The sequence below is a fragment of the Nesoenas mayeri genome (genome assembly GCF_963082525.1).
Source record: "Nesoenas mayeri genome assembly, chromosome: 5".
Lineage (NCBI taxonomy): Eukaryota > Metazoa > Chordata > Aves > Columbiformes > Columbidae > Nesoenas > Nesoenas mayeri.
The window spans coordinates 4,825,024-4,897,112 of record NC_137548.1 but is presented as its reverse complement, the minus strand read 5'-3'; the positions used below and the strand labels follow the sequence as shown (position 1 = coordinate 4,897,112).

The following is a 72,089-nucleotide window of genomic DNA, read 5'->3' as shown; positions in this document are numbered from 1 at the left end:
ACCCTTTGTCCCTGCTGCTGGGTTGTGCCATAGGAAGATGCTCTGGGGCTGCTCCTGAGGGCAGCAGGATGGGCATGGAATCATCAGATGATTAGGATTGGAAGGGACCTTTGAAGCTCATCCAGTGCCACCCCTGCCATGAGCAGGGACATCTTCACCAGCTCAGGTTGCTCAGAGCCCCGTCCAGCCTGGCCTGGGATGTCTCCAGGGATGGTTCAGCCACCACCTCTCTGGCCAACCTGGGCCAGGCTCTCACCATCCACCTCAGTGTCAAGCATTTCTTCCTCAAGTGTGACCTGAATCTCCCTTCTTTAGCTTATAACCATCACTCATTGTCCTATCGCAACAGGCCCTGTTAAAAAGTCTGTCCCCATCTTTCTTATGGGCCCTTTTAATTACAGAAAAGCCACAATAAGGTCTCCCCGGAGCTTCTCTTCTCTAGCTGAACACCCCAGCTCTCTCAGCCTGTCCTCCCAGCAGAGCTGTTCCAGTGTCGAGGGTTAAGATTGCGGGGTGACAATAAAACCCTGGCAGATGTGTTGTTAACCCCCTCTCTCCCCCCACTTCCCCCTTTTGCCCCTCCCTCTCCCCCCTTCCACTCGGGACAGGCGATTGGGAGGAAAAAAGAAGGACAGAGAGAAGAGAGTTGGAAAAAATTAAAGATGTTTTACTAATGTTACTAATAAGAATAGAGAAAATAATACAAAATATACAAAACCAATCTTGAAAGTCTCAGCAACCGCAGAGCCAGCACCCAAAGTCCTGGATTGGACTCCACAGCCAACCAGAGCTGGATTCAGTCTCTCACTGGCCTCAGTTCGCAGGGACGACTAGCAAGGTCCTCTCCTAATGTCGGCCATAAGCAGAAGAGAAAAGAGACCGAGATCCTCGTGATCTCCTATTTTATATGAAGTATTCACGTGAATGGAATGTTATACACAGTTGGTCAGTCGTTTCTCGTCGCCCCTCTCGCGAGATGTCCATCCATGCTTATCAATAAGTTTGCATTCCATTGCTAGGTTTTACCAAAACATGTGTCTGGTTCTCCAGGAAAATGCAGTTAATACGAAGGCTGTAGCTGACAGGCAAAATTCACTGAAAGAGAAACTTGTTTTTAACAAAACCAGGACATCCAGCCTCGGCTCATTTCTGTGGCTCCTCTGGCCCCTCTCCAGCAGGTCCATGTGTGTCCTGTGCTGAGGACCCAGAGCTGGACCAGCACTGCAGGGGGGTCTCACCAGAGCGGGGCAGAGGGGCAGAGTCACTTCCCTCCACCTGCTGCCCACAGGGCTGGGGACACAACCCGAGATACAATTGGCTTCTGGGCTGCAAGTGCACATTGCTGGGTCATGTCCAACCTTTCATGCCCCAGTGCCCCCAAGTCCCTCTCTGCAGGGCTGCTCTCCATCCCTTCATCCCCAGCCTCGACTGATACCGATGGCAGAAGATCAGTAACATCTTGTACTTGCTGCTCCCCAGGGAACAGAGAGGCCAAGATGCGGTTGTGTTGCATGTTTTTCAGCCTGGTTAAAGCTGCAGCTCCCGTGCAGCATGCACAGAGCAGGCACTCAGTGTGAAGACTCAAGCTCTGTTACTAGGGTAAGAAACTGCAGAAATCAGCTGGGGCTTGGAAAAGAGTTTAAGAGAAAAAAGAAAATCAGCCAGAAAATAACCCGCTGCATTGAGAGCTGACTGTAAGTGATGATCGTTTAAACATGGCAGAGTATCAGAGCGCTTGAGGAGCTGGATGTGTGCACGAGGGGAAGGTAGCTGGAGGTGGGTGCCAGTATTTTCTGGCAGCGTTGGGTTGGAAATATCCTTCAACTCCTTAGATAGTAAACCGGAGATTACGATGTGAAGGAATGCATCGCGAGCCGCTGCTGTGTACAGCCGTGGGAGGGTGGGAGGAGAAGCCAAGCCCCATGGCAGCGTGATAGGAAACAGCCTGGGAACACAGGGAAGAGGAGAAAATCAGGTCATTGATCTGAAGTGGCTTAACGGAACATCAGGAAGCTCTGGGGAAGGAGAACAGAGAAAGGGGAGGTGTGTTGGGTAAGAAGAGGTTTGGTTTGGGAGGGACCTTCCCAGCTCATCCAGTGCCACCCCTGCCATGAGCAGGGACATCTTCACCAGCTCAGGTTGCTCAGAGCCCCGTCCAGCCTGGCCTGGGATGTCTCCAGGGATGGTTCAGCCACCACCTCTCTGGCCAACCTGGGCCAGGCTCTCACCACCCACCCCTAGAGGTCCCTGGCACCCCACATCCAGCACTGTTCCCCCTGCTGGTGGTTGTGCAGACGGGGAAGAACAAGTCCCAAATGCTTCTCCTTGTCAGGGGACCAAAGGGAGGGGAGGCGATACAGGAAAGTTTCATAACTGTGTGTTTGAAAGCACAGCCAACAAAAAGATATTCCCGAGACCTCACTCATTTTCCCAACTACATGGAAACATGGCAATGGAGAAGAGGAGAGACCTATTTTGGCCATTTGATGTGCTTTTCCTCCCCAGGGGCTTTAACTAATGTCCTGAGAAGCCACTGCCGTTTATACTGAGCTTGCAGCCTCCAGCTCTTTATTTTGCTCAGTTTTAAATAACACAAATGTTGGGCTCCCAAATGTCCTTTGGGACTTTATTTTTAAGGCAGAGTCCACGAGATTGTGCTGCCGGAGTGTTTTTTCCAAGCACCACGTCCCCTGTCCCTCTCTGCAGGGCTGTGCTGTGGCCAGGCTTTGCTTATATCTCTCCAGCGTGGTTTGGGCACTGGAGGTGCTGCCACCTTAGCAAAGATGGGGTATTCCAGTATTTGTTCCTTGCGAGGAAACACGCCTGCCTCTCCTTCCATCTCCTGAGTGATGGCACCGGATGATGACAGCACCAGGCCAGGAAAAAACAGTGATAGCAGCACTGTAAGAAATAAGAAAAAAACCCAAACCAAACCACAACACCACAGCGATAATAAAAAGCTCAATGAAATCACATGGAAATTAGGCACCACATTGCAGGAGTCACTCCTGGATCTCAAAGGTGAGGTTACCAATGCCATGTGGATAACCAGCATGTGGAGGGTTGTTTGTAAATGATGTGTCCTTCCTGGAAAGGACTCCAGTGTGAACACAGGACCCGCTGTCTCAAGGAGCGAGCCCCTTATTACCAGAGCCTGAGTCCTGCGAGCAGTACTGGCATCTCAAGTGGCTTTGGCATGCGATGCCATGATTGCCACCATCTGTACCCAAATGGCTTTGGGTCACCACAGGTTATCTCAGTGCGACATCCCGAGTGGCTCAGGGAAGAGCGGCTCTCAGGCTTTGAGGAGGGACAGGGAGGATCCAACCCCCAATTTCTTTTCCCCAGGAGAGGTGCCAGGATCAGGCAGGGCCACCCTGCAGTGCCACCTCTCGGTGACCTTACGTGTCTTCTGCCATCAGCCCTGTGTCCAGGGACGCGCTGCCAGAGAACCGCTCAGCTGGAACGACTTTCTGTAGGTTAATGGTTGGACCCGATGATCTTAAAGGTCTTTTCCAACCAAAGCGATTCTGTGATTCTATGATGCCAGCAGAGCGGCTGTTGGGAAAACTCCCAGCGTGGGTAAACCCGGAGTTAACTTTCCAGGAGAAGCTGTAGGAAATGTGTTTAGGCTCTTCTGCATCCCAGAGGATCGAACAGATGTGGATTGTCCTGTGAGACAAAGCTGTTTGGCGGTAAGAAAGAAAAGAGAAGGAATAGCAGAGATCATGGGTGACATTTCCAGCAGGGCAAGGCAGCCACACGGTCATGTCCCAGCTCATACGAGGAGTTCACGGGCTCGTTTCCAAGCGCTCTGGCTCTGGGCCAGTCGCTTAACTCCTGGCATCTCGGTTCCTTTAGCTGGAAAAGAGGCGAACTGTTCTTCTGGCATCTCTGGCATCTCCTGGGCTGTCAGGACGTTGGGAGGTGAGGATGGGGTGTGCGCTACAGCCCAACCACAACAAACTGTCATTGGTAGGGTGCGATGGACACTGTTTTTTGTCCCATGCTCGCAGGTGCAAGCCTGTTTTCTGCAAGGTCAGGTTCAGGAAGCATCATTTGAATGATTTATAGTTTGCCTTTTTTTTTTTGAGGGGGGTGGGGAGCTGTTTACTTCTGTCAGCCAAGTGCTGGAAGCTGCCCACCGGTAAGGACAGGATGCTGGGGGCACTGGGGTGGCTCTGACAAAAGCCTCCTAACTTGCCCTCTCCAAGGACATTTGGCATGAGTGGAAAGGTCACTGCACCGAGAACTCAACAGCAAACAGGGACCTGAATGCAATGCCTTAAAATAAGTCAGAAAGGGACATGTCTGTCTGTCTGTCCCTCCAAGCTATTTTACAGCCAGCACCTCCCTTCCTTAACTTGCGGCGATTCTAAAAGCATCGTGTTGCAACTAGGTCAAATGCCAAGTTCACCTAATCCAGAAGGGAGATCTCTCTGAGATTCCCATGGGCTTTTCCTTGACTTCCTAGACATAAAAACCCACATTCAGGAGCCAAAGAGCACTGGCGGGCAGCGGAGAAGGATTTTTTGGCTTCTGGGAAACCATTTCTGGGGCAGATTTGACACCAAACACACAGAGCACTGAAGAAGCAGGTAAAGCATCTTGCTGTTCCCTCTGCTCTCCAGGACACCCGCTCTCTGCTCCCAGCAGCCGGGATGTCTGAGAGCTCCCAGAGCCGATTCACAAAGCGAACTGCAAACTAGAAAACCTTATGTCAGGAAGAAGTCACAAGGCATCCTAACCAGAAACATATTTGGGGAGTGAGTCAGTGGAGGGGGAAGCAAAAAAGAAAGTTGCACCCTTTTTACTTGATGAAAAAAGCATATGGTAAGAGCCAGTATTGTGAACAACATTCCCCACTCCGGCAGCCGAGCCAGAAAGAAAACTCATGACTCAACCCTTGCATTTCATCCAAATCTAAAGAAAAAATCTCCTTCAGGAGGGGTATCTTCAGGGAGAGTCAGCAAGAACCGATTTAGCCGTTTAATTAACTAAATTGTTTGGAGAGGGTAAAATTATTTTGCAGATGCTTTTAGGCTTATTTTAAAGCCCTGCTTTAAACATAGCTTAGACTGTGGAGAAACAAGTGCACTCTGCAGACAAATAATATATAATGCACAGAATATATTAATCCATGCTCGCATACACATATGGTTTTTCCTGGTACCACGGAATAAACTCAGGAGGACCTTAACGCTCACACCGAACAGCTTGTCTCCAGAGCTCCCGCGTTCCCCAGGAGGCTGTGAACGTGTCACCATAAATCATAAATCTGAGGAGGCCAAGAATGCCATCACGATTATGAAATATAACTAGAAATTGGCAAAACATTTACTGCAAAGTCTGCACCACTCGGATTTTCTTTGAGTAGCTGGAATAAAAGAACAGGGCGCACTGCAGAATGCAGGGCCAATGTGGTCTGCAGATGTTTTCAGGCACTGTCACTTGCTATCCAGAATCAAAACGCACTGCAGAGAGCCAGTCAGAAGCAGCCAGTCCTCAACATTTCTTTTCCCCAAGACTTTGTGGTTGCAGATGTCAAAGTTGTAACGCTCGGTCAAGCCCAGTGACTTGGGAAAGAAAGTGAATAATCCCTAGAAAGCAGCCTGGCGATGCTGGGTGAGAAGCTATCGCCATGGGAGGTCAGATTAGACACAACGACCCTCCTGACTTGAGCCATCCATAGCGTCCCAGTTCAGGCAGCCCTGGGTAGGGAAGCAAAGGTGCCCGATGCCACCATGGATCTGTAGCCCAGCTGCTCCTCAGATGCTGCCCACCCAAAATGGGCTGGAGACCGTGGACCAAACCACAGAGTTATAGAATAGTTTGTGTTGGAAGGGGCCTTCAAAGCCCATTTAGTCCAACAATGAGCAATTAGCAGGGACATCTTCACCAGCTCAGGTTGCTCAGAGCCCCGTCCAGCCTGGCCTGGGATGTCTCCAGGGATGGTTCATCCACCACCTCTCTGGCCAACCTGGGCCAGGCTCTCACCACCCTCAGGGCCAACAATTTCTTCCTCATGTCCAGCATGAATCTCCCTCCTTTAGTTTAAAACCATTACTCCTTGTCCTATCGCAACAGGCCCTGCTAAAAATCTGTCCCCAGATAACCCCCAGGATGGTGACATCTCTGGGAGATCCCACCTACGCAGACAGGACAGTGGCTGCCTTGCAGGACCATCTGCGGGCTGAGTATCATCACTGGAGCCATTAAATCCCACCAGCAGTGGCCTTGCTATGGTGATATTTTGTGTGAGCAGCAGAACCTTGGTTCCTGTGCACGGGACGGGGTCACTCACAGGGACAGGATGAAGGCCTGCAGCTCTCCTCCTCCTCGCTGCCATCCACCGCGTGCCCACGGCTCCTGGTGGGACCATCAAGCTACAACATGTGTTGGACACGTGCTGGCTGATACGCATCAGGCTGTTCCACAGGGCTGCCAAGCTTTGCCTTGATTTAATCAGCACTTCTGCTTATTTTTCCTCCCCCATCACCAAGTGCAGATGTGGTCTCTCCAACATGAAGGAGACGGCAGGTTTCTTTCGTGACAGCAGAGCACGCATGGCTGGAAAGAACATTTCTATCCTCTTCCCTTTTCTGCAACCACCACAAAGCGACCTTCACCTCCCTCCCTTCCCCCTGCTGATTTTTAATACTCGGGTTTATATGAAAATTTAAAACTCCCCACGCTCAATTGCATGCAAGGAGCAGTCTGGTGAACATAAAGGAGAAACCGAGAGGAGTGTGCCAAGAGACAGAACTGTCCCATCCGAACATCGTGCTTTGCAAACACTAAATATTCAGCTGCTGTTTCAATATAAGCCCTTCCTGCAAAGCGCACCAGGCTGAACACCAGTGCCACATCCGAGCCGTTCAAATATCCCTTTTCCAACAGTATCTCGTCTTATACCAAGAGATTAACCAAAGGACTTTTCACAGCCCAGTAGCATTAAAACTAGTTGGGGAAATACTGGTGAAACGTAGTGGTGGTATCACTGGAACACACTCCTGAGACACCAGCTGGGAGATAAATGGGGTTTGTTTCGGAAGCGTCTGCTCTTCTTTGCAAACGTGCCTAACCATTTCCTTACTGAAACCACACCTAGCAATGCCGAAAGTACTGTGAAGTTATTTTTAGGCTGAAGTATTGGTTACCTAAGAGTAATTATGAATGTGAAAATTTCTGACAAAATCCTGCGGTATTAAACATTCTGCAAAGCTATCAGAACAGGACAGGGGCATTTTCAAACTGGAAATGTGTATGGTCCTCGTTTGGCCTTTCCGCATAACAGAATAGGATGAAATGGTCAGAAGATAAAACATTTGTGCACATTTCAGAGGTATGTTCGCTTGCAGAGATTTTTGCTATTTTGCATTTCCACGCTGGTTCCTGCCCAGCTGGGCTCCCAGTGACAAAGTCACCTTCTGTGCAGACATTCCAACCCGCCTGGACACCTTCCTGTGTAACCTCACCTGGGTGTTCCTGCTCCATGGGGGGATTGCACTGGATGAGCTTTCCAGGTCCCTTCCAATCCCTGACATTCTGTGACAAAGCGCAGGGTTTGTGGCAGCCCCACTCCAAACCACGGGCTTTTGCAGCACCGGCCCATTCAGCACCCGTATTTCACAAGCATCACCCCCCTGAGACCACATCCATTCACACCAGCTCAGCGTTTGCCCACCCCCATCACTCCCAATTGCCTTTTCCACTGTTGGGAGTTAATCAGAATTGTCTCCATCCCCAGCCCGCTGAGTCCTCACCCTGCAAACACCTGAATGTCTGGAGTCTGAAAACCACAGTGTGTGTGACTCGGTTCTGAAAACACAAGCTGTGAGAACACACCAGAGACCATGTGGTCTGTCAGCCGCTTTCAGGCAGCAGCGCAAACTGGTTTCCAGTTTGGGGTAGGTGTGAGAACAGCAGTACATGGAAAACAATCACAAATTCAACATCAGCAGAGCTGCTCTCCTTTCCCCTGCCCTGTGGCTCTGGTTTCTAACCACTCTGGGCTTTGCACGCAGAGGAATATGAACAGAAAACCAGAATTAAACCCTCTTTCTGCTTAGAGGCTGTTTGGTATGATATTAATACAAACAAGTGACAGGGCAACACGGATAACGGGGTATCAAGAGGTTCAAGTGTCCAGTGCTGGCCAACTGGCAACCAAAATGTCAAAGCCCTTTTATTCCCCCACTTAATCCATATTATACAGAAAAGGTCGTAAGAGTAAGAAGCACTAAGGGCACTCAGAACATGATCCAACACTCACCAAAGTCAAGGGAAGACCTTTGTTTTGGTGGGGTTCAGATCTGGCTGTTAGAGAAGCAGCATAAGCAGGGCCACATTGGTAATTTGAGGTTGTCTGTCATGTTACCTGTGATATCAAATCTAGATTCATAAGACACAAGGTAAGATTAATTTCTACTTGAAACAGCTATTATGAGTTCAAAACGCAAGCTGAAGGGGTCTTCTTATAAACTGCAGAAAGTAGCAAAACCCAAAACCCAGATATTTTGGCATGAACATGCTTGAAAACCATGTTTTAAAATGGAAGACGAGGATCTTCAGTATGTGGGGTTATGGTGAAATGAAGATGTCCCTGCTCATGGCAGGGGTTGAACTAGATAACTTTTAAACGTCCCTTCCAACCCAAACTCTTCTGTGATTCTATGAAATGGTGAGACCCTTTAAGTAGCTGCAGTATGAAGTCGGGGACGACTCTGGGACTTTGAAAGAGTCATAAAACCAGCAAGAACAAGTGGGACGTGGGGCGCTTAGAGCTTGCAGTCGGTAGAGGTGTTTGCACTTCACCTCTCCCCTGTCCATGCCCACAATCGATGAGGCACCAGGGAATGAGCAGAGAGCTGCAAGAAATGGTATTTAAGAAACAAAGAGACATGTTAATTTATGGCAGATGCCCACAGAATTGTCAAACGAAAACCCTCTCTGGGTAAATCATCGAGGATTTCAAAACCACAAGAGATTGCTCCTGGGACATCTTGTGTTTGCAGGGGGACTCATTGACTTTTCGCTCTCAAAGGGATAGTTCTGCAAGTCACAAGCTGCTGCAGCTGTGGTCGGGGCAGATGGGGCATTTTTTGGGGAAAAGCTGATGTTGGAATTTGTTTTCTGATGGGACCAGAGAGCACTGACCTCTGGGGCAATTGGAACTTGGATAGCCAGGCACTTCTCTCCATGGATTAGGACTTCTCCTCGTATTCCTTGGAAGATGAGACCATATCAACACACTGTGAGCTCTGCATCCAGCTTTAAGTGCTTCTGCAACAGCATGCAGAGAAATGCAGAACATTGTGACATCTATAGCGAAATGTGGGTCTCAATGGATGCAGGAGAAACCCCAAGAGCCAGAATTCATCGTCAAGGACAGAAAATGCTTCATCAATCCAAGAGTTTAAGCTGACGGACACAAGACATGAACGTGGTGAAGATACAATGTGCAAACCCATCATGAAAGCTGAACACGTCCAGCTGGGCTTTGCTGATGCTGAGCTTTCCGAAGTCTCCGAGATTACAATGGTAATACCTGCCTTTGGGGTTTCAAGTGGGCTTCAAAGTCTCCCCTTTAAGTTTTGAGGATGCACAGGCCATGCTCAAACGTTCATGAAGCTTCAATTCCAGCGGACAGGAATCGGAGCAGAAATGAAAACCAAATGCTTCAGAAAAGGGAGTGCAAGTGGTACCAGACAAGCTGTAGGAAAAAATACCTACGGAAGAAGGAGGGAAAAAGGTAAACCAAGAGAAATTATAATTGTGTGGAAAATGATCACTAAGTGCAGGTTAAACATGGAGCGCCAGAAAAACGTCCATCTGATAAACCAGAAAACGGGATTGTCACATGGGTGACATTTGAGAAAAGGATTTTAAAGCTTTTCGCAAGATCGGCGAAGACAATAGGCACAGACTCTGGGGAAGCAATGAGAAGCGGCCGCCACAATTGTAGATGGAGTAAGATAATGCTTGGAAAATGGAGAATAACTCAATACATGTGGCAGTTTATTACTGGGTCTTGGTGAGTAAAAGTTACTGAACCCTTGCTGGTCGCTGAAGATGCACGGCAGAGATGGGGAGCTGACCCTGTAAAACCCTGTGGGTCAATCACCCGCAGTCCGACTTCAGGAGAAAAATGATGTGCAGAGGCAGGAATCTCCAAGCTAATAGTGGGAAGAACGAATTTCAAATAAACTCACTGGGCAGAGGGCACGCAAATATACATTAACTATCTAACTGCAAACAGTTGACATAATGATCCATGAAGTCAACTCGAAATAAAATCAATCCCCGGCGATTTAGCTACAGGCAGAGTCAGCTCGACTGACAAGCGGCATGGGACAACAGGAAGAGGTGGCAGTCGGGTGTAATATATGTATGAGAACATGAAATGTGCTTTAGTTCAGCCCAATACTATAGATTAGGAAAGGAGATAAAGTTGGGCAGCTAGACTATGATGGTAAAATAAAGCAAAGGGCCTCTCACTCCAGAAACATGGGCAATAAAAGCACAGAGCGCATATACAGGGAAAGGGAATTGTGGTAAAGCCACAACAGAATAATTAGGAGCAAAGGGATGGAATTCAGTTAAAAAATAATATCTATATATATATAGATATATGTATATATACTTAAAACTGACTATCTGCAAAAATGACCTCATAGGAAAAAAAAAACGACAAAAAAACCCCAACCCAACTGTAAGCATCAAATTTGGACAAAACACTCAAGGACAAGTTTCGGGAAACAGCTCAGTATCAGTCAGGGGACTGACAGCGGTGCACAACATTCCCCTTATCTTGGTTTCTCAAGAAAACCACCAGTCAACACAGCTTGTAAAGCTAAACATCATTCTTGCAGAAGAAAACAAGTCAGTAATTGGAAGCCAGGACATTCCAGCTCTATATTATGCCACAGAGCATCTGACCAGAAAGTTTTAAGCGTGAAATTTAGACTCTAGCATGCAGAGACGTGACTCTACTTGAATCTGTGCTGCGGAAAATGGGACAACCATTTTTCTATCAGCTTCAAAATTTAATTTGCAAATAGCATTTCATCTTTGCAGGAGGGTGAGGGATCTCTTTTGAGGACCAAAAAGATGAAAGTCTGCCCACAGCATGCTTAACATCTTTGCGTACACTTCAGAATACATCTCTAGTTATTCTTTTGAGGTATGTTTTATCCTTGTAACAAAGCTTGGAGATCAGTGGATGCTCTGTGAAGCTACAAATTAGAACAGAATCGTAAATACATATGTCTATTAATTCAGGAAAAATGCAAAGCGATGAGCATGTATCAGTCCTCATCCTCCCTGCTCCTACCACGAATACGCTTTATTTCTCCCTGATTTACCAAGGGGCACGTACATAAAAGCAGGATCTCATCCCTTATATGGAGAGCAGGCAGCAAGTACCAGCACGTCCCGATGCGAAGGGAACAGCTATTCCATAAATCTGAAACACGTTCCGGACAACAGCGGAGTTTACACAGACCACAAGAATTATAGGAATTAACTCCCTTTTGTTTACAGCGTTTAAAAAGAGAGATCTAGCGCAGATTCGGTAGCGCAAGGGGATAACGCAGCAGCGACACGATCCAACTCAAAGCGCTGAAACACAGACCGTGCACATTTGGAAACGTTTTGCACGTTCTAAATATAAAAGGAGATTCTCCTTTTATGTTTAAGTTTTTCTAATTAGGAAGAGCTGATTAAACAACTTATCTGGAAAGGCGGTAATGCAAACAAAAGCCTGTTTCGCGGAGCAGAGGTGTTAAGCTTTCTTCTCCAAGAGGGTTGGTTTTAATTTCTTATGATTCTCATCAACCATGGTAAACACGTTAAGCAGGAGAGTTACGAGTTGCTGAGGCTGGATGGATTTGAGATCCACACTGAAGCGTGGTCTTTTACACCTCCTGAACATCTGTGTTGGGTACCTGTTCGCTGCATTTATAGTAGTGCTGTTTCTGACATCTTTTTTTCTTCCCATTCCTTTCCATTCCTCCCTTTCATTTTTCTTTGCATTATTTTCCCCCCTTTACAATTACCCCTAAATCCATAACCCCAACATACAGGCGCAGCTCCCAATTCCCTCCCCATTGCACCACAGAAACCAGCAACAGCCCAAGCAATATTATTTGGGAGGATAATACTCTTTCTCCCTGCAGAACATCTGGGTGTTTTCCACATGTCCGAGCTGCTGTCTGGTGCTGTGGGCTGATGTTGCCACATCTGTTTACACTGAGAACAGCGCGATTCGCCAATACCACAGCCTGATTTTCTTTTTAAAACAAGAGTTTAGATTCCGCAGCTTTTCCATATGCCATACAGATCATAAATAGCTCTGCCAGAGGCAGCTCAGAGGCCACATATCTGACACTTCTACCCCAGAGCTTCCCACGTTGTTTTAAAAACCTCAGCAATGACCTTTTAGTGTTTCATTTGGAGATTATTCCTTTTCATCGCAACACTTCTCTCTTGACTTCTCTCGAATTAGTTTCCGATACAATCCTAATCTAACCTACAGTATTCTCAGGCCTCGCCATGTTTATTCTATGCCGCTGTCTTCCCTCTTGCGCAGAAATATACGTATATTTTTATACAACCACACACTTTTAATAATGGTAACCATAACCAAAAGACAGCTGGATCTGCTGCAGACCAAGTCTAATGTGCAATCAAAACCTCCCTGAGAAGCACTTGGGACCTAAAAAACAAAGGCAGTTACTTAACTTTGAGAAGAATGTGACCAATGTCGTTTGTGTGAAACCACAAATATTTATTTTTCATGAAAAAATACTTAAAGTGTGCCACAGTGTCCATATATTCATTTGAATAGTAGTACAAAGATATGTATTTCTGAGAAAAAGTCTTAACACTGTAGAAAATAAATGTGGTTCTTAAATTATGTCAAAAGAAACCAGTAAAAAAGTAATGTTTTATACATTGGAATTAAATGAAACAATTAGAGAGAATAATAAATTATAATTACAGTACTTCAAATATTTGCTTCATGCAAATTATTTTGGTTAATGGAAATTAATTTAGGTTGTTGGTTGTTTTTTTTTTAGTCAACTGATCTTTTATACTTCAATGAACTAAACAGCACTTATGGTCATTAACAAGTATGTCACCCAAGCACACTGCACAACCGTGCTTACGGGATGCTACACGTTGTCTTGGCTTTTTATACAGTCAAAGTTAACAAGAATTTGGAATCGTTTCAGGTTTAATTAAGCACTGCAAAATGTTTAAAACTGTCAAGTGCTTTTAAATACAAATCATTTTTGCTCTTTAGAAACAGGAAAAAATCCAAACATGCACTTAAACCTGAAACCTCCATGCCATATATAAACAGCTCCACAGTAAAACATCAGTTTTGTGCCATTTGTTGTAAAATCGCCTTTCCCATTCCGCCCCATCCCCAGACCCAAATTCAAACAGCGTCTCTACTGGATTTGTCGGTGTCTCCTTGGTCGTGTTTGCACATGAAGGTCAGGAGGAAATGGGCGATGTCCAGAGATGACCAGTAGGCAGTGTGTGATGTGACTGTGGACCAGTACCTGCTCTCCACGAGCCCCTCCCTGAGCTCAAAATCAATCCTGTGCTCCAGTTCCACTGGAAATTGAACAAGAAGCAAAACAAATTGTTAGAATTGTGTGTCAGCAGAAGAACAAACACCAGCGTGTTTTTCCATCAGCTTTCAGTTCTGATTCTACTTGCCGTATATAAAAATACACATAGCATCTCTGTGTTTAATAGCACATCCATCTAAATGAACTGTGATTTTTAATGGCACATACATCCTTTTTTACGCAGATGCCTTCAGCACAAACCTCAGAGCGGTGCTTAGTCAAAAGGAAAAAGAAACTAAACTAAACCTAAAGCTTGGAAAAAGCTGGCCTCCTTTATTCGGCTGTTTTCCTTAATGTCACAATAGAAATACATTTATTTATGCTCCTTATGATAACTATACAGAAGTATCCAGCAAATGTTGAGGCTCTATTAGGAAACACTGACTTTCAGAAGCTGGATGCTCAGAACTTTCTGAAATAAATTGACTTATTTGCTTTTTGAGTGGCTATACAAGGAGACTACACCCAATCTTATAAGCCCCTTCTGAAAACCAGCCGTCCCTACGCAGCATTAGCCCTTTTAATTTCCAGATTATTCCAAATATATTTCAGCAGTTATCCTTTCATTTCAATGGCGGGTTTGATTAATACCACATTCAAAGCAATTTTCACCGTGTGTTTAACTGGGCCAATGACTAACCTATTGTTAAGGCACTTTAGCGGTTAGAAAAAAATCTCTATGAGGAGCAATAGAATAAAAAGGACAAAACTAAAAAGCCTGCTTAGCTACAAAAGCCAAAACCCCATATTGAGTAAAAAACACAGCCATTTATCAAAGCCACTTGCAAGGAATTTTAATTCTTGGCTCCAATTGCGTTAAAGGGAGCATCACACAAGCACTGCCTCGGCTTCCAGGGAATGAAAAGGCATCTCAGCATCACCCGGGAGCATCGCACTGATTTGCAAACACGGCGAGGAGAAGGAGTCAAAGCCTTGGGATACCAGGGGACAAGCGCAGCCATTTACACTAAGATATATGTATTTAAAAACCAGCTCCCCCGCAGGAAGGACGCCCCGAAGGACTCTGTGTACCCTCCCGAGGAGAGGCCGCTGCAGGAGCTTGGTCGGCAGCCAAACCCACCGCGAGCCGAGCGGCCGCCCGACCGGCAGCAAATCCTTTGGCGGCCGATTGCATCATTCTGCGTGCGCCCCCACGTTCTCCATCTATGGAGCAGGGACGGGCTTTGAGCACAGAGGGTAAAGAAACCACGCAGAAGGTCCTTGACATGCCACCCTCGACCCGAAAGGACCTCATCGGTAGCTCTGTGATATTCGGCATTGTGCAGCTCTGTTTTCCTCAAGTTTAAAAGCAAGTCTCTGTCCTCAAATACTGACTCGGGTTATCTGTTGAAATGAACAGACAGCGATGCATCATGTGAACGCTGTCACAAGAGACAACAGAAACCCCCGTCTTGCAACAGTGCCGATGAGAAGTTTAGAAATAAAATGAAGTATGAATTTCTGTAAAGGAAGTACCTATACTTTTCAAAAAAATCAGCTGCCAAAATTGCACTTTCTGTTCTGGGCAGTTCAGACCAGGACAAGGGCAGCTTCTGTCTCTGGTCATACGTGCCTATAAATCCAGGTTGCTTCAGGATTGCGACTGTATGAAGAAATGTAAATAAACCCATTTTACGATAAACAGTGAGTGGGATTTTCTGTAGCAATTACACTGCTTTTCCTAGAAGGAGTCTAGGAACCACTGATATCCAGATATCATTAGCCAAAAGTCATACATCCAAGTATATAAATATAGTGTATGTACAAAGAGATATACAGATAAACCTTTAAGATGAAAAAAAGATTAAACAGAGCACAAAGGGCCAGTTCTGGGACAGTCTTAAGAGATTCAAAAAGCAGGAATGGATTCAGTTCTGGGCCCCTCAGTTCCAGCAGGACAGGGAACTGCTGGAGAGAGTTCAGTGCAGGGCAACAAAGATGATTAAGGGAGTGGAGCATCTCCCTTATGAGGAAAGGCTGAGGGAGCTGGGGCTCTTTAGTTTGGAGGAGACTGAGGGGGGACCTTATTAATGTTTATAAATATACAAAGGGTGAGTGCCATGAGGATGGAGCCAGGCTCTTCTCGGTGGCAAACAATGATAGGACAAGGGGTAATGGGATCAAGCTGGAACACAAGAGGTTCCACTTAAATTTGAGAAAATTTAAGAGTGACAGAGCACTGGACCAGGCTGCCCAGGGGGGTTGTGGAGTCTCCTTCTCTGGAGACATTCAAAACCCGCCTGGACATGTTCCTGTGCGACCTCACCTGGGCGTTCCTGCTCCAGCAGGGGGATTGGACTAGATGATCTTTTGAGGTCCCTTCCAATCCCAAACATACTGTGATACTGTGACTTCAGGGCAAAGCAACAGAATTAAACAGCAGCATGCGTTGTTGCAGCATTTCCAGCCTGGCGTAACACACAGATGCAGCTCAGTAAAGGTTTCCATGGGGTCTGTGAGGGGGACTCGTCACTAACCTGCAGGTTCAACAAAGCCCGAGCTGCTGTGCGGGAGAGGTGGTGTCTCAACACTTGTGGCCTTCTTGTCCTCCCCCTCGGCTCCATCTTTTCCTGTCTCAGCTGTTTGTGCTGTACTAGAGCGACCGAATCTCGAAAACAGCATCCCGCCGAGGCCCTTCCCGATACTCGCAGCTCCTGCATTCAGCACGGAGGAAAAAGAAAAAGTAAGCACAAGGGCAGCTAAATCAAACTGCAAATTAAAGTCACTGAAGCATCCATCAATTAGAGTTGAGTGACAGATGAAGGAAAACGCTATTCATACTTTTCTAGGGTGGGAACAGCTTATCTGACCGCAGTGTACACTGTTGATCGTGAGACTAATCTAGTGTACATGCAAAGGCTATAATTTGGAAACTGGAGTTAGGGGAACAAAAATACATGGTGACACTTCTGCAGCAAGAAATCTGTTACTTTTTATGAAAGAGAAATTACAACATATCTGTACAAGTCTAATACTAAGACAAAAATGCTTTGTAACAATGTTAGTACCTTCTGTGTATGGAATCTCATCAAGACATCTAAGATAATCCTCCCAAAAGGGTCCTTATGTTGGCATAACCCTTTCATGCCACCTTTAAAAGGACTATTTTGGTTGCTCAGGAAGAGGAGTGTGAAAGTTAAGAACAGATCTGTGATCTTTTATCCTGACTTTGCTGCCACCTTATGGACAAGACATTACAGATACTACAGTAACAGAGCAGAAAGCAACTCTGCTTTGAAATACTGCCTATTGCCACTTGAGGACTAAACTGGTTTTATATCTTTTACTTATTTGATTGGGAAGACTCCTGGCACTACATCACATTTGCCTTCTTCCAAATCCCACATAGAGAGCTAAAGAAAAGCCTTGAGTCAACAAAACCTGCAAGTGCACGCTCAGATATAAGCTCCGGTGAAAGTGAATTTAAGCTCAGTTAAACCAGGGCTTATTTTGAATCAGAAAGCCAGAAGGGCATAGACTTCATATTAAAACAGCCTGAATTTCCTATTGCAAAATCATGAGTTAAATGGAAACGTAATAGCTTACGTAGAGTATTTTTTCTCCTATTTGCCAGTATCAGAAAATGTAGTCACAAACAAGATTTATTTTTTTCCATGGAGTGGAAACTATTAAATCACCAGGATGTTACTTCAATCTGACTGACGACAACAAAGCAGCAATAGCATAAACTCCTTGACCCACATCCTCTCCCTACAAGCCTTGTCTCCAGCATACGTAAACCATCTTTTCCTCAAAGTAAATGCCAGTAGGGATTAAAACAAGCCATAAGCATATACAGAACCAAACCAGTCAGGAATAGCTTGCTTATGGTTGCACCTCAAATAGCAAAGCTCTGCAAAGGAAAGGAGGTTGGAGTATGGAGGGTGTCGGTCTCTTCTCCAAAGTAGCAAGTGAGAGGACAAGAGGAAATGGCCTCAAGTTGCACTGGGGAGGTTTAGATGGGATATTAGGAAAAAATTCTTCCCAGAAAGGGTTGTTGGGCATTGGAACAGGTTGCCCAGGGCAGTGGTGGAGTCACCATCCCTGGAGGGGTTTAAAAGGCATTTAGACCAATTTCTTAGGGGCATGGTTTAATGCCGGGTTTAGGTTAGGTTATGGTTTGACTCTATGATCCTGAGGGTCTCTTCCAACTGAAATGATTCTGTGATTGTAGGGGGTCCTATATTAACAAAAAAGGACATAAATAACAATTACCTAATATACTTGCTTTGCCTATATTCGTTATAGACTCCCCATAGTGGCGTCGAACCATGACCGGTGAAGTCGTTGGGCTCGGTCCAGTTGAAGCACTTTCGCTGTCAGTAACTGAGGTAGGTTCTTTTGTTGGGTTGAGAAAACTTGGCTTCATATGCTCATAAGGTACAGGGTTCGCGGTGTTGTACCAGTGGATCTGGACCGGTGAAATGTTGCTGTAGTGTTTCAGAATTAAAGGTTCTAATCTATAGGCCTGCAAGAGTCATTCAGAAAAGAAAATCCTAAGTGTCAAGACTGAAAAAAAATCACATTCTCTTCCCATACAGAGTCCTCCCCAACCTCAAATCCAAAATATCTGTAACGAGTGTAGCCTAGAAAGTGACAGAACAGCAGCGTTACATTCTGGTTGACTTTTCTTTTCACAGCCTGTAAGATAGATATATATATATAGAGATATATATATATATAATATCAGCCACCCAGCTGCTTGTGTGCTCCCATTTGCACATTTCTCTGCAATGCTTCTACTACAGGTTGTTGTTACCACCACAAAGGCTACTGTTACCACCACAAAGGCTACTGTTAACAGATGTTTGTTGTTATTCATTGACAGAGCAAACATTATATTTATAAACAGTTAAGCTGCTTTTGGACAACACAAGGGAGTGGGAGGAACTGGCTATGTAAACATTTTGCTTAATGAGTCTTCATTGATCCCTGTGCAAACCATTAATTGGTGTGCTTAATAAGAAAGAATCATTTTCTAGTGATTATTTTTGTTTACTCAGATGTAGAAAAGCACTCTGCTGTTCTTTATCTTAAAACTAAAGAAAGTAACTATTTGCCTTAGATATCCCAGGAAAATTCCATTTTTTTGAGCAGCTGGAGCCGAACAAGATCTTGAGAAGAGCAGAACCAACATGTTTAAAGTCTGAATATGCTCAGATTCAGGCAGAGCTTAAACACAAAAGTATCCCCAAATTATTATTCTACAGCATGAAATCTCAACTCAAGCTTGCATCAAAGGCCCTTTGACAGTCAACACTGGCTGCCTATGGAAGGGCAGGGCAAAGCTACACCAAAACTATCCCACCCTCTCATAATTTGTTACTCAGGACCCTTTGGGAAATAAAACCGTCTTTGTTTTTCTATGGCATCCTGTAAATTGCTTGTGAAGCCTTTTTTAACAGCAGTAGTATCTTTGGACAGATGATGTTTAATGGAAGGCAGAAAGAAACACAAGTAGGAACTTGACTGAGAAGGATTATTTCTTAACATCTTTCAAAAAAAAAGCAGAGTAATCTTAAATTTTACGCGTATTAATATGAAAAGAGAATAAAAGTATACGATATTTAAGGCAGTTATTTGTATGAACTGTTATTCTATAGTTATAAAAAGCAAGACATGCTTCGAAGACCACACATTATCACACAGCTGATGCTTAAAAACAGTCAAGGAAAAAGTTCCAACTGCAATTAAGACTCACCACTGGATCTGTTGGATGAAAAATATTTAGTAAGCGGTTACAAATGGTTCTGGGCAGAATGTGATCTTGACTGCCGCTGTTTCCTGGACGGACACCACGCATTGCCAAAAACACCGCTAATGGAGATCCCATACAGAAGAAATTCTCAACCTAAGGAGAGATTTCATCCACGTTAATAAGGATGGAAATAATGCTTTCTAACGTGGCTGGATTTGATTTCTCTCTTCCAACCAATTTCTCAGTTTCAACTGGGGGATGCATACAGTATTAGTAAGTCACAACTGGGAAGACTTTGCTGTGAGAAGAGTTACATGTCATGATGCAAAGTAGTTGGAAAACCAAAAAACAAGTTGGGTGTTCGAACTGAAAGAGGTCTACCAACATTGGAAAGGCTGGAGTAAGAAGAATTTGGGAGACACTAAGGAAATGTGATGAGTTTCATAAAGATTGAAGTCTGATTTCTCAGGTGACCTCCCAAAGTTTACTACAGCTCCTTAATCTTACCCTAACCAAGGACTCCATGACTCGTTTTGTTACACACGCCCATTAACCAAGTAGAAATACATTGAGTATTAAAGTCAACCTAGAGGATACTTCTAGTAGTCACACACACATACAGGTTGGTGTTATGTACAACCTCTTATCTTAACACCACCTGGTGTTAAGTGAACAGAACGGCGCGTGTCAAAAGCGCCACCATGTCACACATCAGGAACCACTGCCCAGGACAGGTACAGCACACAGAGACTCCACTGCCTACTCGCACACCAGCCAAAGCTACCGTGACTTTGCTCTAAAAGGACCATCTCAAACACTGAGAAGAAATCGAGGAAACTTGGACTGACCCATCCGACAAAGGTCACTGACTGTGCATCAGTGGTAACGACTGCTGGTCACTACCAACCTGGGCCAGGATTCAACAGTGACCTAGAGGTGAATGGCTTTGTATCCCACCACCAATCCTCAGAACATCGTCTCCTAGAAACATCAGATGTAAAACTCCATAGGCAAAAATATTTTGAGAAGTCAAATTAATTTTTAACCTTCAGGGTATTTGCTTATATGAAAAATTAATTTTACCACGATCACTGTGACTTTCCCAACAGTCGTGCCCAGTTCGTGGGGCGCTACAACCCAGCAACTCCCAGTGTGCTGCTACTTCACCAGCAAAAGAAATGGCTGCATTCTTGCTAAGTGCAAGCGGAGGACGCTTGGATTCCCATGTGCCTTCGCTGTATGTCAGCGCATGGAGCGCGGGCGTAGACATAATGGTCCGTTTCATCTATCAGATTCCAGCACTGATTCCTCCTCCTCTGACTTGGCACCGGTACCCCACCTCTTCCTTTCAAAAGAATGTGCAAGTCCCAATTCAATTGGGAAAGAAAATATCTAGGTCTTCAAAGCTATTCAATGTCATATGCTGCAAAGCGCTGCTCTGTCACCTGTATTGTCACCCTAGTCTAGTGCAAAGCTGCTGTTCTTTCTTATCATCAGGCTTTACACAGACTCTTACATTTTTGCAGTTTGGGCAAAAAGCTTTCTTATCTTCAAATACAATAGAAACAGATATTCACAGCGCAATCCTATAAACTGAATAAGTAACCTTTAACTCTGTCTATCTGCTACTCCTGTATCAAGTGCCTGGAGTACACAATTACAGTCTTTCTGCTTTAAAAAGAAAACAGAAAGCAACTGCCAGCTTACGCTTGCTAGCAGATGCTTAAAAGATGTTTTCATGAATTCACCTGAGGCCACTACTGATTAGGCAAAAATTGCAAAAGGTAAATAGCTTCAGTGGTTACACAGTGCTTTTGTTCCATGATTTCTATTGCTAAACACAGGATTAACAGTGTCTACCTACAGATGCTTTATTCTTGGAAGGCGCTGTTCTTTGCTATGGATCTTCTTACATGCACAAGCTTCCAACATGGTCTTCCAGCTCTGGAAATGCTTACAAAGACAAAGTACCAATTGGTGGGTACCTTAATGGGTGGCACCAGCTCAATACCAAAGCAGTAAACGCTACAAATAAAAATTAAGTCTTCAAAAAGTCAAGTCCTTTAAATTGTCACCATTAGACTTCTCAGCGCTGTTGCAAAGTGGCTGAAGAGACGACTGCCATGCCACCCAATCTACTAGGAATAGAGGACTAAAATCTTTCTAGAACATACTGATTAATTTTGGTGTTTCTCCTAGAATCAGGAGTGGGGCACTTCACATATAATACTGTTTGACAACAGAGAAGAAACGTTTACGAACATGACCTTTCAAGATAGCATTTTTCTCCTGGGTATGATTCATAAACGGCAGACTTAATGAATTTATTTTTATTCTAAGCAGAAGCTGACTCACACAGTCACCCATTCATCTTCAGACTGCAGTATTTTCAGAATTTAGAAAGAAAAAAGCAGCTGAATGAGCCCACAGAAGTGAGGGAGCGCAGCTCTTTTGTGCATAGGTAAATGTGGGGAACAAGTGAACGTCTTCAGCGGTGATGTTAAAAAAGAAGATACCGAAGGTGATTAAGATTTATGTTTCTGTGCTGCCTTTCAGCCTGGAGGATCCCAAACATCCTCTCAGAGCAAGGAAATAGAGAGCTCTGCACCTAGGAATGTCCTGCAGCCTCAGCAGACAAGGGGAACAGAGACTTACACCAGTATTACACAGGGAATTGAGCTGGGCAGCTGTTTGCGCAACCACCATGGCACATTTCTGCATTCAGTTTAAAGGCTTCATTCTCTCTGATAAGGCTGAACATCATCACCCCATTGATCTCTCATCATTCTTGTGCATGTGGTATATCACCAGTATCATAAAGATTTTGTAATAGTTGTTACCAACATTGGCATCACTGTCAGGTGATGCTACACAGAAACCACAAGGTCAAGTACAAGTGGGAGCAAGTTTCTGTAACCCTGGGTGAATGAGAAGTTCTGAGGAATCCTGAAGCACTCTGGGACAGCACACTGACGAGTCTAGATTTAAATGAATTTCCATCTCAGTATCAGGGAATCGCTGCAGTAAGTCACAGAATCACAGAATCGACTGGGTTGGAAAAGACCTCAGAGATCATCAAGTCCAACCCTTGGTCCAACTCTAGTCCGTTTACTAGATCATGGCACTAAGTGCCATGTCCAATCTCAGTTTAAAAACCTCCAGGGACAGCGAGTCCAGCACCTCCCTGGGCAGCCATTCCAATGCCTGACCACTCTCTCTGTAAAGAATTTCTTTCTAATATCCAGCCTAATTTTCCCCTGGCAGAGTTTAAGCCCATGTCCCCTTGTCCTATTGCTGACTGCCTGGGAGAAGAGACCAATCCCCACCTGGCTAGAACTGCCCTTTAGGTAGTTATAGAGAGTGATGAGGTCACCTCTGAGCCTCCTCTTCTCCAGATTAAACAACCCCAGCTCCCTCAGCCTCTCCCCAGGGGAGGTCCTGCTCTCCCCTTCCCCACTGTCATCGAACATCATCCAACAACAGTTATTCCAAGCACCACAGGTCATCGAGAGGCAGGCATCACACCAGTCCCCATGTTCTGAAGTTCTTCAGCTCCTTTAGCCTTTAACCCTGACTCCTCTTACACAGCTGCTGGGGAGAAGGCTGCATATATATAAGCTTTACATTTACAATGTGGTGTTGGATTTACTTTTAAGTCATGCAGGTTCTATTGATTTAACAGTTTATTCATTTATGCCATCTGATGACAAATAGAGAGACAAAGATACCTCACTCTCAAGTTCCCATTCTGGTGCCTTGTCCAATATATTATTAGAGTAAAATACACTCTGTATTGTGGGGATTATTTATTTTTACCTCCCCAAAGGGTCAGTCAATCACAAAGATCATTTCCTCCAACATGAAAAACCAGCCAAGTTAGCTGTTGTATTTATTCTTATGCTTACCTTGCCAAAAAGCTACCTTTGTGCTTGCTCAACAAGCAAGCTTAACTCTGCTTAACGTAGGACTAGTGACTATGTCTCATCCTGGGAAGCTGATTTTGTTTCAGTCCATAAAAGAAGGAACATACAGACAGTCACAAGCCTTTTTATTACAGTTGTACATCCCTGCTCATGGCAGGGGGCTGGACTAGATGACCTCTGAAGGTCCCTTCCAACACAAACTGTCCTACGATTCTACGCCCATTTTGTTGTGCAATACGGCCTGAGGACAACAATATCTTCCTTTCAGTAAGGTTAAGAAAAATTATGTAGTGTCATGGCAAACTACCTAGCAGTAATTTGGACTGATACTGTCCTCTCCCCGCTTTCTTTTCCCCTCTTTCCCTGCTCCCTCTAGAAAGCACCTGTTGAAAAAATCTTCACTTTAAACACAAGCGAGTGAAGAAGAATCTTTTCCAGAGCTGGAAGAATATCAGCCTGACTCCAGCTTCCTTGATAGTAGAGATAATGGCATGATACATGCTTTCGAGCAGCGGTGAAAAGAAGGCTATGACAAATTGAATTATGGTTAGTTTCCCCTTTTTTATGGCTCAAGATTGACCTTGGCTTCTAAGACGCCTTCTGAATACAGAAAGGAAGAAAAATGGCAAGTTAAGAAACAATAATCTATTTTCTTCTCATCTATCATGTCACATTTTTACTGTTTAATATTTCAGGATATAGTCGAGTAAGTATGAAGTGTTACACATCCCACCAAGGAGACAGAAAATGCTTTTTCCCAAGGACAGGAAGTCATAGCAAATTATACAGCTGATTAGCAAGCAATCTATTTCATGAGACTTCAAGGAACTTGTGCTAACTGTCAAAGCTCTGGAATTTGGAAAGAAAATCGACTGCTGGAGGAAATTCAATCAGATTTGCTCAAAGATGTGACATTTTAGCAGTAGTCCCCAAGGAAATTACTCTAGGATTACTCTAGAAAGTAGAAGTGAAATTGTTTAAGATATGGGATTAATGATGTAATTTGCCAAATAGCTTTTACCTTTCCACACAGTTGTACATGTAATATTTTATCAATCTAGGTGCAGGTTTATATATTTACATATAAACATATATATTTGTAATATATGAATACAGTCACATGTTTACACAAACATACACACATTTCAACCACTATTCTACCAACATCCTGTTTAGGGATGTAAAAAAAAAAATGTATGCAGAATAACTCCTATTGCAGGTGTATTTGTACAGCAGGTAGATATTTCACTAAAACCCTCCCCAACATACATACCTTAAATTTTAAGGCAGGTGGGTTTGATACGGTGGATGCCGTTAACTCACGTAACCTCTCTTCTATCTCTCTCACCCTAGAAAATAGAGATCACTCTGAGATCCAATTAAAAAGTGTAGCCTTAACCTCCTTGATCCAAACCAGCGCTCCTGTGGGGTCCAACAGTTTCGCATGCTGGGAAGAGGCAGTTCTGGCATCAGTATTTCTTGGAGGCAGTTCGACAGATAAAGAATCAATGTCTGTGAAATCCTGTGGCTCTGCCCACAAAAGGATTTAATCAAGACACAACAGTTTCCTTGTTCACCACCCCAAACATCTGCCCATCCCTGTTCCTCAGAAGGGGGTAACTCACCTCCTGTTTCCTTGGTGTTTTTTGCAGTCAAATCACCTGGTCTTTTTGGTTTTTAAAAAACAAACAAACAAAACAAAGAAAAAAACGGCAGAGCCACAGGAAACTCCATAGCCTAAGCATTATGGAGTTCTGTATTGTGGTAGAATATCTAAAGAGCGCTGTCCCACCCTTTCAACTATTATTAAAAAAGGTTGTTCATGTCTTCTTCTGGTTAGCCTGAATTAAAAATGTAGCTACAATATAAATCATAGAATGGCTTGGGAAGGGACCTTCCCAGCTCCCCCAGTGCCACCCCTGCCATGAGCAGGGACATCTTCACCAGCTCAGGTTGCTCAGAGCCCCGTCCAGCCTGGCCTGGGATGTCTCCAGGGATGGTTCATCCACCACCTCTCTGGCCAACCTGGGCCAGGCTCTCACCACCCTCAGTGTATAAAAGATTTCTTCCTCCTGTCCAGCCTGAATCTCCCTCCTTTAGTTTAAAACCATCACCCCTTGTCCTATCACAACAGGCCCTGCTAAAAAGTCTGTCCCCATTTTTCTTATCGGCCCCTTTTAAGTATGGAAAGGCTGCACTAAGGTCTCTCCAGAGCTTCTCTTCTCCAGCTGAACACCCCATCTGGAAGGTAAAACTGCCCCAGATCCCAGCACCAGAGTATTACACCCTCGTCAGAGCAGGAAAACACCATGTCCTTCAGTTCCACAGAAGCATCACATAAGCAAATATATTAAGCATAACCTCAGCCATCCTGATTAGAAGGAAGCAAGTCTGGAGCATTACATTCAAAAAAGTTTGTATGCTTTAATAAGCCTGATTCAGTCTTAAAAAATACAGCATACAGAATTCTTGACTCTTGTGAACTGCTGCTGAAAGGTTTCCATACACAACCTCAGATGCTGTATGTATGTTATTCTACAATGTAGAATATGTATACATGCTACGACACACCTTACTCAGGCATAAGCATTTACAGAAATCCGTTATGTGTTTGCCATCCTTAAACACTAGAAATCCAGAAATAATAGCATGTCAGTAGTATATTTTCTATCATTTCAGACTCAATCACACTAAGATGGCTTCTGAAATGGAGAGCCACTCTATACAGAATCACCAGTCTCAAGTGATACTTAGATTACTGTGGATTTAACCTGATGGCACGTCGGAGGATGCCTAAGGAGCTGGAGCATGAGTGTGAAAATGGTAATTTTCCCCTGGTCATATGGTAGTGCTATGTCTCTACCACTAGACAACTTCATTAGGTTTCTTACTTCTCTCAGAAAGATTTCACTTTATCCAGCCTTGCAGCTGACAGAGATGTCCTGTGCCAATCCCTAATTACACAAATACCCATTTCAAGCACTGCAGGAGACCTGATGCTCTATTAATGCTTCCAAAGTACCGCCAAGAAGGAACCAAAAATGTGATCACGCTTTATACTCACCTGCCACTTGAAAGATTGAAGCTCAAGCTACTGTTATGGGATTCTCTATCTATGGGTGTCCCATAGCACCTCAATATCCATGTTAGGACAGGGAGGTCACCTAAACAGCGTGGGGACACCACGATGATCTGACAATGAGAATCCCGACCACTACTTGCAAGGTGCTGAAACCAAGATCCTGTTTGTCACAGGGGGCAGCACTGCCTTGCAACCCAAACAGCTCAAACATTTCTAGATGGCAGCAGAAAGAAGTCAGTAAATGATCCGCCACGGAATAGCAGCCCCCTAAACCAAATCACAGCAATTACAACATTTGTATCCAGCTGCTGGAGCTCCATTTCCAAGCTGAGTCTAAGAGAAAACTTGTCATTTTCCTCTAGAAACTTCAGAACTTCACTGCTCAGGTTCTACTCAGTATTCCAGCTCACTGCCCACCTGCGAGCTACTTTGTTGTGTTTCTCCTCAAGCAGGACTAATGGCCTGACCGCCTCCTCTCTTCCTGGCTGTCATCTGCTCCCAGTGCATCTGGCCAGCGAGCAGTAAGCAGCTCGTTGTTTGGTTCTGGTACAGCCGTGGGATGTGGATTCAGAGCTCCTATTAGCAGTGTTTAGCATTTACCACTGCCACTCAGCACCAGCAGAAGAACATCAACCACAAATGATAACAGCCATGGTGGGTTCTGGAAACACTCAACGGCATCATCTAGGGATGTGGACTCAAATGGCATCATCTAGAGATGTTGTTTTCTCCTTTAACAATCAGAAGTGGATGCATTACCGTTGTTCAGCTATGTAAAGTTGTTCAAGTAAATGTTGCTCCTCGTAGCTCATCCAACGGTCTTCAAGCTTCTCTTTCTCCTTCTGCAGCGACTGTTCATAAAGCCTGAAGGGGTTCCAGCCAGTCATGATGTCGTAGGTAATGACGCAGCCCAGCGAGTGGGACACGATTGAGACTTTCCCTCCTTTCTCCTCAAACTCTGGATTCCGGGAGCAGAAGAGTGTGTACAGCCGGTTCAGCTCCTGCTCCAGCCCTTTCACCAGCTGTTTCAAGAAAGTAAGGAAAAGAAGTTTAATATCAACGTCGTATCACTGCTGTTCATGTATGTTCACATACTACACTGACTGGCTTCTTGAGCAGCTATCTAGGATAAGCGTAATAGAATCCCAGACACATGCCAAGCCTCTAATGCACTTCAAAAAAAATCTATTTAAAGCTGCCAGAGAACTTTCCATCGCTTGTCACAAAAGTTCATGCTGACCTCAGTTCCACAATAGACAGAGACACCTGATACACAGTGGAGAACCCAGGAACCCTGAAAAATGAACTCTGCATTACTTAGCAACAAGAGAAATACAGCTTTTCGTAGGCTTATTGCTAGCACTGGAAGCTTAAAAGGTTCACAGCAATCTCACTACCATTGCTGCTATCAGAAAAAGAAATATTATTAGGTAGCTGAGGGCTTAAAATGATATTGCCAGCTGAAGGACTTATGCAAATCTCATTTTAATGAAAGGCAGCATCAAATCCACAGGTAAACTTTGAAAGCCTCTCTTCTCCTAGTGCCAGCCTAACCATGCACAGAGCACCAAGGCTGCAAAAAGATTACCATTACTCCATACATAATGTAGTCAATACAGAAAAAACCCCCATAATTCCTATAGAAACTAATCCTAAAACATCCCAACAAGGGTTTCCAGGAAGTGTGACACACAGAAGGTGCTACTGGGTGATGCACTGTCCCTGGAGTCAGTATCCCTGCAGGGGTTGAACAGAGATGAGGTTCTCAGGGACGTGGGTTAGTGCCAGGGTTGAGTTAACAGTTGGACTCGATAATCTTAAGGGTCTTTTCCAACCAAAACAATTCTATGATTGATTCTAAGAATCTCAGGTCTATGGACTCCCATTGCTCTGAATATGCAGGTACATGAAAATGCCGTAAAAACCCTTCTCATTTCTAAGCTGCTGACACAGACCCACTTTAGATAGCCATTTCTCCTCCAAATAAACTACTTTGATTGTACTTTTTGCTGTTTCTCAACTCTTTTCACTCTTAAAACTCTGTATTTTGATTACTATGGATGACCATTATGTGCTTGCAAATTGTTTGCCTTCTTTATGCAGGGTCTCTCAGAAGGAAACTTTGCTTACGTTCCTAAATCCAATCTGTTTTAGCTTCTATGCCCTCCTCTAGTAAAACCTGCATAAAACCACACTTACTTCGTCTCTGTAAAGAGGACTTGTATAATACATTATATCCATTGCGCTGCTGTTCAACATATCCCTTATACTTCGTACTTTATCTGGAGTAATGGAGTCCACAGTGTCTGAGGAAAAACAAAAAACAAAGAAGATACTTGAGTTACATGTGGCAGAACGATAAAATCCAAACAAGGCACATGGAGAGAACACGGTGTGAAACTTCTGGGGACAATTTTGCAGACTGCAGCTGCTGGAGCAGCAAAAGAACCAATAAGTGAGAAATGTACCTCCATCGAGGGTAAGCTTTGATCTCCATTCAACTGGGAGAAATTCAACATGCGTTGCAAGATTGGAAAAATACTTTTCTTCCACTCTTCTTACAGTATCTCGCAACCTATAAGAAAGAAAAGAGAACATGTTCCTGTATAAACTACTGTTAGTACTCTTATCAAATAAAGCCAATATATCCAGGAACAGCACATTTCTCACTGTTCAAGTATGGCAATACATACTTACTAACATAGGTAATACCTCACCTCATGCTTTTGTTATAAAGTACTTAAATTCTCATAAAATGAAAATTAAGAATTTTCCCACTGCCTTGAAATCTTGAATCCACCAAAATCAATAATGCAGGCCAGTATGTAAGGAAAATAATTCAGAATTTTATTTTAATTACACATCAAATTGGAAGGCTCGAGAGCTCTCAGAGTGAGAAAAAGGATCATTTATTAGCATTTTAACTTGCAGTAGCAGACGGACAGGCTAAGTTCCTTTTAAAAGGCTTTTCCCTTTTAAAGCATATCTGAACATGAACATTGATGCACCTCTGAAGGGATGTGCGAAACTTTAACGTACCTCGGAAACAAAGTACATCCGACCCTTTTTGTTGTTTGGGGAGAAGGGGAATAACAGTGAGCTATATTATTTTTAAAATGCTATATTACTAGTGTTGTGTGAAAGACTGATCAGCAAAATATGAAAATCGCCATGAAAATATGCAGGTTAGTAAAATATCCATGCATTCTACCAATCCGTGCATTCTATCAACAGCATCCAGCAACCAAACTGGAGAAAGCATCATATTTTTTTCCCCTATTTTAAAAGCAAACCCCTTTTAATGTTTGTTGCAACCACATGCACGATGACATTAATCTCCTATCTGCACTTCTACCAGTCCAAATGCAATTTAGTAAGTTTAACCCCCTGAGATGCTTTCCTTGAATATATTAACGCTCCTCTGTTCTCCTCCAATAGAAATGAGAGAGTTTAGCCTAAATCTCTACCAACACACCTAAAAAGCTAAAAATTACAGGGAAAAATTTTACAGGAAATCTTGATTTAAGATTCCAGCAGCACATATTTAATGCACTGAAAGGCTTCTGAGAGGCTCTGCAATCTGAAAGGGTTTGCACACCACTGGAAATTTACCAAAATTGCTATTCTGGAGTAATTATTATAATGATAACCCACAATTAAAATGCTTTCTAACAGGACTTGCAATAAAAATGTAATTGGTGATTATGGAACACCAAGCTGATGTTGCTTGTGCAGACGTCTATTTTTGTGCTACAAGCAGCATCACTGGCAAATACAATTTTTGAATCAAAACAGGAGATTCAGACACCAGCTCTGGGGTAAGAGCAGCCAAGAACTACCACAACATTACAGCTACCATGGAAATACACAGAATAGTTACTTTATTCAATTTGCAAGCACAGGAGCTGATGAAATTTAGAGGGTCAGTCTAAAGGTCTGACCTTTACCTAACTCAGGTAAAACAATAGGATTTTGTTTTAACTAAGGTAGGAAAAATGGGTAGTAACATTCCTTAATTCTAAATACTAAATTTGTCTCACTGCCAGAAGCTGTCCTGAGGAGCCCTGTACCCCTGAGGCCCCAGGGGAAGGCAGGACAATGGAGGAGATTGTCTCGGTTGATGAGGACCAGGTTAGGGAGCAATTAGGCAATCGGGACATCCATAAATCCACGGGTCTGGATGGGATGCACCCGTGGGTGCTGAGGGAGCTGTCTGAGGTCATTGTTGGACTGCTCTCCATCATCTTTGCCAAGTCTTGGGAAACGGGAGAGGTGCCTGAGGAATGGAGGAAAGCAAATGTCACTCCAGTCTTCAAAAAGGGCAAGAAGGAAGACCTGGGTAATTACCGACCAGTCATCCCTGGAAAGGTGATGGAGCAACTTATTCTTGGTGCCATCTCAAGGCATATCAAGGATAAGAGGGTCATTAGGGGCAGTCAACATGGCTTCACCAAGGGAAGTCATGCTTTACCAACCTCATCGCCTTTTATAAGGACATAACGAGGTGGATAGATGACGGTAAAGCAGTGGATGTGGTCTACCTTAATTTCAGTAAAGCATTTGACACAGTCTCCCACAGCATCCTCACAGCTAAACTGAGGGAGTGCAGTCTGGACAATTGGGTAGTGAGGTGGACTGCGAACTGGCTGAAGGAAAGAAGCCAGAGAGTCGTGGTCAATGGGACAGAGTCCAGTTGGAGGCCTGTATCTAGTGGCGTCCCTTGAGGGTTGGTACTGGGACCAGTACTATGTAATATATTGCTGATGGAATAGAGTGACTGTCAGCAAGTTTGCTGATGACACCAAGCTGGGAGGAGTGGCCGACACACCAGAAGGCTGTGCTGCCATCCAGAGACCTGGACAGGCTGGAAAGTTGGATGGGGAAAAATTTAATGAAATGTAACAAGGGAAAGTGTAGAGTATTGCATTTGGGCAGGAACAACCCCAGGTTCCAGTATAAGTTGGAGAACAACCAGTTGGAGCGCAGCATAGGGGAAAGGGACCTGGGGGTTCTGGGGACAGTAGGATGACCATGAGCCAGCACTGGGCCCTTGTGGCCAGGAAGGCCAACGGTACCTGGGGTGGGTTAGAAGGGGGTGGTCAGTAGGTCAGAGAGGTTCTCCTGCCCCTCTGCTCTGCCCTGGGGAGACCACACCTGGAATCTTGTGTCCAGTTGTGACCCCTCAGTTCCAGCAGGACAGTGAACTGCTGGAGAGAGTCCAGCGCAGCCACCAAGATGATGCTGAAAGGGAGTGGAGCATCTCCCATGTGAGGAAAGGCTGAGGGAGCTGGGGCTCTGGAGCTTGGAGAAGAGGAGACTGAGGGGTGACCTCATTAATGTTTACAGATATATAAAGGGTGAGTGTCAGGAGGATGGAGCCAGGCTCTTCTCGGTGACAACCAACGATAGGACAAGGGGCAATGGGTTCAAACTGGAACACAGGAGGTTCCACTTAAATATGAGAAGAAACTTCTTTTCAGTAAGGGTGACAGAACACTGGCCCAGGCTGCCCAGGGAGGTTTTGGAGTCTCCTTCTGTGCAGACATTCCAACCCGCCTGGACACCTTCCTGTGTAACCTCATCTGGGTGTTCCTGCTCCATGGGGGGATTGCACTGGATAAGCTTTCCAGGTCCCTTCCAATCCCTGACATCCTGTGATTTAATATGGGTAAGGACACCAGCTCCCTTCCACAATCCAGAAGCACAAGTACAGCAAAATCAGAGATTAGGTTTCAGTGAAAAAGAATATTCCAAATAACAATATCAAAGTACGTACAGTAAAATACAAGGATACACCCAACATGATTTTTTTTAAGTTAACTAGTAATGCCAGAACACTGCACTTGATGGCAAATAAAAAACCCTCCAATTAAGTATATTATGCCATAGTATCTTAGCTTATGTTACACAGAAATTCAGAATATACTGTCAGATTAACTAACCCTCCCTATGTTACCAAAGCAGCTCTCAGCACATCATTCTGTTCACGTTGGGTCAGCTGCATGATGGTTCCAGCCTGGAGGAGGGAGGAACCGCCTCTCCCTAGACGAGTTCTGCAGTTAATATCGGCACTGACACGAACAGGTTGTTGTACCAGCTGCTGTGCTACATTTAGATAATAAATGTGTTTAACCACACCGTGAAACAACAAAATCATGTCACATCTACCCAAGACCTGTTCATTCAAGCATTGATAAAATGCATCTTTTCCATTTACCTTACAGGATATCCTGCAACCACAGCGTCTAACCACATTAATGATTAGATTGAAATCCATTCCTTAATGAAATTAGCGCACATAATTTTAAATTACCCTGGAAGAAGAGTTCTGTTTTCACCTCTGTAACCAACAAGATCTGCCTAATGATGCAGATGCATCACATACGCTGCACCAATTTCTCCTCAAGGCAGTGACCTGAGGACAGAGCATCTCAAATGAGCTCTGGTAGGGTCTCTCACCAGCCTGGGCTACATACAGAGTATTCCACATCTGGCTTATAAGTTGTATTTTTGCACCTCTCTCTTCATTTGTTTTTAGGACCACTTGCTCACTTGAGGCTTTGGTTTTGTGCTGCAAACTGAAGTACATACAGCTTGAAATAAATACAGAAGTTTTATCTCAGGGTAGAATGAACCCAAAAAGAAGCAACAATAAATGTATGTGGCAAAGGCCAAAATGCACAAGACAGTTTTTTGTGGAAAGGAAGACACCTGAACAAGTATTCCCCTCTGCAGATCCAAGCACCATATCAAAAAAATGCAAGGTATCATGGAGTTTGCTTCATCTGTGTTCTCACCCACATTGTAAAGAATTTCTTCCTCATGTCTGGCCTGAATCTCCCTCCTTTAGTTTAACACCATCACCCCTCATCCTATCACAACAGGCCCTGCTAAAAGGTCTGGCCCCATCTTTGACTTCTCGAGCTTGTCCAGGTCCCTCTGGATACATCTGCTGGTGGCACCATGATACGGGGCAAGGGAAGAAGAAGTGGAGACACTGATGGGCAGACCCAGGGCTTAAGTGGCATCTGCGCACAGAACTCCACAAACGATCTCACAGCAACAGCTTCCAAGGGCATGAAATAACTCTGTCCTGGTTTTTTTTAATATTTTAATAGTCCCACTAGCTCCCCAGTTCCCTTCTTACCAGCATGTGCTTCACTTGACCATTATTCCGACAACCAGCAAGAACAACGGAGATTCCCCTCTATTTTAACAAAATGAAAAACCTCTACCCGCTTGGCAAAGCGACTGACCACAGCTGCTAGAAATTCAGGGGCCAGACCCTTAAAAGCGCAAGTGCTGGCCACAAAAACAGACTATATCTTTGCTCTTCTGGCTTGCAGCTAGTCCATACATTTGAATTAAGGTAGAAAATAGCGTAACCACAATTTAATGACTCAGGAAAGAGGAGAACAAGGAAAAAGTTAAACATACAGCTTAAATCAAAGGGTCTGTTGTCATTTATAAAGTCAGCCTCATATCCAGGCTTGAGTTGGTATGGCAAATATTACAAAGCACTCACATAGCTGTATTTTTGATGATCCTTCCTTGGTCCATTTTCTGCCCAATACCATGCACAACAAACACAATGTGACTAGTTTGCGGTGGTTTGTCTTCTAACGTGGCTTCTTCTACGTAGCCTCTATGTAGCCTTGTCCCACTACTTGAAGCTGTAGAGAAAACATTATCCTAGGTCAGTTACATTCTCTGAAGTGCAAAACGGTCTTATATGTTGACACGAACTTGGCTTTTTTTAAGACCAATAAAGTATTTTGAAAATAAGGTTATGTATAAAGGGAATAGCATGTATTTTTTAATATCTGCGATTTTAATCCCCCGAGAGATTTGAGCAACTAGGTGCTATTAATTGTATCAGTCAATGTACTAACAGGCCATTTCCACTGTAAAGATAACTAATTTCAGAAACGTTTTGAAAAATAACTTTTTAGAAAACAGTTGTACAATTGTCCATCCACTTTTACAACACAATACCCTCCCTCTGTGTGCTTCAATCATTAAACTCCCTCCTATCTCCACCTTACTCCCACAGCCTGGAAGAATCATGGAAATGATGTGGCCACATAACCGACAAGTGTTGTCGCTCTCTGACCCAATTAAGAGAGCTGGCTGAAAAGCTTTCTAATTTTTCCTTTTGGTGGGGAAAACCTATATTTTATTTCAAGCTGATTCAAACTCCAATTTCCCCAGTTGTTCTCTAGTTCAGTGGCTGGGCCAAAAATCAATTACCCAGGGCAAATCCAGGTGTTCTCTCACTGCCAAACTCACTGTCATGGCGTGTCTGCATCCCCCTCTAGTGACAGATCCACAGACAGGACCACAGCCTTACACAGGAATCCCATATTGCTTTGTTTTTAAAGAGGAAAACACTACAAAAACACTAAGGGTAGTTTTTACACAGGACAGGTTTTGTTTCTCAAGTGGGCCTCTGTTGGATATTTCCCCCCACAAGTTGTTTAGGGCACATCTTACTTATTATTTATTACACACTATCCAAATAATATTCTTGATTCATAATACTTCATTTCTTCTGGAACTGAAGCATTGAATTATATTAATTCTTGGCAAACATTAATTAAGTATCCACCCAAGAGCCCTGTGGGGTAAGAGGGCATTAATTACAGGACAGAGGCACGGAGATTAAAGCCAAACCTACCACATGAGAGACCAAGGAACAAAACAAATGTGTATGTTCTTGTTTTTCTAGTTGTACAGCAGTGCATAGGAGCACCATGACAAGTTCCAATGTCCTAGGTTGGCAATAATCTGCCATTTCCTCGAGAGGGACCATCCTCTCTCCCAACCATCTCAGCCTCGCTGGCTTTACGACTGGTAGTTCTGGGCTTCAATGAGCCTGGATTCCTGCTGTAAACAATTTCTAAGCACTACACCCTTCGTCTCCCTTCATACGTCTGTTTAACAAACTGAAAAAACCAAGAGCTGGTGAGAGGGAAAGGTATGATCATGTATTTAAGGAATGAATCACAGTATGCAGGTACACAGCGGTGAAGTCAAGGTTGCAAAGGGAACTGTAATTCTTATATTGCAGACACTAGACTGCTGCTGTAATATTTTCATATACGTATTAGGTAATGCTAACTGCTGCATCCAAAATAATCATAAAATACGTAATAAAAATAAGTCAGACTATTCTAAGGATCCTAATATACTCCTCTGTGAAAACTGCAATGGCCGAAGTGGGTTAATCACACATTAAAACTTTAATCTTGAACTCTACTTCTAGCATTAAAGTAACAAACTTAAAATGCTGGTATTTACAATATTCTTTACAAACTCTGAGAAATATTACCTTTGGAAAAGCCCAACTTTTGTGTAACAGTTCTTGCAATTTTAGATGTTGTTGCATCACTGTAAAGATAAACTTCGTCCACACTGTGCCAGTCCACATGGTTGCGACTCAACTTTAGACTATGAATAGCTGCAGCAAAAAGGAACGACATCTAATGTAGATGGGTAAGAGGAAAAAAGAAGTCTCTGAACAGAGAGAGAAAAGGGTAATTTACATACAGGTTAAAAATCTAGAGCTCCATTATAACTAAATCTATTACTTCTTACCTTGAAAAGTTTTTACATTTAGGATTTATCTCAGCAGGACAAGTAGCAGTTTGGAGAGCACCTCTGAGGACATTTCACATCCTTCTTTCTCCTCCCACCCTTATTTTAGGATGGTAGGTTTTCAAAATATTCCCTTAGCTGAAAACAAAAACCAGGGGGAGGCAGGGCAGCGCATCCCAAAATACTGGAGGTTGGTGTGATGACCAGGTAGCTGCCCCATGCACTATTTTCACTAGCAAAAGAACAATTTCACACCTGTCTTTTCTTTCCTGTGTATGAGCAGTGAGAACCCAATTTTGACTGTCCACTGCAGTGACACAGAGGCTTTCAAGGCTCCATTACTAGAAGGCTCCGTGGCATTTCTATCCTTTCAGAAACATCTAGGAGATGGAAACGCAGCTCAATGAGAAAGCCTCTGAATGAGTAATTTCTGGCATGGAACAGAATCTCGCTCTTCCAAAAGCCACTAAGAGCTCTAGTGGGTTTTTTTTGTGTAGTTATTGTGCTTTCCACATTTGAAACTGATTGAGCTCTGGGACCAACCTCGTGACACGTTGTCCTATTGTCAGGATTAAGCACAGCAGGCATAGTTTAATACAAGTCAGAATGTCTCATCTAAGGCTTAGAGATTGCTTGAGCACACACGGCTGAGAGCATCATTTGGCTGCTATTGATCTTCCTTAAACTCTGAAGTTCTGGTATGTAAACCCGAAATATAGCTGTAGACTTTAAAACCTGTTTTTAATTTATTTAAAAACAAACGCAAAGCCATTAAAAAGGCTATTCCTCTTAATTAAGATGGGCTGTTTCACATTGCTGTAATTTTAATAACGCACTTCACCATCTCTTAATTCTTCAGTGTCACCATTTGTTATGCAAGCACCTACTCTTAATTTTTTAATTCATGCATATTCATTAGCACAACTGAACATGATCTGGAAAATATATACAAAATAATTTCAAAATTACGAACACAAAACAAAAGGCAGAAGTATTTTCTTATTGCTCCAGACAGTAGTTATGCTTATTTGCCTTTAACAGAATTCAGTTTCACGTGTGAAAAGAAGCAGGAAAAAGTTTACTATTAAACATTTTGATTTCAGGCATTTTCCTTTGGACCCAATTATAGAAAAATATAACTGAAAGAAGTCAAAAGGCAAACATTTATGCATGTCAAAATAAATCCTTACACTTTACAATATCTCCAGGAGCTAAGGGTGTGACAAGAATAACTCCAAACCACCCATGTCCATTTAAATTTCAAATTGAGGGTGCAGCTTTCAGAAATCTGGTTCCACAGTCACTGAAGTCAGTAGAAGTTTAATCACTACTGGCTTTAACGGTGGCAGAGGAATATCAGTGACAAGGACTTTTGAGCCTTCTGCAATCATTAATGGCTCCTCTAAGATCTACTCCCACTTGCAGAAACAAATTTGCACATCAGCTGCTGCCAAGTCCAAAGTTGTTTCCTGCAACCCAGCAGCCTTTATCGTATATTCTATACAGCTTGTCCTTTGTATATTGTGTGTCCAAAGTCTCGTGTCATTCCAGTACTTATAAAAAAAGCCAAAGTAAAAATAATTCACAACATAAAATTAAAGATGTGTGCGTTATTTAAAAATATAAACCAAAACATTATCTAGTATAAACCTTCATTTCCTTCTCTGACATAACTCATCTTATACCAGGTCTGGTGTGCTTCTAAAAAAAGTTGCTTTTAGTTTATTGAAAAAGCCAAACCACATATAAAGAGTGTAAGAAACAAATGTTTACAGTTTTCACAGTCACATTTATAATAAGGATTACAGCACAATACTGTTAGCGTCTACTTTTCTCTCAGATTCACAACACTTCTACTTTTCTTCTAAGATCTACGATGCTTTTTGCTTCTCTTTGGAAGGAAATGGCATGAGTACAGCTCAAGAAATTGAAGCATGTAAATCTAACACATTTAACTGATACAAGCAAACTAGAATTTAATAAATTTAATTTTCCTAAACTAGGAGTACTACAAAAAAAAGAAATCTACAATTACTGTACCTTGGGAACGCTTGCGCTTAAGACATGCAGCATCTGAATTCTCCTTATATCCTCTCCATTTGAACAAAGAAGGGAGGGAGAAAGGAGGGAGGTAGTAGAGAACTAAAAGTAAAAACACTGAGCTTCAAAGTAAAATTTTTAAAAGGGGTGTCATTTTTTTATTCATTAGTATTACCGTTTTTAGAAAAAAAATAAGAAAAAGTTGGCATATTTACTGAAAAAGTATATACACTTAAAAAACTGGGTTTGTAGCAAAAGTGTCAGGTCACATTAGCCCAATTAATTTTCTTCACTCTTTATAAACAGTTAGGACATCACAACAAAGCTAAAGGCATTAGTAAAAGACAGCTGGAACACAGTGTAATCACACTCACTAAATGCCTTCGCATTTACTCGTACAAAAGCACAAACGCTCTGTTCGTATAGGGTAGAACACAATAACCCTTCCTAACTGTACACTGAACATTTTGGAAAAACAAAACCAAACTCAATTTCAAGCATAGCTCTATTATTTTCCCCAAAGAGGGGGAGAAGTCCAGAACTTTTATTAGACTTTCAATCGTCTTATTTCATTCCTCATGAGGATACTGAAATATTGCACAGCAATTCAAAATGTTCTTTTTTTCAGGGACTTACATATTGGTGCTGTGTGGTTATGGAAGAAATATTAAGGTAAGTGAAAGCTGTTGCTAAGGAGCAGGTGAGGTTATGTGAATGGGGAGAAGCTGCTCTTGGCACTTACACAACAGAATTATATTGACTGTTAATTCTGTTATGATGGAGGTTCCTAAGCAAGGCTGGAAGAGAGGTCCTGCAAATCTACGAGTTCTGTGTTACTGCTCTGTGGGCCCTCACTCATATAAATCATCTTAATTTCAAAATGCTTTAGCCTCAAAAACCTGATATAGTGTTTAAATCCAGTGAGAAATCACAAGGCTCCAGCCTGGCTTCTGAATGCACCAAGTCATTAAGCTGCAATTAACTGAAATCAGTTAGTCTGCTGGAGAGCAGGGAGAAATGCAACGTAATGACGTCTTCCCTGACAAACACCAGGAATTATTAATACTTCATAATCCACACTTATGCCAATATAAAAAGTGATGTTCCATGCTTGTGGCAAGGGCTTCAAGCGCCACAGCGATGCTGGTCCAGGACCGTCTTCACCCCCTCAGCTAACAGCTCTGTCAGCAGATGCCTCAATACAGATGCAAATGAAGTATATTACTGTTGCACATCAGTTTTCTAGAGAGGAAAATTAGGCTTATAGCTACTGCACTTGGAACTTAATGGAATAATTTCATTTACAGAATAGTTTACTGGCTGTGGCAACTCAAGAAGAATATACACAGGAAATTCAAGTAAAGTACGAAAACAAAGTCTTCTGTATGGTCAGGCTGGTCCAATACTGAAAGAGATTGTGGAGCCTTCTTTGCTGGAGGTATTTGAAACCCCACTGGAACATCCTGAGCAACCTTCTCTCATTGTCTCTGCAGCTTTGAGTGAGAAGGTTGGACTAAATCTCCAGAGATCCCTTCTGATCTGCATGACTCTGATTCTATCATGTGAATCTGGCTTCCCCATGTAAAGGATAACTTGGCCAGCTGTGATAAAAATTCATTGTTAATATAAGCTGGTTATGAACAGAAAAAATTTTCTTTGAAATCTAAGGCAAAACAAACTATTCCAAACGCAATTTTTATAGATTTTGTGGCATCTAACCACATGCTGAGACTCCGTAAGAAAAATCAATAAACTTATGTCATTTCAAAATCAATGCATTAAAAAAATTCATGCTGATTCTGACTCACAGGATTTTTTTTCTATGTTTCTTATCATCTATCACAGAATCATAGACTTGACCACAGGATAATTTCTGTCAAAGGCACTGCTGGGGTTCCTCTGCTCCAATCCTCTACACTGAGCAGGATCAACTTCTAAGTTGGGTCCAATTTCACATTTGGATCAGGTTGCTCAGGTGATTTCCAGCTGAATTTTGAGCATCTCTCTGTACAAATACAATGAACTATGTCTATTCCTATCCTGCTATCACACATATTAAGCTTTCAGCTTCACTTCATCCTAATTAAATCAACATTCCTGAAAAAGATGATGGAGCACCAGATGATAGGTATTCAACTATATTTATGATACTAACAGCTAATGAAGTATTGTTAAAGCAGAGATAGCAAATCTGAGGCTGCCAGAGGATATGATTTATACTGGGGACCAGTGTATGACATTTCCTTTGAACTTTGATTTACCACGTACCAGGCAGCTGTGGAGCTCTTGGTTTGTGGAAGTTTATCAAGTGACAAGCAGCAAATAAAAGCAAAGTGTGAAAGCCAAAAATACTGAACATTTGCTGTGCTACACTGACCCTAATTAACTAATTCAACAGCGTACGTCAAATAATAGATCAGCAATTTCAGAAGTCTATTCTTAAAAACATTAATTGCATTTGTCTGAGATTCCCAAAACTAGTTACAGAACGTCCTCAGCCTGCTCATTAATATATAAGGGCCTCCATAACACAATGAATGCTCGAGATTTACTATAGCCGAAATCTACTCTACAGGCTGAAATAGGACGGAAAACGAAATGCGATCTGTAAAACTGATACTCCCTTTAGGGCTGAATTAGGAATGCTGGCCAAAGAGCTAATAGCCACTTTGCATTTGGACACTGGCTCTTCTTGTCCCATCAAGAGATTTCAGTTTGAAGCAAGATTTTGAACACACTTAAAAGATATGAAACACAAACCAAAACGGGAACAAGAAGTTTATCCACTAATATCATTTTTATGGCGTTCATCAAATGTGCTGCGGCAGGAAATCCTACAGCATCAAGTGCACTGAAAAATGGGAGAGCAAACTGATGCCTATAGCAATGTTCCCCACTACGCAGGATGGAAAACCATCACAGGTGACACTTGTAAACTTAAGAAAAACAGACTCCAACTTTCCAGAGAACATACTATAAAACCAGTGATCTAAACAATCTTACCCTCCTTCCCATCAACAGGTTTTGATACTTCCACATCAAAGCTCTCCTGCAGCTGCTGGCCTTTGAAGCATTTGAGGTGCTCCTGTTCTATCAGGTTACTTTCCTCCTCTTCCAGAGGTTGCCACGTCCCATCAATAAACCACTGGCCACGCATAACAGGGATCTTTTCTGTTTCTGAAAAATCAAACAAGAGGGTTTTGGTTGTGGTTTTTGTTTGTTTTTTTTTTTTAATGCAACAAATCACAAACTGACAAAGCAAGTAAGTGGGGAAGGGAATTCTCTCTGGGATTTGATGAAAAACTTGCACTCCCACTGCTGGGACCCCATACAAGGTAACCACAAATGCCTCCACAAACACCACCGCCTCTTCCCGTTGGGCTGAAATGAGCAGTGAAACTGGTGTGAACCCAAAACCAGCTGAGCTAACAAGGCCAAGTTTTCAGAATGCGCGTGAGGATGTGAGGGACAGACAGAAAGACACAGATTCAGCAAAATTTACTAAGCCTTAAGTTCAAACAACAGGCCAGCATTACTGGGATAGACTCTACCCAGGTGCCTTGTATTTTCAAAAAATTAGGAACTTTGTGAGACTCATTCTCCTATACAAAATTTGACTGACAACCACTGGTTTCGAAGTTACCAAGAGGGTGCAGAATGAGGAGATACAAACCCAATGACGCCTGCCCTTGCTGCAGGGAGCCTTGTTTCCTTCGCGAATTGCAATAGCCCAAACTAACACTCCATTAGCATTAAGAGTGATTTTTAAAAGGTGGGGTTTTTTTTAATAAAATCAGTCTTTCACCGCAGGCTGTTTTTGGTCATTGCCATTCTGGTTTCAGTTTCAGTGCTCCAAATGAGAAAGTTGGGTGCCCAGCATTTGTTCAGTTCCCCAAAGCAGCTAAGAACTCAATCACAAAAGGAGAGACTCAAAAAAGGAGATGGGGGAAAAAGAAGAGATGTGTTCCTGCCTGGAAGGTGGGAAAATACCTGGTAAGGAGAGCTTGGAAAAGAAACAATAGATGCAAAGAAACAGAAAAGAAAAATGAGGTAAAAAACAAACAAGGAACAATAGAGAGCATGGATATTTCAGAGTTACTGAGCCAAGGAAGGGACCTATCTCACCATGTTCCAGTATTTAAAGGGTGGCTACAAAGAAGATGGAGATTCTGTTTTTACCAGGAGTCACATGGAAAAGATGAGGGGCAATGGGGACAAGTTACTCCTGAGGAGATTTTTCATGTGAGAACAATCGGGCATTGGAATAATCTCCCAGAGAAGTGGTGGATTCTTTGAAGATCAGCTCCACACAGTGCTGAGCCAGCTTGTCTCTCTGTGCTTGGCCTAGAAAGGCTGGACCAGATGATCCTCAAGGTCCCTTCCAACCTGGGATTCTGTGATTCTATCTGATCTGTCACCAGACCGGTACAAATGCAGCTGGACGAGGTGACCCAGCCAAGGGCAGTGGTTTTTAGCCCGGCCACATCGCTCTGTTGGCACAGCCACATGCTCAGGTCACCAAAGCATCTGCTTCACATCTGCTCATTATGCCCGTGGGCACCAGGATACACCAGGAGTATCTTTCACACTAACCGCTTGCAGATGAGAATGTAACAGAGGATTGCAAGCACCTCCATAATGTACGTGGAACCTCTAAACTGCTCTGAATTCTTCATCCCTCAGACCGCTGCACCTACCAGCTATGAAAGGAAAAGGAAAATCTCCTTGCAATGGTCTCCCCACAGAGCAAGCAACACACAAAACATTCCAAAGCCAATTCTGAAACCTTTCCCATAACAGATTCACAGGAAAACACTGTTTCAACAGTACTAGAAACGACAATAATCTCTTAACACTATTAACAACTCCGGTCGTGTTGGCCTGACCAAAACACAGACAGAAGTAGCACAGGACCTGGTTCTGCCATTCAACTTTTGTTTGCACAGCTAAAATAGCAACTTCAAACATGAGCCAATTGTTGTACACTGAATTTCTAATGTTTTGGATGCTGCACCAGATGAATCCAGAGGTTGATGTGTTCAAAAGGCAAGGTTGTTTAATGAAAATGAATCCCAATGTTATCAGAAGCACAAAAAGGTCTGAGTGGCTTCAAACTGACATTGTCACTACAAATGAGAGAAAATTCAATTGTCTATGAAAACTTAAACTCATTTTGGAGCCTGCATCCCATCAATGAAGTGTGAAACACGAGTATTTAGTTTCCACAAAATGAAAACTAACTACAGCAATGTTAGTTGTCACCGCACACAGTAGCTTCTCATCATGAACTTGTCTTCACCTTCACTGTATTCCATTTTACACCTGCCAGATCTCTGCTTTTTTCAGTAGAGCTAATACACACAGATCCAGCGAGGCTGCCCTTACAAACAAAGCACTGTCTGTAGGGAAAAAAATGAAATGCACATAATACGCGAGCGCAGATAAAGGATCCCATTGTTGCTGAAGCAATGACACGACTACGTCAGATGTTAATCCTTACTGGGAAAATCTGTAAGCAATTCCTTATTTCTCAACTAAGCATTCTGATGAGGTTCCATTCATGGAATCCATAACGAGATTTCTTTTTTTAAATAATAACCATATGAATACTATTTTGTATTCCAAATCAAATGAACACAAGACACCTCTTTTTCAGTTTTGAAGGGCTTGAAGATTTTCACATGAGAATTTCCACCTACATATTTCTAACATTCTAAACATAAAGCATTAAAAAAAAGGGGGAAAAGGGGGGGCGGGGGGAACTTCCCGTTAACATCTGTGTTTTCAAAAGTGAACAACGGTGGCTATAATGTTATATATTAGGCTAGATTTCAGTGCAGGTCACAGTTTAACTCAAATCATGATCATTATAACCTACTGATCCTAAAAGCCACCAGCAAAAGCAAGCGGCATGTTAGTCAAGAAGCAAAACGGGTATATTAAAGGCATTAAGAATTACATGGAATACTCTGTATTTGGTGGGGAAATGAGGCGATTGCAACACAAGAGATTTTTCAGTATAACCTTCTGACTGTGGAACACAGTAAAGGCACCTCTTCAGAAACACGATGCCTTTGTTTGATCTTGGACAGGTGCTGTTATTTCAGTATTTCTCTGTGATTCATCCAGAGAACTCGATGTAATCACTATTAAAAAGCCATCAAATAAAACTGCCATTTCAGCACCCAATTTCACTTACTCCACCTTCAATAAATTCATTCACGTCTCGGATATTCAGATGATCTTAGAAAGCTTAGACTACATTCTTTCAGTTATTTTGTTTTGTTTTATGAGAGAATTAAACACAGATATTTACATCACATTGTAATTTAACTTTTTTTTTTTAATTGCCAATAGAAAATTCCATATCTATATAATAAAGTGTTCTTTATCTTCACCCCTAAAATCTTGATCCCTAGGACAGGATTTGCCCTGATTTCTTCACTGCCTTTAGTCTTACGCCACATAATCTGCAGTTGGCAATGCTTCAAGTAGAAAAATACCAATGTATTTGGCTGGTTATACACTTACATGGTTTATTTATACAATGATTTCTAAAGAAATCTGAATGGCAGGGATTACAAGCCGATGAAAGGCACTTTATTTTCTTTAGTCACACATATTTTACCCTTTAGAGGAAAATAGTTTAAGAGATCTAGACTGTACCAGAGGACTTCGTTATTTTTACAAAAAAAAGGTTATTTTTTTTTCCCCTGAAAATCCAAAAAATAAAAGAATACAAGTGCTAATGTGAAGGAACAAGAACATGAACAATTTGTATTATGACAGTCACCTAAATCCGCTGAAGAACAAAAAAGATGTTAAAATATTGTATGCAACACACACATATGCAGTAACTTTATATATATACATATACACACCCCAACTACTCCTCTCTTGTGAATACATTTAAATTGCATGATTGCATCCATTGAGGTCTCAGGAGACCTCAGTGAACACAAATTGCATGAAAAAGTATTGTAATCCATCAAGACACAGTATGGAAAGTAATAACTGTGCAGAATTTACCTCCATTTTTCTTCTTGTACTCCTACACCTGTGTTAGAATCTGTCTCCTGCCACCACGTTGGTTGAAACAGTATATACCTAAATTTAAATGTTGCACAGCTCACATTATTTTACCTTATTTGATTTAGAACTAAGAAAGCTGTGGCAAAACCAAGATGATATAGAAATACTAACTAAAGGTTAACAAACAGAGCTTAATTAAGTTGTAAAAAGGAGATCTGTTTTGGAAATACTACCTGAAAGACAGACATAACCAAACTTCTGTTTCATTGCTTCAAAGCTGAAGTCCTGTCCAGATGGCTTGATGGTAAAGTCCTGGATTTTCTCATCAGTTTCAAGACAGCAATAACCTTTTAGATCTTATTTGTGGGTGAATTGTTAATATAATATTCAAAGCTTGTGTTTTGCTGAACTGACAATCCAAATTTCCCAGCTCTCCAAGCCCAAAGCCAAGAGGTTGGACATGAAACACAAGCTCATAAAACGCATTCAGCTCGAGATGTTTTTCCATGTAGTAATTTCAGATTCCTGCCTTTCAGAGCAGTAATTTCTGTTCCTTAAATTTCATTTCCTTATTATTACAGTTGCAAACCATTTGCAGTGCGTAAGCATGTCTGCACAAGCTGAAGGTGACTTTGAGGCCTTCATTCTGCAAAAGCTCAGGGGCAGAAGCTTTTCACAAGATGCTCACGGCTGCCTCTTCTTCCACTTTACAAATCGGCTCACAGAGAGCTTACCAAAGAAAACAGAGGCCCTTGGATGCTCCTTTCAGTCCAAGTTTAAAGACAGCTGAAATAGTTTTTAAAAGCTGCCCAATTCCAGTCTGAGCATACAAAGTTTAAAGTGAACATCCAGTGGTCCACTCTGTATTCACAGGGTATTTCCAGGCTAAGGTCAGTAAAATATCTGTTATATCAGTACAGCAGATCTTACACCTTCACTCAGTAACTGTCACAGTAAACAAATAACTTTTTAAATACAGCAACAGGTATTTTACTTTATGAACTTCTGCAACCATTAGGTACAAAAACATACACGTTAAAGAACAAGTTAAAAAGCCACTCTTACCAAACCTGTGTCTGGGAGTGAAGTATTTTAACCTTCCCTAAAAGACAGTGCTCCATGATTCCCCAAATGGCTGTAGAAACACGTATCTTTGTTGTTGCTTCTCTCCACACACTACCAGATTTTACAAAAGCCCTACTTCAACTTGGAAAGCTATCATTGCGAGATAGACTTTACCTTAGATGATGAGTGTCCCCTAACAGTCAGAATTCAAACTGGAGAACATGCTGGGATGAAGAAATCTTTTAATATGAGGGTGGTGAGAGCCTGGCCCAGGTTGGCCAGAGAGGTGGTGGCTGAACCATCCCTGGAGACATCCCAGGCCAGGCTGGACGGGGCTCTGAGCAACCTGAGCTGGTGAAGATGTCCCTGCTCATGGCAGGGGTGGCACTGGATGGGCTTGGAAAGTCCCTTCCAACCCAAACCATTCTGTGATGACGACCACCTGGAGACTGAAAGTGGACTGATTTATAAGAAACTCTTCAAGAACTAAATACAAGCAACTTGAAAATGTAACCATCAAAATAAGCAAGGGAAAAGCAAATATAAGCCAGGGCAATAGTTGCATGGGACAAACACGCAAGCCAAGTAACAAGAGAGTCACCCAGAAGTCCACAGGCTGCAGATTCAACAGACTCACACAGGACTTTGAAAACTAGACTGGGTAACTTGATCGAAAAATGGTTGTAAAGTAGCCCTCTTCAACTGGGAGGGCAGAAAAGGGCTGGATAATCTCAGAAGATTCAAACGGAAGACCCTTGAAGAAAATATCACTCCTCGTTATGTCCACAGAAGACAAGAAGTAGCCCAGCTCCAATTTATTAACTTATCTGGAAGTCTACACTAATCATTTTAGCCCTCTTGTGCCATCTTAGCTAGTTCTGCAATACTAATTAAATAAATCCCAGAGGTCACAAGGTAAAGATAAAATTCTCAGTAATTAATCTGCTCAAATTGTAACTCAGTCTGATATTGCTGATGTTACAAACAAAACCTGAGATGAGCTTAAGATGTCTGAAGATGTGGATTGAAAAAATATTTCAGCACATGCCAAGCTACAATCAACATTTCCCTGTCATTATGATGCCACAACATCTGAAGACCTTTCAGCACGTTCAGTATTGTATCTGTCAGATAACAGCCTTCCCTGAAGCGCGGCTCATACGTGAAAAAGAACAACAAAACAGGCAAGAACAAAGACAAAAGCTTTTGACCTTTGCTCTGAACCAAAAACGTGAATCAGCAAAACCAGATAGCAGTTTCTGTGCTATTTAACGTGCACCTCAGCATGTTTTAAGTCAGCTGTACTCATCGCACTTCGTACTTGTGCAATCAGAAAGCGAAATTCTCCTCCCTTACTCATGGGCTTCGCTACTGTGAGATCTGCTTTGCCACCACCTGCTCCCTCCCACACTATAGCAAACTGATGTAGTAGCTACCTTTTGCATTCAAAAATGACATGAACATTATCAAATGGGAATAATTTGGGAACAACAGCTATACCCAGGCCTTCAAAAGCACAGATGACACTGAAGCCTTGGGATCTGACCTTGCTGTCTTCTCAGGTCTGGACGCAGCAGCTGGGAGGAAAGAACTGGAAAAAAAGCAAGAGTGCTCATGTACACAGGGAACAGAAGCAATGCGTGTGCAAGCGAAGGAGGAGTTCGACCAGAACACCAAAAGTCCATCTTAGTATTGTGAAGGAGCGGACCTGCTAATAAGAAAAGACTTGAGCATTCTCCTTAATCAGCTTTCTGAGGACTGGAAAATATCCCTGTCATTATTCTTCTCAGGAGCATGAGTTTATTTCTCCCCTGCCTAGCACAGCTTCTGGTGCTAACCTCTGGGAATCTCTCCTTCCAAGCATCAGAAATCATCTCTGCACAGCGTATGGCGAAGCATCTGCTCCTCAGGCTTAATGAGACTGAATCAGCTTCCCAAATGGACAAAGCACAGGGTCAAGAAATTAAACCTTTAAGCTGCTGCTGAGTACAGCCTCACGCTCCCATCACCGGGAGCAATCCTGCCTCACCTGACAGCTCCGCTTGCTCTCATCTCTCCCTGCGGCACAGTGACAAGAGGGATGGCAGCAGTTTCCGCATCCCCGGGGTGAGTTGCATCCATCTCCTCCCGGTAACCATGTGGCAGATGCATCAAGTAGCAGCAGCAGAGGCTTCAGGGTGGTGACAGGGAGAACCACCTCTGCTTTCTGCTCACAGAGCTGGGCCTGGGCTCTTCTTTAACTCAAAACAGTTGTGGACCAAGACCTCTGCTCGCTCTTCGAGCTGAGAGTCTGTTCGGAGGGGCAATAACTTGAAAGACAAATTGTCACACCACAAGTGAAATGTACCACCTGGTATTGTGATTTATGGCTCTCCCTCTCATAAAGATGCTGAGAAAGAGGGGAAACCACCAAAGACCCCAGTCTTCATATTTGCTGCTCTGAAACGGTTCTGCTGCTCCTCGGCGACTCCCACCTAAGCCTCAAAAATACGCAGAGGGGATGAGAAAAACCTGCCTACGCACATCTCCCAGGTTCACGCCAGGACAGTGTCTGGCTGAGCCATTCTGCACCTCTCACTCTACACCATAATATTGCCCTTGAAGGAATGCAGGTGGAAAGCAAGTCCTCAGGGACAGAGGGTGAGCAGTGTTCTGTCTGCTCCAGGAGAGCAGATGCCCAATTATCCATTGAGACCATGGGAGACATTCCTTCCAAAGGAAGGGGTGGAATAGCTGAGGTGTCTGCTTGTCTTTCATCTCTGTTCCCCAAGGTCCTCTCTCATCCAGCAAAGTACAAATGAATGTAAAGGGAAGGGTGGGAGACGGGGTACATCACCACCTCACCTGGAAGTTCAAGGGGTGAAGCAAATTCTCCATTCTTGGAAGGGTAAGAAGTAAGGACTGTGCATGTATCCAAGATGCCTGTTGCATCCCCTCCAATAAAAAGAGGGAGAAGTCCCATTTCATGCCCCCTCCCAGTGGACAGGTGATGGGGAAAGGGAAGATGAAGCACAATATCAAGACTTTCCTAGTGGAGAGGACAAGGGTAGCAGAGAGGAAGCCAGGTATTAACCTCCTCTTCCACCATTCCTCACCGAAGGAGAGGGATGAGAAGTGTGCATGTAGCAGGGTGGCAGCAGACTAACTCCTTCTGAAGGAAGGGTGTGCATGTTGGGGAAGGAGGGGAGCACTGAAGGCAAATCTCCACTGTCTCTCACCCTTTGTTTAGGAAAAGGGAAGCACAAGCAAGAAGGGTCTCTCTCCCTCCCTCTTTTTTTCTGCATGTGTCAAGAAATTAGAAGATGCTCAGACCTCCCTTTCCCATGACTCTGTATGCCAATGTGAATGCCCAGATTCTTCCTTTCCTTCAGGTGCATGTGCATAGTGGGGTGAGAGGAAAAGGTGCTCAGTTCCCTTCGCAGCTGGAAGTGGGTGAAGAGGTGCCCAGTACACTCTTCTCCCATGACCCCGCATGGGGGTTGAGGGTTACCCAGTGCCTCTCATCCTTCAGGTGTGTTGGGAGGGGGATGTCCAATGTCCCCTCTCTCAAGTGTATGCTGAGTGATGCCCACAACACTCTCCTCACGGGTGTGCCTGGAAGGACAGAATGCCCATGCCACCATTCCCCCCCATGTCTGAGCCTTACAAGGGGAATTACCAGTCCCTCCTTGCTCAGGTGTGTATGACAGATGGGCACCAGCATTCCCTCTGCCTGGAGAAGGTTTTGTCCTGTATCCCTTATCCCCAAGTACACAGGGGCAACAAGCAGTGCCTGGTCTCCTTGGCTGGGCCGGTGTGATGGGGAGCACTCAGACCCCTACGGGGGTGCGCTGGGGGCAGGGGAGGACAGGATGGGCCACCTGGTGTCCCCATCGGGGGTCTGTGTGCACAGGGGATGCCCAGCGTCCCTTGCTGGGGAGAACAGGAGGCAGCCCATCCGTCCCCCACGGTTTCGGGGCGAGGACCCCGGGACCCCCTGCTCCTCACGGGAGGGAAGAGGAGCTCCCCGCTCCCGGCGGGAGGGACGGCGGCACTCACCGTTCCAGTACACGGGGTAGCTCTCCGCGTTGACCACGTCCACCTCGTAGAGCCCGCTCCGGACACACACCGGCTCCACCGCCGCCGCCTCGCCCTCCCGCGGCTCGGCCGGGCCGCCGGCTCCCAGGGCTCGGTACGCCAGCTCGATGCGCAGCGAGTCGTAACCGATGAAGGGCTTCCAGGTTTTCCGGTCCTCCCGGTAGAACCAGCGCACCTCCTCGGCGCCCAGCTCCCGCACCACCTCATAGCGGGGCCGGCCGCCGCCCGGCCGCCTCCTCTCGGGCAGCGCGGCCGCCGCCAGGGAGAAGCCGCTGCCGCCGCTCTCGCTGCTCGCCAGCCCCGCGCCCTCCACCTCGCCGCCCGTGCCCGTGGAGTAGCGCAGCGAGGCGTCGGACTCGGCCTCGTCGAAATCGACGCCGGCCTCGTCGCTCAGGCTGGGCTCCCGCGGCGGGGCGGCCGCCGCCTCGGGCTCCCCCTCCGAGGAGGAGGTGGAGAGCGCGGCGCGGAGCGGCGGTGCGGGGCGCTGCTGGGGGCGCCGGGGCGGGCGGGCGAGGGGATGTTGCACGGCGCGGCTCGTCGCCGCCTCCGCTTCCTCTTCACCGCGGGCGGGCTGTCCGTAGCAACCTCCGCCGTAACCGCTGGCTTCGCCCGGCGCGTCCCAAGCGCCCTGCGGCGAGCCGGGCTCGGGGTAATCCATGCCGCAGCGCGCCCGGCCCGCCGCTGCCGGTGCCGCCTCACCTCACCCCGGCCGCCTCCTCACCGCCCCGCGGTGCCGCAACCGCCGCCGGCTCCGTCCGGACGGGGGCGGTGCCGCACTGTCACGCGCGCCGTGACGCGACCGGGGGCGGGGCGGCGGCACGCGCGACGGCGGGAAGGGGGGGGCGTCGGGGGCACCCCGAAATACAGTCTGTCAGTGTGCGAGACACCCCAAACAGCCTGCCGCCCTGCGTGTGTGTGAGACACCCCGAAATACAGCCTGCCAGTGTGCGAGACACCCCAGTCTACAGCCCTGCCTGTGTGTGTGAGACACCGCGAAATACAGCCTGTCATTGTGCGAGACACCCCAAACAGTCTACAGCCCTGCTTGTGTGTGTGAGACACCCCGAAATACAGCCTGTCAGTGTGCGAGACACCCCAAACAGCCTGCAGCCCTGCCTGTGTGTGTGAGACACCCCGAAATACAGCCTGTCAGTGTGCGAGACACACCAAACAGTCTACAGCCCTGCTTGTGTGTGTGAGACACCCCGAAATACAGCCTGTCAGTGTGCGAGACACCCCAAACAGTCTACAGCCCTGCGTGTGTGTGTGAGACACCCCGAAATACAGCCTATCAGTGTGTGAGACGCCCCAAACAGTCTACAGCCCTGCCTGTGTGTGTGAGACACCCCGAAATACAGCCTGCCAGTGTGCGAGACACCCCAAACACAGCCTGCAGCCCTGGTGGTGCGTTTGACACCCCCAAACACAGCCTGCAGCCCCATGTGCATGTGTGAGTTGCCCAACAGTTAGAGCCCCAACTCTGTGCGTGCATGTGAAACACCCTCAAACACAGCCGTGGCTCTTGGTGTGACAGGCACCTTGAACTACAACCTGTGTGTGTGAGACCCCTAAAACCCAGCCTGCTGCCTCGTGGACATGAGTGACGCTCCATGACACAGCCCTGGCCCTCTGCATGGCTGGGGTACCTGGAAGCACAACCTGTGGCACCACAGGTGGGCAAGACACCCCAACACACACCCTGCAGCCTGGTGTGTGAGTGACGGGCACCCCCAAAACACAAACCACAGCTTGGTGTGATCATGGCAGGTGCTCCTCAAAAAACCCTGAGTGTGGACAGCACCCCCAGGACACAAACTGTGGCCTCATGTGGGTGACAGACGCTCTTAAAGCATATTTTGTACCATGAGTGAGACAATGCATGTCCTGCAGCCCCGTGGGGGATTGGTCTGTGTGTGAGACACCCCCAGTACTCATCCTGCTGCCTTGGGGAGGTATTTGATAACCCCAGCACTCATCCTGCTGTCTGATGGGAGTGTTGGTGTCAGTCTATATGTGTGTTGCTCTCTACACCCTACCCGGGGGGTCACTGAGGTTTGACCTGCGAATGCAGGTGTCAGGCCCAACATACACGTTGTAACTTAACAGGGCGAGTGCGGTTCACACATACACAATAGAGACAACCCCAGCCAACACCCTGCAGTGTGCCAGCAAGCACTAGGGCTCATGTACAGGGGGAAAGTGAAGCACACCCCTCAGCACCTGATGGAGGTAACCTGTTCACCTCCATGCGTGCTGGGGATGCTGCACCCTGTGACTACCAAAGCGCAACAGGGGTCTCTCCTATGATTCTATAAACACACAGTCTGTGAACTTACAGGGCGCAACAACCTGGGGTCACCCTTGCATGAGAGATTACCCAATCATCCAAATACTAGCTATGTCCTCCAAAACTGGAGAGGCTGGGTTTCACCTGTGCTTGTTTGTGTGGGAGAGTGAGAAAGAGCCACCTCCACCTCCAATACACGCTTTGTAAGCAACAGGAGAGGGTGCTGAAATGCGTATCTGTGTGATAAAACACCTGGCAGCCTGTAGTGGGGGAAAGGATGATGCAGGGTGCCCCTGTTTTACACCTGTGTGAGACAACTCCCCATCTCAACACCAGCTGACAGAGGGGCAGTGATGGATCACCTCTGCAGTGCCAGTTCCCCCCCATCCTTTCTCATGGGTTGAGGGTTGTTGTGCGTGTGGGAAAGAGAGAGACTCCCAGAAACACACCCCAGCTTACAGGGGTGGGGTGGCCTGTTTATGAGACACCCCCCCCTTTTCGCAACATGCCCAGGAGGAAGGAGGTGGCAAGAGGGTATGTGACTGATACTCCTATCTCACCTACAGCTTGAAGGGCGAGGGAGCTGATAACTGCACATTTGACACATCTGTGTGTACAATGTCCCTGCTGTCTCGCTCATACATCACAGTCTGCATCCTCCAGCCATATACACCCTACAGCCTGATGGGGGATGTGGCTGTGCGCAGAGTGTAACCCCTACCCAACGTTCACACACACACAGGGGAAGAGGAGACGACTGGAGATCTCTGAACAACACTCACTGCCTGTGCTGGCTTGCAGTGGATGGCTGGGTTTTACGCCATCTAAAAGAGGCAGCTAGAGGGTATGTGTGTGTGTGTGCGTGTACAGTCAGAAAGCAGGAAGGAAAGTAGTTGGCTGGGTGTTATATACATTTCATAGAAACATAGAATAGTTTGGGTTGGAAGGGACCTTCAAAACCCATCCAGTGCCACCCCTGCCATGAGCAGAGACATCTTCACCAGCTCAGGTTGCTCAGAGCCCCGTCCAGCCTGGCCTGGGATGTCTCCAGGGATGGTTCAGCCACCACCTCTCTGGCCAACCTGGGCCAGGCTCTCACCACCCTCAGGGCAAACAATTTCTTCCTCATGTCCAGCATGAATCTCCCCTCCTTTAGTTTAAAACCATCACCCCTTGTCCTATCACAACAGGCCCTGCTAAAAAGTCTGTCCCATCTTTCTTATAAGCCATTTTAAGTACGGAAAGGCTGCAATAAGGTCTCCCTGGAGCTTCTCTTCTCCAGCTGAACAATCACAGCTCTCTCAGCCTGTCCTCCCAGCAGAGCTGTTCCAGCCTCGGATCATTTCTGTGGCTCCTCTGGCCCCTCTCCAGCAGGTCCATGTGTGTCCTGTGCTGAGGACCCAGAGTAGAGTACAGATCCTTCTGTGCCTCCATCCCTAAATGTCTATATGTGTCATTTTCCTTGATATACAGCAAAATGCCCTGCACAGCCCTGTACATCAACTATGGAAAAAACCCCAGCAGGGTACAATGCATATGTTCCCTGATTCTCCATCTCCTACACATTCTGCTTGTCTCCATCCTACAGTCTCCTGCGACAAGGGGACTTCTGTGCGTTGCACATCATTGTATGCCCAAAAATAGGTTTGTGCTCTACCTCCTACGTCCGCTTCCAGCAAGGGAATCCTGTTAATGGAGTGTGTTAAAACACAGAGAGAGGCCAGATTAAGTTCAAGCTGGAAGGGTAGGTGAAGCTTTTAAAAATGCTCGCTGCTGGTGTGTTGTTTCCCTGAGTCATTATAATCATGCTGAAAGGCTGTACTCAGGTCCTCAAATGCATCGGCAACACTTTTCAGTCCTAAAAGCTCCAAGAATTTTGTTAGCATTCGCAAGTCCCCACTGCAGGGGTTTTGTGAGTGCTTGTTCTACCTTTGCAAATGAAGAAAGAGAGGAAAAAGACGACATAAACAAGGTACAAACAAGAAGTCAGGAGAGGAGGCTGTGCTAGGGCATTTGACCACATTGCTCCTGCAACAGAGATGTGATCTGTTTGTTTAACTTATCTTTTGCATTTCTAATGAACTCCACAAGGCCATCACTCCATGACGCCTGTCCCAGATTTTTCTCCGCAGTGGGGAAGAGAAAGGGAATGTTACTTACATTGTGGATTCATAGAATCATTTTATTTGGAAAAGACCTTTAAGGTCATCGAGTCCAACTGTTAACCCAGCCCTGGCACTAACCCATGGCCTGAGAACCTCATCTCCACGTCTGTTCAACCCCTCCATGGATGGTGACTCCACCACTGCCCTGGACAGCCTGTTCCAATGCCCGACAACTTTGTAGGTTGCTTTGAAGACAGAGATTGTAGAGTTCTCACTTTTTATCCTCACTTCCATGAAAGCCAGGTGGATTTCACCATCTTTTCTCATTCAACAAGCATTTTGCCCTTTTTCATGTCAGCCCACTCAAATTCATCCTACTTTTGCTCTTTGTCTGAGTTTGAGGAAAGTTCATCCAAATGAACAAGGGGCACATTAAATGTTCTTTATCTTTCTGATATATTTTTTTCAGATCATTTGATTTCTTTCCTGATGTGCATTTACAGGGCTATATGTCTGCTCTCCATATGGAGACACTGCATTCGTGTGCACAGTCGCTCTGCAGACAACAAGCAGAAAGACTGAGCACTCGTGGTTCATCATCATCAAGCTGAAGCACAGCACAGAGGGCTGCGATGTGACTGTTCTTCATTACAGCCCTCTTGGAGTCCTATGGAGGCACGCGACCTGAAAACTGGTTTATTAAAGGCAAAGTGAAGGGAACTTCAGGGCCTGGAGCCCCTCTTGAAAGAGTCCTAATGGCTTTCACTTGGATTTTGTGAGGAAGGTCTTTGCTGGGGAAGGCTGGTATGGATGAAGTTGAGAGCCCAGACCTCTCTTATTTGAGCTCAAAAGCAGAGTATTTTCCCTCTTTACTATAAGCAGCTCTGAGCTCACAGGTGTGGAGTAGCTTGAAAGTTTCTGATATGAGACAGGACCATCACCATGGAGTTGCATGAAATAAAAAAGAAGACTGAATGTATAAACTTCATTTGTCTTCTTTACAGTGGAATAAATGTGGAAGAATGTGTCTATATGGAAGTTTTAAAGGAAAGTTACATTTATTTTGAAGTGTCATTTATATAACCATGTGAATTTCTGTGCAGATTTACAAGCAATGGATGCTGTGATCCTTCTATCATAAGACCTACACAGAAGACTTCCATGGCCATATATATATATACGTTTCCTTTCTGCAGAGTTAATGCAGTTGGGAATTTCCTGAGAAAGAGGTAGGGAGGTACTATGAGGACCTCCCTTTGTCCAAGAGAAATAGAGATACCACGAATGTAGTGAGTATGGGTGTAACTGAAAGTATAATGCACTGCAAAACACCTGCGAATATCCTCCAGTTTTTAACATCACTTAAAAAAATTGTGCACGCTAGAACTGAACTCTGAATTTCTGCAGCAACTTCACCAGAAATGGAACTCAGCCGTGCCTCCTATTTATGGTGTTCATTTGCCCAAGGTTGCTGTTCGCTCCGGTGGCCACAACATTGTGCTGGTGTAGTTTGTTATAAACATCCCTGAAGTACAGTTTACAACGGAGAACTCTGCTGCTCTCCAGGGCATGGACTGACCAAAAGGCATTTCTACATTTCAAAATTATGTTTACATGACCCTGCACTGTGCTGGATACTTGTTCATAAGCACAGGACTTTGCACTTGTCTATCCTAAGACCTCCTTTCACTAAGATCATTTTACCGAGTTTTACTAATTATCCCCATCCTAGCAGTCTTTATTTGCAAGGCAAGCTACTCCCATTAGTACGATGTTAAATATTGTAGTCAGTTTTGAAGCTCTTTCTTTCAGCTCACTAATGGTGTAATCACCTTGTATTCTCTTGCAGCACCTAAATAAAATGCAACGAATAGCACAAGTGCAAGTGCTTACAAGAATCCGTTAAAAACAGTCTTTATTCATTGATGAATCCTTTATGACAAAGCCATTTTAAGATCTTTCCATTAGCTATTTTTAAACCATTTGTTATGCACTTACATTGATTTTATTGGTGTTTGTTTTGGTTTTGGTTTTTGTTGTTGTTTGTTTGGTTGTTGTTGTTGTTTTGTTTTGTTTCCCTCAGGTCTGGATACTGTGCAGCACTGAGTCAACACACTTACTGCTATCAACCATACCTGTGATTTTATTACAGAAGAAGATGAAGTTTATTCTTTGACAGGAACCATTTCCCATGGAAACTGTTGTTTGCCCTTTCATTACAACCCCACTCTCCACCTCCTTATTAACTGGTACAAATCACTTCATTATACCTGGATCAGGAGTGATGTTTGACTAGTCAGCCTGAAATTACGTGGGCTTACCTTGGTCATGCTTTTCAAATATTGACACAACACTGTTTTTCTTCTTAGAAATAGTCTCCTGGGCCACTTCTAAATTGCCACATTCCCACCTTATATGAGAAGAGTCATATGAAGAACCTTCTCTTAAAAATGCCAATATGCAAGTCCTCTAGACCCGCTGCTTTTAAAACATTTATTGTGCTGTTTGATGTTCTTTTTTAAAGGTGCTTGAATAGGAAGAATTTCATCGACATTATATAATGTGGAAATGGCATCCAACTTTATCCCAAATACAGGCAGGAAATATTTATCAAACACTTCTGCTTTTTCAGTTTCACAGCTATCCAAATATATTTGGATACACTGAGAATATTAGTAATTGGACTCCGCTAAAATATTGTTCATCAAATTAAGTGTAGTTCCAAAAAAATCTTTGCTTATTTTCTGCACAGGGAACGTTAACTCTCTGGCTCTTTTAGAAGCGATGTTGGTCAACTGGGTTAAAAATCCCCCTTGTGAGTGTTTTACCCCATTATCAGACATGGGAGGCTGCTCTGTTTGTTTGTTTTTCTTTTCTGTGAGCATCAGCACTTTTGGTACAACTGCCAAGGTCAAAAGTGCCTTTCGCTACATCTGAAATGTTCTTCCAAATCACAGCTCCACATTCCTTTACCCCTGCTGCAAGCAGCAGCACGATATCCCCCTGCTCTGAAAAGCAAGAATTAGGAGGCAAGGAAAGGGTCATTTCTGTGATATCAGATACTGTCTCTCTCAATGCAGCGTTGTTAAACTGCACAGTATTTTTGCTTTATTTTGTTTTTACTTTATTTTGTTCTTTTCCCTTTGTTCGGGGGCAAACAAAAGAAGAAAGCAAAATAGTGACCCCTGGCAGAAATGTTTACCCTTCCAGACTTTGATTTGCCAAAGTCCTAGTGTTAAGCGTTCACCTATGTGTCGGTGAGACTTGCAGAGAGCCGTGTATAGGGAGATTGCTGGCAGCAATTGCAAAGAAAAGGCTGAACTGGGGCTGGTGTGGGCTCAGCCACCACATCATCTCCTGGCTGCTCTTCACCTCTTTCTGAATCTTCAGGGATATGGATCTTCCCCTACTTGCAGGAGTGAATGGAAATGTGGTAACTTGTTCAACGTGACAAAGTGGGGTTGATGGGGCTAAAGGAAGAGTTTCTGACAGCGAGTCTGTCTGTTATCACACAAACTAATATTGGCACAGAGATGCTGGACATGAATTATTGCTCATTCTTTCTCTAAAAATCATCCTGGCCCTGCACTTGTCCCCTTGTTAAAGAAGGGGACAAAGACATGAAAGATATAAAAACATCAAAAGAAGGGGCCACACTCAGTCTTCTAATTACCAGTTGGACTTGACGACCTTAAAGGTTCAACCAAAATGATTCTATGATTCTTTGATTCTATGATTCTAGCCAAGACCCCTTAAGCCTTCTTTTGAGGAGTGTTAAAATACAGTTAGTTGCAAGGTAGGCTTACTTACTAAATTAATGTTCTCTGTGTGTGTGCACATGTTCAAAGAGGTGGATAAAAGGCCTCTCCTGTAAATGTGATTGAAATCCAGATGCTTGTCCTACACCAGACAGACCTTCAAATCCAGGTTCTTCTCACAGAGCATTGCCACAGCCCATTTCCAAGGATGCCAACTGTGTAAAAGATGACATCTCATTTATAGGATATTTCCCTTCCATCCAGAATACTCTTCCAAGAGAGTTTTGTCACATGTCCCTTGGCTCTGGGTTGGAGCAGTTCCTACTATTAGAGGGGTTACTATCACTGTTTTTTTGTTTTTTCTTGCTAGAAATGGTGAACACATGGATGAAAATAATGTAGAAAAGGTAGTTCTTGTGGTGTTTTTTCCCCCTAGTTGTAACAGGATGCAGAAGATGCTTGAAGTTCTGCTTTCTCAAGGTCTTTCACTTAGCCAAAGCCTTTAAAATATAACCTGAGAGTAAACTTATTTCTCCTCAAGTGTTTTTTTTTCTTCTTTATGAGATACTGTGAGTGTAGGCACATGGGAGACAAACGAGTTTTGTAGCTCCAAGAACAATAACGCAAACTCAAATAATTTTTAGCGAGGGGGAGAGGGATGTTGTGTAACATTCTGGTAAGTCTTGATTGTGGACTTGACCAGGTCAAGGGCTCTGTGTTCACACTGTGCTAACCGCTAAGCCAAGTCGTGAAGCAGAAAGACCTTCCAGAGGAAACCATCACAGACCTTTGGGAAAGCAGAAACCTCATTCCCCTCTCTAGACACTGAAATAAAGACACACTTTGTGGTTGACCATCTGAAAGGATATGACACACAAGCTGGAAGCACCAACAAGGAAAAGGAAAAAATGCCTTTATCCTGCACAAAACCCCCTGTCTGGTAAGTGGCTGAAAAACCAAGAACAAGAGGTGATCACAGGATCACAGAATGTCAGGGGATGGAAGGGACCTGGAAAGTTCATCCAGTGCAATCCCCCCATGGAGCAGGAACACCCAGATGAGGTTACACAGGAAGGTGTCCAGGCGGGTTGGAATGTCTGCAGAGAAGGAGACTCCACAACCTCCCTGGGCAGCCTGGGCCAGGCTCTGGCACCATCATTGAGAAGAAGTTTCTTCTCATATTTAAGTGGAACCTCCTGTGTTTCAGTTTGAACCCATTACCGCTTGTCCTATCATTGGTTGTCACCAAGAAGAGCCTGGCTCCATCCTACTGACACTCACCCTTTCCATATTGATCACCATGAATGAGTCACCCCTCAGTCTCCTCCAAGCTCCAGACCCCCAGCTCCCTCAGCCTTTCCTCACACGGGAGATGCTCCACTCCTTCAGCATCTTGGTGGCTGCGCTGGACTCTCTCCAGCAGTTCCCTGTCCTGCTGGAACTGAGGGGCCACAACTGGACACAAGATTCCAGATGTGGTCTCCCCAGGGCAGAGCAGAGGGGCAGGAGAACCTCTCTGACCTACTGACCACCCCCTTCTAATCCACCCCAGGTACCATTGGCTTCCTGGCCACAAGGGCCCAGTGCTGGCTCATGGTCATCCTGCTGTCCACCAGGACCAAGTCGTCAAAAACTCCTGTGCATAGGGATTACAAGGGAACAAACCAAAAATACTCTCTTATTCACTCGGGAGAGGGCTGGTGTACACAGGGCTGGGGTCAGGAGGGTTGTGTAGCAGTGGGGGCTGTGCTAGAGTTCACAGCTACGTATCTTGGGAATGGCGTCAGATGGGGAATGAAGAAATTTTAAAGCTCTCTATACCCGAGTCACAAGGCCTGGAGGGTTACGCACAATTTCGTCTCATAATAGCACCCAAAAGCTTTGCTGGAGTTGCAGGACCTTGGGAACACTTGGCACTAAAAGCGGCTTTGAGGTCACTGTTGGTGTGATCACGTGTGAAATCCCAGCTTTACTGAGACTGATGTATTACCATTGATTTCAGCAGGGTTAAAAACTCGCCCGCTCTCTGTGGTTCATCCTTTCCCCTCTCAAGCGTTTGTTATTGTCAATTGATCGCAATCCCCTGGATGTATTTCTGGCTCAAACCTGGGATAATTGTTACGCACGATGAATCATAAGACATACAAAATATATTACCTAGTCCTCGCAGTACGTGCTGTTCTAGGAAAGCATAGCAGCAATACTCATCTTTGCATCCTTGGTGGGAGTACTAAGGGACGTATTTAACTTCAGGCATGAGAGCAGTAATGGAAATACTCACACAAAGTCACATACTGTCTTAAAAATCTTACTGAAGCAAGGTCTGATTGAGAAAACCTTTAAGCCTGTACAAATGTGCGGAGATGCAAACGTTACCTCTTGGTAAGATGAGACCTGCAGTAGGTAAGTGACCTTGGATCATCTGACACTGTCATGCTGCCCCGAGGGAATGTCCTTAAGGCTTGTTTTCAGTAGGTAAAATGGGATCTCTGCAGCCTGTGGCTGCAGCACGTGTGAAAGTGTGCAGGAGGGGGTTGTGGAAAAAGACACGGTGCTATCATCTGTCTGGAGCTGTTTGTTGGTCAGGTGACAGCTCGGACCAGATTCCAACTATAAATATACCTCATTTGATTCATTACATGGAAGCGCCTTCATCAAAAGCCTCCGGTTCCTATGGGCCTCAGGACACTCCAGTTTTACTCTTTTCTGAGTATTTCAACTACTCTGTTCTGCCTCCACTGCCAGATTTATTCACTTCTCCTCTAAAGTACTGTTAAAAGGTCCTTCTTTTATGTCAGGTCTGGCAGATGGATTGAACTGTAGCTTTTCAAGCCCGAGAGGGACCAAAGGCCAGCTGTTCCTATAGCAGGAGATCTCCTTTCTATTTATGGTGAAGGTTCGGTTATAGAAAGTAGTAAAGGGCCTGGCAAGGAAAGTCAGGAGAGTGGCCTTGAAGAGTGAGCTCTTTCCAGTTAAACTTATTTAACCTTTGCATTATCCAAGATTGCTGCTGTCTAATACATTCTGTATTCACATAGTACAAAAAACAAACAAACAAAACCAAAACCAACCAAACAAAACACCAACAAACAAAAAAACCCAAGAACAAGCATCTGATGTGGAAAACCTTCCGATGGCAAAAAATTTGACTGTGGTAGGAAATCTGACTGTGTTGGAAATCTTCCAAGAACTCACATTATTGGAAAGGCCGCATGAAGAAATTTCCTCCTCATTTCTTTGAAGAGGTGGACAACCATCTAAGTCTGGAATATACTTTTTGCTTCCCAATGATTAGGTTTTTTCCGCATCAACCTACTGTCCCAAAATGTCCCATTTATATAAAGCACAGTGACATATAAGAGCATTTCCAGCCCCTCCTGCCTGGACACTGCTTGGAGGACTATGTTCCTCCTGCTTTTGACCTGTGGATCTGTTCCTGGGCTGGCACAAATCCAGTGACTGAAAGCTTCCAGAATATTTTCCATTCTTCATTAGGTTGAATCACACCCCTTCCCAGGGTATTCTGGCTTTCCAAAGCTTTCCTAGGAAAAGGCTTGTTAGCTATTTTAAGTCCCAGGTCACAGTAGCCTTCTCACCCCAGGTGAACTACGTGAGTTAGAAGCTTATAGTTATACACACCGTGTCTGTAAAGCTGTAATGGGTGGAGCTGCAAACCAGTGGTGTCTTTAATGATCCTTGCCCTGTTCCCCAAACAGGTACTTGCACTGGAAAATAGGTTCCTGCCCTCTCAAACTGGCTCAGTGAAGGTGTGGAATTTTAGGTGGGTGAGTGATGAGAAAATGCTTTGTGTCATTCTCACTGCATCTGATTTCATGCCCTGATATGAGTTGTTGCTTATTTTTGTTGTTTTGCTTTCCTACAGGACTTTATCACTTGGATATTACGTGGGATTTATATTTCATAAGGGAGATTCTGGTAATAGAGTCACATATCCAAAGCTGGTGTCAGCACTGCAATTGGCTTGCTGGGCGGCACGAGTAACGACAGGTTCAATGATGTGAACATCTGTATTCAGACAGCAATGTCCCGTGCCTCATTCTCTTTTTAAAGTGATTTTAAGTCAGCAGTTCTTGATGGGAAGGGAGTAAAATCAAAATCATGTTCTCTATTCTCATCCCCACCCTGGCCCGAATGGGTGATCAGCATTGCAGATCATGCACATAGAATCACAGACAGATTTGGGTTGAAGGGACCTTCCAAATTCACCCAGTGCCACCCCTGCCATGAGCAGGGACATCTTCACCAGCTCAGGTTGCTCAGAGCCCCGTCCAGCCTGGCCTGGGATGTCTCCAGGGATGATTCATCCACCACCTCTCTGGCCAACCTGGGCCAGGCTCTCACCACCCTCAGGGGCATCAATTTCTTCCTCATGTCTGGCCTGAATCTCCCTCCTTTAGTTTAAAACTCCTTAAAGGGGGTCTATTTATCCATCACTTTCCAATTAGGTTGTTATAAGAAAAATGGGGCCTGTCATGATAGGATGAGGGATGATGGTTTTAAACTGAAAGAGGGGAGATTCAGGCTAAACATGCCCCAGCAGAGAAGCTCAGTGTTGGGAAGGGGGGGTACACCTCCCCTGCCCCCCAGGAGTGGGGTGGATCTTGCATGGCTGGTGCAAAGGTGCCAGCCTGGCTTGATCCTGTATCTCCATTCCACACAGAATCATGAAATAATTTGGGTTGGAAGGGACCTTCTCAGCTTATCCAGTCCAACCCCCTGTTACGAAAATGGAAAGAAGAACATTTCTGGGGACAGGTATCTGGATGACATAGAGAAGACTGTGTCATCATGGCTTCCACATCCATGAAGTCCTGGGCCCCCAACAAGTATCAAGATGCCAGCACTGGACCTTTCATCGCCTTGTATCTGAGACAGACCACAACCCAGAAAAAGTGACTGTCCTTTCTGCTGCCTTTCACTGCCCTGAACATTGCTCAAAACGAGGGACACAATCTCCCATCTTGCTGCTATTCTTGCGAGGTTTTTTTCTTCTCCATCAAGTGCATATGCTTTCCTTCTTTCCACTCCTAAGGCCCAGCAGAGCCAGCCAACAATCCACATTATACAACTGTTGTAACTGTTTCTGATGCTAGAAAAGCAATATCCAAGGAAAGAAGCCAAAGCCAGCAAAAAATGTGTCAGTTTTCAGGGCCGCTGATAAGATGGGAAAGCATCTATTTCCCCAGCAGCCGTATCATAAATAGCAGTTGAAATCAAGCCCTGGTTTCTATTTTTATTCATATTTTCTATCTGGTTTACCTTCCATTCATTATATCTTTCTGTAAAAAGAAAGCAAGAGCCTATTGCTTGTACTGCCTGGGGAAAGCCAGGGCTTTTTTGTGGAGCTTCTGTCCCTTTATGTGACCAAGAAGAGCAGCAAGAGCATCAGCCTCCCCTATGGATTAGATGGGAGACTAAATGCCTACAACATGGGCCAGCTCTGACAATCTGATTTTTGTAGAAGTTTTCACATGATCACTTAATCTGGATCAAATTATTAAGTCACATTTTTCCCTTGTGGCTCTGATCATTAAACATCCGTGATTTGATAAGAGTCTGAGCACCTTTGCCATGTGCTTTCAGGACATGGATTGCAAAAACCTCTGAGTCACACTGTTCCAGCACTGAGCTCATGGCCACAGTTCTGGGTACAGCTACACAAGAAAATAAAGGTACTGCAAACTTATTATCCCTCCTCCTTTATCAGTCACTTCATGTCAATCGCTGATGTAAAAGGCCATTGTCAAGTAGTTTTCCCTCATTTTTCTGGCCTGCTTGAACTTATTTATTCCATCTAAATTAACAGCAATGTTATATTTAGGAAAAACACCCCTCTGCCTTGTGACTTTCTCTTAGAGCCGTGCTGCCTCCCTTTCTCTCGCATCCAGCTTTTTCTCTTTATGTGGCTCGTGGATGCTTTGGCTCACGGACATGCTGGTGAACAATACCCATCTCTGTGGCTGTGCTCAGCGTGAACAGAACACTCCCTCACACAGCTCAGCTCCCGCTGTCATAGGCTGCTGCTTGTGTTTTTGGCGGAACCCCCTTCCTCTGACAAGGACCTCTCCTCCTTCATGGGTCACTCCATCAGGTCAGCTTCAAATCGCTATGCTCAGAGTAGTCAGGAGAAACTCATATCTATCTATACCTATACCTATACCTATACCTATACCTACACCTATACCTATACCTATACCTATATCTATATCTATATCTATATCTATATCTATATCTATATCTATATCTATATCTATATCTATCTATATCTATATCTATATCTATATCTATATCTATATCTATATCTATATCTATATCTATATCTATATCTATATCTATCTATACCTATACCTATACCTATACCTATACCTATACCTATACCTATATCTATATCTATATCTATATCTATATCTATATCTATATCTATATCTACCTATACCTATACCTATACCTATACCTATACCTATATAAATATAAATATAAACATAAGCATAAACATAAGCATAATCATAAATATAAATATAAATATAAATATAAATATAAATATAAATATAACTATAACTATAAATGTGTGTGTACATATATATAAAAATAAATAAATATTTTTCATCTCCAGATGCCGGTGCCTGTTATAAATGAGTCGATAGTGCTTGAGTGGAAGGACTCTTTGGCTTGATGTGAATTCATTAGTGGAATTCTCCAAGGGTTTGATTCACTCAAGGCAGCAGAAGCCTTTCCAGGAGCTTACATGTGCTTCAGGACCAGCCCCTCTTGGTTTATTTATTTTACTCAAATACTGGTATCTGAGGCACCTCTAGCACCTGCCCTCTCCATCCTGAGGATGACATGGGGTCACAGAATCATAGAATCACAGAATGATTTGTGTTGAAGGGACCTTCCAAACTCACCCAGTGCCACCCCTGCCATGAGCAAGGACATCTTCACCAGCTCAGGTTGCTCAGAGCCCCATCCAGCCTGGCCTGGGATGTCTCCAGGGATGGTTCATCTACCACCTGTCTGGCCAACATATGTCTCACTACCCTCAGTGTCAAAAATTTCTTCCTCATGTCCAACCTTTTCTCTTTTCTTCACTGCAACCTTGCTATGGGTTTTCCTACAGTCACGCTGCAAAGGCCCTTTGCAGCTGTCCCCAGCCAGAGCCCTGGAGGCACGAAACTGGTGGAGGAAGGGTGTCCCCACCCCGAGCACCCAGCCCTCTCACCGCCTCTGCTCCTGCCAGATGGGACACGGAGCTGCTCCTCATTGCAGAACAGGGCAATGCAAAGAGCAGACACAGCCACCATGAAATGCAGTGTGGATCATCAAAAAGCATCTCCATACAGCCTGCTCCTTCCTTAACTCCAAAGCAACCCATTGAAGACTACTTTAGTATATGCAGAAAGATGGCCCTAGGCAGCAAATTTGGGAAATTCAAGCTTCCTTCTGGGATGATTTTGGCCCAGCAGGGGAAGCGCTGCTTGGTTAATTGTTCTTTAAGATCTGAAATGGCTTTCATATCACAATTTGACTTGCGTATGATGGTGCTCGTTTATTTTGGATCATGCTTTTCCCCCTTTTAGCAACACCATAGCTGGCAATCCAGAAATGCCTGGTCAAGATGGAACATCTCTAGCTTGTCCAGGAGGCTTCAATAACTCTTAATAAATATGATTATGTATGATTTAAAGGCTTTAATCCAAATAAGACCACAGTGCTGGGTGCCAGAGAGGTGCAACAATGTTTGCTCCCAAAATGTGCAAGTTCTAAGGAGAAACTGAAAAATCAAGAACTAAGTGTTTTATGTTTATAGAGAGTAAAGTGAGGCAGTAAATGACTGAACGGTTGGTGAGAGGACACACAGGGCTCTTGCAGAGTCTTGATGTGAATCTGGATTAGAAGGCATCTAGCTGCTCTCCCAGCCTTCTGTCAGTTCAAACCTTGCGCAAATAACAGCTGTTCCCCCTCTCACATCTGTCTGTAGGGCCCCTCTTAAAGAAGGAGCAGGGGAAAATCTCCATGAGGAAAACAGCACTACAAGAAAGGGCTGAGGGAAAGGGCTCATGTCCCCTCCAGCCCCACTTCTGGCCCATCCTTCTCTCCTCTTGGCAGGAGAATATTAATGCTGGGGAGAAAGGAGATTAATGCCCAGACCTTTCACCCAGCTCAGGGAAAGCACAACCATGTCCATGCTCTGCAAAAGGCAAGTTCAGATGTATAAGTACAGCTAAGCTGGCTGCATTTCTGTGTTAGATAAATACTGATTGATAAAAAAGCTGTCAAGTGTTTAAGCTACTGGCTTAAGAGTCCTTTATTTTTCCCCTGGATCTTGCTAGTTCTGCAGCAAGAGCAACCCAAGCATTTGGAACCCATCTGCAGCGACTGTGCATCCAGCGTTGTCCAAAAGGACATGATGGAGGGATCAGAGATTTAAGCTTCCTGTCCCCTGTGTCTCCTTACAAGCGTCATTAAAAGCAGTCTTTTCAAACTTACGCTGTGATGATGAGACATGGCTTTTTTCCTGTTCCACCTCCACATTTTAATTTCCAGGTTTGCCCACCTGTGAAGAGAACCACTCGTGGAAACACAGCCCTTCATCACCATTGCTAAAATGTTGAATTTTTCACGTCATGCAGCTTTTGTGAAACACCACCAGGAAATAATACAGCAAGTCCCTTTAGAAATCCATATATAAATGTTAGTAACAGGTCCAGTTACAAAAATCTGTACTTATCTGAGCCTCACACATAAAATTTGTGCTTTTCAGATGTACCTTTGGTCTCTGCAGGAATCTGATAGTTCAAATGAAAGAAAAGAAATTATATGAGCAATTAGAACCTTTCTTTTTGTGACATGCTCTCTGCCTAAGATAATCGATGTCCTAAAAACATCCTCTGCAGCGTATAATGATGAAAAACACACAGTAGTCCTGAGGAAACAGGACTGCACCCGCGTCCTTGCTCTGCACCCAGCATACAGCTTACCTTCAGTGCAAAAAATTGCATCATATGGAATTTCTTGAAGGTCAATGACCGCAGATTGAAATTTTCTTATTAGGCAATGTTAATCGGATTGAGGCTGATCTAATCAAAGATGTGAGGAGTCGGCTTCAGCTCTGCTTGGCAGCCAGAAGCCGGCTAATCCAAGTGCCACAGATGCTGAGACATTCCTTCATGTGGTATGAGCCAAGTCCTGCCAACTGCCAAGTTCTTCCCCTGAAACTCATGGGAACCGGGAGTGTGTGGCACCTGGCAAGACCAAGCTTGCTGCAAAAACCCTTTGGAAAGGACAGGGTTTGCATACCAGTAGCAGACTGTGGCCCCGATCTTGCTGTTTGCCAGCACAACCCGACGTTGGGATCGTGGTGTAGGAAAGTTTGTAAACCAGAGTGCGGCGTCTGCAGCCCGAGTATTTACAGACTGGAATTTCATTCATACAGCACTCATCACATGGCTCATTCTTCCACGGTTTTACAACAAAATCTTGGCTAATGTGTCAGCAAAGCCTGTTTTGCCCTGAGAAAGGAAGAGGTTCCCCACCATTGCTGCTGAAAAACATCAGACCTGTTGCACAACTCTGCTGGGAAACAAGCAGAGGCGCTCAGCAACTGCTTAGTCAGCCTGTGCCTAGACTTGGGCTTGACTTTGTAGACACCACAAGAGCTTGAACTTAATTAAACCTTCACATCAGACAGAGAATGGAAAAAGGTGGATTTTTCCCTCTTCCACCTGCTAGTGCCAGCTCTTTAAGCTCTGCAGTCCAGAAGCACATAGCCAAACGTGATGACGAGATATGTACCTGCATCTGAAGAGAAGATCCTCACAGCTCACCAGCACCTCACCTCTGCAGAAGGGTAGCTCAGATATTGCTGGAGTTGCAGTAGTGGCAACGAAACATCAGGAAATGGTGAGATCTCATGGTCAAGACCAACGGCAGAACAAAAGAACCAGAGGGCACAACTGCCCTGCCAAACCTTTTTGCTGATATTTTGTGTTTTGAAGCTCATCCCCTTAAGTATTGTCCTGAAACCAAGTTCACTGGTGTTGTCGTGAGGGTTTTTTTAATCATTACCGCAGCACAATGCTACTACAAACCTAGCCTACCTGGCAGCTGACATAATTTCTTACTGGTGATTCTTATCTCCCAGTTGAGTAAAGTACATGAAATATGATTTCATTTGATCTGCAGTCAGGTTGAGCTAAGAAGAAACAGGTTGGCCAGTGTAAGATGCAAAGGAACCTTGCATCAGTCCTGCACAAACAGCGAGATGGCTGATTGAGCCTGCAAGAAGCAATAATCAGGGCCCATCCCAAAATGTTTGGTGCACCTGGTTCGCTAGGGATGTGACAAAATGTCTGGCACAGACGTGTTTATGAGCTTTGGCACAGACCCTTGGCTATTCTTTGTCCAGTGCCCACCCAGGTCCTGGCAGCTGTGTTCACACGGTGCTCAGCATGGGACTGTCACCTGGAGGGGACCTGCTCCTGCAGTAGAAAGCAAATATTTTTGGGTGGTTCCTAATGCAGTCAGTGTGGGTCCATGCAGCGGGCCCTATGCTACTTGAATTTTTCCATTATCTCACCTACTCCAGCCCCCATGAGCTGGACAATGAAATTTGACCTGATATTGAAAACCTATAACACACTCCAGCTCTCTGGGGCATTAGAAGTCAGCTTAAGTGATCACTTCTCTCCTTACACATTTACTGCCTTATTTCAGCCTGCAGATCCTTCATTCAGTGTACACATATCAATGCAGTGTCTGAGGAAACCAGGGCTTTACAACGGCAACCACACAATGTCATTAAGAACGAGGAGTTTGAATTGAACAGGCATTTCAGTCAGGTGGCTGCTGACCATGATGCAGCAGGACAGGGAAACAGGGTACAATGTGGTGGTTGTAGACATCAGCTGACAGCTAGACCAGAGCACCTTCGGGAACATATCTAATTTCATGCACAGATAAACCCCATAGAATAATGTTTGTTGGAAGAGACCCTCAAGATCATCGAGACCAACCGTTAACCCACCCCTGGCACTAACCCATGTCCCTGAGAACCTCATTTATGTGTCTGTTCAACCCCTCCAGGGATGGTGACTCCAGCACTGCCCTGGGCAGCCTGTTCCAATGCCCCACAGCCCTTTGGGGAAGAAATTGTTCCCAAGATCCAACCTCAACCTCCCCTGGTGCAACTTGAGGCCGTTTCCTCTGGTCCCGACCCCCCTGGCTCCAAGCTCCTCTCAGGCAGTTCAGAGATCAGGTCTCCCCTCAGCTCCTGTTCTCCAGCTGAACCCCCCCGGTCCCTCAGCCGCTCCCATCACACTTGTGCTCCAGCCCCTTCACCAGCTTCCTCACTGTCCTATTAGCTTCTCTAAGTCCCACTGACACTATGAATCGTATTGAAGAGTCTTGGAATAGAGAACAGAGAAAAAAACTTGGTTCTGTTGAAAAAAACAGCCAAACTCTCATCAGCTTTACCAGAGTCATGACATTACCCTGCGACTTTCTGCACCATAAGCTGTTCTGGGCAGATGGACCTCTGGTTTTGTTCAAAGCTTTGCTCGGTTTTCCTGGGGGTGCAGGTGGCTCTGGGATCTGCTGCACGGAGCAGGGCTGGAGCAAGTGCTCAGAGGAAGGTGCCAACAAACAGTGTCTCCAGCTTGGAGGGGTTGTAGCATCCTCTAGCTTGGCCCATTGGCTTTGCAGACCCTACAGCCTCTTTAGTTTGGAGAAGAGGAGACTGAGGGGTGACCTTATTAATGTTTATAAATATATAAAGGGTGAGTGCCATGAGGATGGAGCCAGGCTCTTCTCAGTGGCAAACAATGATAGGACAAGGGGTAATGGGACCAAGCTGGAACACAAGAGGTTCCACTTAGATTAGAGAAAAAACTTCTTCTCAATAAGGGTGTCAGACACTGGACCAGGCTGCCCAGGGGTGTTGTGAAGTCTCGTTCTCTGGAGACATTCAAAACCCACCTGGACATGTTCCTATGCGACCTCACCTGGGTGTTCCTGCTCCAGCAGGGGGATTGGACTAGATGATCTTTTGAGGTCCCTTCCAATCCCAAACATACTGTGATACTGTGATACTGTGAAGCCTCCCTGCCTGGGGTGGCTGGGCCAGAGTATTAACCAGGAGCCAGGGCAAGACAACAGCAAAAGTCAAACCTGAGTGTGTTGCTGAACACTGCTTGAAATTCCCTGGAGATTTCAATGATGTCAAGCAATGTTAAACACGCCCCTCCCTTAGAGTCCATCTGTTCCAAATGTCACTTGGTGGAAAATAAAAGTATCCACTCCAATGTGTCGTGAAAAGGTCAAAAAGATTGTAATTTGGGAATACGATGCTTCCAACCAGGGCTTTCCTGGGGAAAACATTTCCCAGAAATTTTTGATGTTACCAACCCTGGAAAAGTACTGCTTGAGCCGTGAGTTGTAGATCAGGTGTCTCAAATGACCACGAGATGGCAGCTGGAGTCTGGGAAGTTTTTTGTAGACACAGAAGCTCCCACGGAAAACTGAGTCATTTTCCGACCCAGTTTTAAATCGCACAAGACAAGAGTCTGCATTGGGGAATATGCACCTGCACCGCTTTGGCTTTGAACATTTCGTGTGTGCGCTTGGAGCAGGCGAGCTCCAGAATATCTGATTACTCCTTTGATTTCCCAGCCCCTCTGAGCCTTCCTCGATTAGTCAGTATCAAATAAATGGTTTAACCAATGTAATCCCTGTTGATAGGAAAACAGCAGTGCATCTGGTTTAACACTGCTGTTACGATCTAGTTCTGCTCCAACACCTAATTCGACAGAGATCTGTGGCCAGATGCTCTGCCCCCCTCATGCCATGACCACCTCTGCTTGGAGCTGCACTCTTTCACTTGCCATTTTAAATGGTCGATTGTGTGTGTTGTCAGTCAGTGATTGCATTTCATTCCAGAAACCACGTTTCAGCAGCACTTGAAGCAAGCCCTTCATCTCTGCAATGCAGTTCAGTTGCTAGTGGTCTCCGCAAAGGTCCATCGTGCAGAGCTGCTCTCACAAGTGCTGCCCTCATTGAAGGCTGGGAGGTGATTCACACCCAGACTTAAATTCCCCTTGACATGGGCAGCATGAGGCCTGAGATTTCTCAGCTTTGTTAAGATCCACACAGAGGCCATAGAACTGAAAAGTGGAGTTCTCAGGCAAAAACTGATTGTCCTGGTAGAAGAAAGGAACAAGCGTTCACATAGATGGATTTTAAGACTGTAGAAGGAGCACAGGCAGTGGGCAAGGTGATAATTTGGAAGTCGTGCTATAAATCCATTTAGTCTGGAGTAAGTGTACGTGAAAACTGTCAATGCATTTGGCTGCTTTCCCCAGAAGTGACAGCATGGTCTGCTCCATTCCCACCTTCCGCAGCTGCTCAGTAAATGCCAATGCCGCACGGGAATCCTGTGCTTTGCATAGTGGAAAATACGCTAGTGTTTCCATATTTCTGCCTGTGGGAGATCTCCACAAGATGTGCAGCTATCACCGCCCATCTTCACTCTGATCCAGCTCCGTACTTCCCTGTTGAGCTGTTGTTTTCCTGTTTGGGGTGGTGATAATCATGACACAAACAGCTGCAGCACCAAGGAATCCATCAGCTCAGCCAAGTAACACCTGCTACTTCAGAAATACCTTGAAAAAACAAATAAAATGTTATTTTGTTTACAGTTTGTGTTATTGTGGCACTCTGAGATGCTGCTTGGCATAACTGAGGAAGGTGGAATGATTCACCCAC

The 72,089-nt window shown here is 44.5% G+C and overlaps 1 protein-coding gene across 1 annotated transcript; it reads right to left on the bottom strand.

The window, feature by feature from the left end:
* Positions 1 to 12,874: 12,874 nt before the first annotated feature.
* Positions 12,875 to 51,087, bottom strand: DDHD1 (DDHD domain containing 1). The gene is made up of 12 exons (XM_080346242.1): positions 50,122 to 51,087; positions 40,990 to 41,163; positions 35,681 to 35,809; positions 33,875 to 34,022; positions 28,818 to 28,924; positions 28,549 to 28,655; positions 27,109 to 27,371; positions 24,541 to 24,616; positions 19,348 to 19,497; positions 17,862 to 18,114; positions 16,124 to 16,300; positions 12,875 to 13,629 (listed from the first exon to the last, which is right to left on the bottom strand). Exons 1-12 carry the CDS (start codon positions 50,816 to 50,818, stop codon positions 13,448 to 13,450), a joined length of 2,463 nt encoding a protein of 820 aa, XP_080202368.1. The 5' UTR covers positions 50,819 to 51,087; the 3' UTR covers positions 12,875 to 13,447.
* Between the last annotated feature and the right edge of the window lie 21,002 nt (positions 51,088 to 72,089).

Bases quoted from the DNA above. Each gene is read 5' to 3' on its own strand.
- DDHD1 (XM_080346242.1), bottom strand. From the start codon at position 50,818: ATGGATTACCCCGAGCCCGGCTCGCCGCAGGGCGCTTGGGACGCGCCG. The intron at 35,810-40,989 runs GTAAGATTGTTT...TTTTTGCTGCAG, and splicing joins ACCTGTTGATGGGAAGGAGG to CTATTCATAGTCTAAAGTTG. The intron at 28,656-28,817 runs GTACATTTCTCA...GTTTTTCCTCAG, and splicing joins AAAGCTTACCCTCGATGGAG to ACACTGTGGACTCCATTACT.